The sequence below is a fragment of the Nelumbo lutea genome, chromosome 3 (assembly GCF_056320005.1).
Source record: "Nelumbo lutea isolate HS-2025 chromosome 3, American lotus-T2T, whole genome shotgun sequence".
NCBI classification, from domain to species: Eukaryota; Viridiplantae; Streptophyta; class Magnoliopsida; order Proteales; family Nelumbonaceae; genus Nelumbo; species Nelumbo lutea.
Window position 1 is genome coordinate 114725614 of NC_142686.1, and position 51343 is coordinate 114776956.

At 37.0% G+C, this 51343-nt stretch overlaps 2 protein-coding genes, 1 long non-coding RNA gene and 1 other non-coding gene across 4 annotated transcripts; 2 read left to right on the forward strand and 2 right to left on the reverse strand.

Annotated features, from left to right (window-relative positions):
* The first annotated feature begins 17072 nt into the window (after positions 1 to 17072).
* Positions 17073 to 17143, forward strand: TRNAG-GCC (transfer RNA glycine (anticodon GCC)). The gene has a single exon. It is a non-coding gene; the product is annotated as a tRNA-Gly (tRNA).
* A 10319-nt stretch (positions 17144 to 27462) lies between these two features.
* LOC148867795 (uncharacterized) lies at positions 27463 to 28954 on the reverse strand. Its single transcript, XR_016110937.1, has 3 exons — positions 28784 to 28954; positions 28546 to 28608; positions 27463 to 28443 (listed from the first exon to the last, which is right to left on the reverse strand). It is a non-coding gene; the product is annotated as an uncharacterized LOC148867795 (long non-coding RNA).
* Positions 28955 to 41616: 12662 nt separating this feature from the next.
* On the forward strand, positions 41617 to 45267 carry PGN (Tetratricopeptide repeat (TPR)-like superfamily protein). The gene is made up of 2 exons (XM_088974782.1): positions 41617 to 42059; positions 43604 to 45267. The coding sequence occupies exons 1-2, from the start codon at positions 41685 to 41687 to the stop codon at positions 44813 to 44815; spliced, it is 1587 nt and encodes a 528-aa protein (XP_088830908.1). The 5' UTR covers positions 41617 to 41684; the 3' UTR covers positions 44816 to 45267.
* Positions 43220 to 47251, reverse strand: LOC148867797 (pentatricopeptide repeat-containing protein At5g48910-like). The gene is made up of 2 exons (XM_088974783.1): positions 45235 to 47251; positions 43220 to 43730 (listed from the first exon to the last, which is right to left on the reverse strand). Exon 1 carries the CDS (start codon positions 46859 to 46861, stop codon positions 45368 to 45370), a length of 1494 nt encoding a protein of 497 aa, XP_088830909.1. The 5' UTR covers positions 46862 to 47251; the 3' UTR covers positions 43220 to 43730; positions 45235 to 45367.
* Between the last annotated feature and the right edge of the window lie 4092 nt (positions 47252 to 51343).

Here is a 51343-nt window from a genome sequence, read left to right on the forward strand (position 1 = left end):
AAGCACTGGTCATGGATTTCTGGTCCTCGAGTTGGGTTCAAACTCAAGATTTCGTTTTTTTTTAAGCTAGGTCCAAGTAGTCCTTAGTCCAAACCCAGTTTGACCTTATTTCAGCCCAAGCGTAGTCTTATTATATATATATAATTCTAAAGTCTCTTCATTGATCAACCTGAGCTCAGCCCTGATCCAGTCCTAACCTGAATGATTCAAATTTCATTCCAGGCTGAGCTGGGGTTGAAAAGATTGGATTTAACATCAGGTTCAATCCAAACTTGGACCTTAACGCCTTGTTCGTTTTTTGGTAAGTTATTCAGGTAAATGCACTTACCCGGGTAAGAAAGATTTATTCGGGTAAGTACATGTATCCATGTTCTTTTATTTCTCATATAAATAAGGTAATGACCATTTTAATCAAAAAAGGGGTGTTTTTATTCTATTCAATTGTTGGCAATTTTCTCTCTAGGTGAAAAAGTTATTTACCCACCTAGGAGATGTAAGTGATATCCAAGAAAACAAAATTTTCTTATTCCCCACATAAATTTGAAAAAAGAATATGGAATTCTAAATCAACGAAAATCAAAATCTCATTGACCAATTTCTCCTCTCTCAAAATCCAGAAAAAAATACCCCCTAATTGGTACATTCTCAGCTATAAAACGAAGGATCTATTCCCGTTTCCACCAGAGATGGGAGGAATGGACTACCCATGTTCTAATACATGGCCCCCTCAAAAGAAATATGATTTTATTAGGCATATACTGATGAAGGATTTGATGCAATGAATTAGCCTAAGGCTTTCCCCAAAAATAAAATGCTCAATATTTATAATTATGAACAACAACAATATCATCATCATCATATGCATTCATCCACAATTGAAAATTACTAACAAGTGCATGAGGTGACTGGGCCCATTATATTTCTCGTTAGCATACAAATGCTATTTGATCGTACGTAAAGCTCAGTTTGAAAATATAAACAGTACATATTAATATGGGTAAAACATTAAATTGATACATCAGCTTTGTCCAAATATGTAAAATAATGAGATTATTTCAGTAATTTTATATATAAAATAATTTATAAAATGGTAGAATAGGTATTTAGAAAAAATTGATTCATCAATTTATGTTTTGTGTGGAACAGTAAGGAAGGGCGGTTTTTGTTGAGTTTTTTAAAAGTTTAAAAAAGATATTTATTAAAATAAAACTATGGGAGAAGATTTTATGAATGTCAAAAACTTTAGGAGAGATTTTTGTATTTTACCCTATTTATATTTGTATTTCTTCGCGACTTAATCCTAACGATTTAGATTTTTTCTCTGTTGGAATCCTATTCTTTTTTTCGAAAATGTTGTTGGAATCCTAATGACATACAACAAAAGGCCGACTCCTGAGATTAAACGAATCGGGTCATCCACCGAGTTCTCCTAAGTCCTATCCTATTATGCCCTACTCTTTCATATCACCATGTGTCATCTGTTGTGAGCAAACTGCAAACCTTTCTTTTCCTTCCTGAAGAAAGGAACAACTAGGGGAAAGCTACATCTAGAGGTCTATTCGCAAGGCCGATGGGTCCTACACCATTTATTCTTCTTCTACACTGGTAGTGGTAGGCCCCACAGATGGGCCTCAGCCCATCAAAATCACAGGCAAGGACCCAACCCAACTACCATCTGTGTATGGTATTGCTGTTACAACGATTCTCTGGAGCTAAAATGATGAACCCAACTACCATCTGTGTATGGTATGGGTTTGATTCAGTCCCCCTTTCTTTTTGTTGGTCAATTAGTAGATTATGGAGATGGAGGCATCCAATGATCCATCAGATTGAGCAGCTGCTGTAACTGTAAGAACATAGATAAGGGTGAAATGCATTTGCATTTGCATTTGCTTGGCCGGTCTCAGTTTGACCGTCTGAGTGGGCCCAAATTGGGTATTGGATCTGTCTTGACTAGACTAGTCTCGGTCTTCTTGGACCGACGCGTTGGGCTTTTAATTCAGAGTGGAATAAAAACAACCATAGGTTGCAACAGGCTTGGTAATTGGTATCTTTTGTGTCGGTTGAGATTTGGCTCATCTTAGTGGGCCCAATTTCCAACCCATAAACACGTATGTACCTAAGTAGAAATGAATAAATAACTAGACTGGTTTTCGCAGCTCTCTCTCTCTCTCTCGTCAACCATTCCGTTTCCTGACTGTGAGTCATCAATTTAACTTTCTTTGGGCTCCGTTCTGTTTATTTGCAATGCAAATTCGAGCTAGATACAAATGCAGTACCTGGTTCAGTTTTGCATTTCCTTTTGTTTCTAACTACAATTTCCATTTTTGCCTTATTCAAATTTTGTGTACATTTTGTCTCATTTTCACTAGTTGGTAATGCAAATTTTGTGTCCGAAAAACAAGTAGTCTGGGTTATCCAGCTTCATGGCGAGAAGGCAGAAAGCCATCTGCGTGGTTGACCAGAAGCTAGCTGCGCTGGAAGGAGCAGGGTAACGTCAAAGTGTGGCAGTCAACAGTGAACCAAAAAATAAAAAGATCAAAAGACTAACACAGAAGGACAAACAAGAAGAAACCAAGGCATAAAGAGAAGCCGTGGGCTCTGCGGGAGGGTGGGTGGCTGATGAGATTGAAATGAAACAAACGACTATGTTACAAGATTAGAGGATGACAAATAGCTATAGTACAGCGGAGATGGGGACAACGTGGACATGAAACACCAATGCATTCGTGTGGGTGTCCATTCCAGCTTGGATCTTTGGATTCAGGCCATGCTCAAGGAGACAAGTGGTAGTATGCCAATATCCATCATTTCATTTATTTGATGTATGTATTGGATAAGGCCCAAGGGATACTTGGCCCACGTAATCCATCTTAACTTCTATTGTTTATTGTACAACTTTTCTTTTTTTTTTTTCCCCTCTTAATTTTGATAAAAAAGAAACTTCATTAACCAACACAAGAGAAACTACGACACATAGTAACGATGACACAGTTAATAAGGACTCAAAAGAAAACCCAACATTATCATCACTATTGAAATTATAAAATTAAGGTGAATCTTTTTTTTTTTTTTTGGATAAATTAGAGATAAGTACCCTGTACTTTAGGGGTAGTCATAGATAGGTGTCCTGAATTTTCAACACTTGAGTACTTTAAACTTTCAAAAATAGACATTTAGGTCAATCCATTAGTACTCAGTCAATTAAACTTGCAAACTTTTCACATGGACAACAAATAATATATTCAAAATTTTCAACCACAGCATTCTTTGGTGATGATTTTATTCCGTAGAATGATTTCAAAAATACACATGAAAGTTATTTTTGACATTATTGACCCAAGTGTCTATTTTTGAGAGTTTAAAGTGTTGCAATTAAAAGTTCAGGGGTACCTATCTTTGACCACTACCCCCAATGTACTGGATACCTATATGTAATTCACCCTTTCTTTTATATATACAAAAAAAAGAAAAAAAGAAAAAAAAAGGCTTTCATTCATTCAGAAAGAGAGTCAGCATTTGCAATTTTGACAAATTGACCACATTTACTTTCATTCCCAAGTGAGAGCAATCTGAGCAGTTTTATGCATAGCAATGTTTACTTGTGTTTTAACATGAGTGATGGAATATGAATGTAGGCGATTGAGGGATAGCTCGGCAATTACGGTGTCTATACACGATGGTGGTGTTGAAGTTTTCACGAACAAAAGGTCAATGACTTGCTTAACGTCATGTAAGGAAGTCCCAAAAGGGAGAGGGATAGCTCGAGAGAAGATGTGATGCCCATGATATTGTCTCTGATAATCATCTCCTTCAATATTTAACTTAAGACAACCTACAGTTGGTTTACCCCAAGATAACGATGGGGTTATTGGATTGATTGAACAATGTGTTGGGGAAGGTAACCCGTCAGTGCATGAGAGTGTTCAATTATACCTTCATGATCAAACAATTTTTGCTCAAAGATGGTATCATTACGTTGTCTCCAAATTAGCTACATCAGAATTGCACCATACAAATTAAAGAAGACAGGCCTATCATGGTCGTGTTCCATCTCCCACTAAATTAATCAGCAACCAGTCAACAACACTATGAAGATGGAACTCATCCAATTTGAGGCCCAAAGCCAGCCCAAACCAAATAGGTTGTATCACCGGGCAGTATAACAAAATATGCTCTAAGCTAGGATTCATCTTCTTTTTCACAGAGTTGACAGATAGGATCCCTACGCTTAAAATGCTGGTATAGGCAAGACTTAGCAGGGATAATACCATGGATGTCACTCAGGATTTCCTTTTCACTTTTTTTACCCACTCTCTACCCGCCGTGAATTGGTGGAGCCACATATCTCTATTATGAATTGAGAGATGTATGGCTGCAATTCACAGCGGGTAGAGAGTGGGTAGAAAAAGTGAGTAGGAAATTCCAGTTCCATGGATGCAATGCCATAAGAGGAGGAGGATTACCAACTATATACAATTAGGCTGTGTTTGGTTTGTAGAAAAAAGTAAGGAAACCTTTACAAATCTTGTATGTGTTTCCCTATCTTTTCCTTTGAAGTTCGAACCAAACATAGCCTTATGGTGGATCTTGTAAATTAAGGTGAATCTTCTTTTACACCCATCTTACAGATCTTTATTAGGTTGTATAAAGTTGGGAACAACGTTAATAGGGGGAATTGATGCCAATTAGGGGTGAGCATTCGGTTTATTCGATTAAAAAGCGAACCGAATAAACTGAAATAGAAAACGAAAATGGAATTACAGGAAAACTGAAATAATCGAAACCGAAATTTTTGGTTTGGTTTTTGGTAAAAAGCGAATTTAATTAATATATATAAAATATTATATATATTATGAAATTAAATTTCATTATAATACATTTTATATAATATATTAATATATAAATATATAGCATATTATATATTGTATATTATATATTACATATTATATAATAAATTTCAGTTAATTCAATTTTTTTGGTTAACCCAATTTCTATCTTTGAAAACCAAAACCGAAAATCAAAATTCCTAAATATCGAAGTACCCAAAAACTGAAACCAAAATAGGTGTTTCGGTTTTAATCAAATAATGCTCACCCCTAATGCCAATATATAGTGGATAGAGTGTCATAAATATAAATGAGGATTTTGGATGTTACAATTTATTATGACTTATATACGAATAAAACTTTATGGGGTGCTTTATAAGTATATTAAGCACCTCATAATAAAATAGAAAACTACATCAAACTCACTATAAAGCCGAAAAACGTCTCCCATGAGAAATAATACTTATTTGAGTTAGGATTAGCCGAAAAAAGGGTGAAACCAGGGGAGGGGGGCAGGGGAGCCATGGCCCCCCCTATGGTCCAGAATTCTTTACTTAGAAATAGAGTTTTTCATGTAAAATTCTCCCCTCCCAAACTCTCCACCCCAATGGTTGGCCCTCCCTATGGGCCCATCCATACTTATTCCCTCATTCCACTTCAGGTTTTGACCCCCCTAACAAAAAATTTCTGACTCCACCCCTGAGCCAACATAATAATTGCTCAGCATGGAGCCAATGATAAAATACATGTGATCTATACATACATATAGATCTCCCACCCATGATTCACTCCAACTTTTCTCTAAAATCTTCACTTGGTTTCTAATTAATTATCCCATAGACAAGAAAACATGAAACTCAAACCAAATCCACATTAGTATCATTGAAGCATAATTCATTTCGGATCTTCCAAACAATCAAGACAGAAAAGAAAATTTTGGATTAGAGTGACTCTTTTAAGGAGCAACTTCCCAATCATAATAATCAATTAAGACACAATTATCCACAGTAGGGTAGAAAGCTAACAATGATATAGAACCATAATAAATAGGCAGGTAGGAAAGGAAGAAGGTACAATAACTAGCAAACACGATAGGAATTTACATCATTTCAATCTTATCAATAAATAATGAGAAAAAAAGGCCCATGTCGATTGTACTATGTGGTTTATTACCCAAAATAACAAAAGATTGTGGATCAATTATTCGAACTATTGGGTAATTATTATTATTAACGTTATCCGCTTGTTGTTCAGCACCAGTGGTCTAGTGGTAGAATGGTACCCTGCTACGGAACAGACCCGGGTGGTTCGATTTCTGGCTGTGTGGGCTTCTAGGTTTAAAAGTTATCATTAGTCTATTAAACAAAAATACCCATTTGGCTCATTATTGGTTCCATAACGATAAATCTCATTATGAATTTATCATGTACAGTTAATCTGAATTCTAAACAAAAATACCCAGCTGTGTGGGCTTCTAGGTTTAAAAGTTATCATTAGCATCTAATTCGGTGGGCTACATATTCTTTCTTTTTTCAGCTCTGCCTCTACCTTGGTGCCTTGAATCCAATCTGGGCCAAACCAAGTTCATTAGGATTTAGGACATTAACAGGGTGTTTGGAACCGTTATTCAATATTTCTTCTCTCATGTTCTTTTGTATACATCGAGAAACATAAAAGGTGACTTCGATTTTGTACACACCTATCATTAGGGAGAATTATTTTTTAAATCTTATCTCAATAATTAGAAATTTTTTCATTGTTATGCTGATGGAGTGCCTAACCATACCTAATTGTTATAAATTATTGCAATCATTACATAATAAGAATGGTGTGGGGACAAAGCACTGTCAAGGATTTGATTATTAATGGTTGGAAGTGAATTTTGCAGACAACCAAATGCGTACACACTTGAGAGGCTGGTGTATTTGTGTGTATACATTCGCTTTTCATCTTAGTATGAACTTTAGGCCGTGTTTGGTTTGTATGGATTTTCATTTTCCTACCTTTTTTTTTCTTTCAAACCAAACACAGCATTAATTCAAAGCTGTGCTTTAATACCTCGACCAGTAGCCCACTTGCATGAAAAGAAAGAGAATACGGGATATGTTATATCTAGGACTCACCTAGCAAATGAGCCCGAATACAAATCCAAAATCAACATATCGCTCGATTCTCACCCAACTCAACTGCCCCACACACAGAGACAACCCAAGCCCATTTGAAGCGTCTATGCTTATTAGCCCAAAATCTAGCTCAATCTTTCACTACTGTCGGCCTGGCCAGCTGAAGTCCAATAGTTATTACAACAGACACGGGTGGGGTATTGATCAGGGTCTCACAGCCCAACACAATGGAGATCCTTATTGGTTTAATCTAATATTTTAAAATCTAAGTTAGAGGTTGACCCGCTTTTACCTTTGGGTTGCAGGTTATTGGTTCGACCATTTAGGTTGAATGGATCAGATCATGCCACATCAGTACATTGCAGCCGTACATTGAAAACATTTCTCATACTTGAATTTGGTGTGAAACGCATTCTATGAGGAAATCCGAATTTGAATGGCAAAAAAGGAGATATTCTCAACAAATGTGTGGCTGCAGTGGCATGCTGGGATGGTGCTGAGAGTATCTTGTTGGTAGAAGATCCCTGTTCATCAGTAAACCATTGCAAGTAGAGGTAGGATGTATTTTTAATAAAAACTGTCCCAACACGTTTCCAACATGATCTTTGTCCACGTATCTCACCATAGTGTTCTGAACTTCTGATCCCCTACTCACAAGAACCCCACCCACACCTACCCCACACATCACTACAGCCACACATTGATAATATCTCTTGTATTTGCATGTTACTATTTATGGGAGATGTTCCCGATGTACAGCCTTAATGTACTGTGGGTAGGAGATCCAGCCAACCACACCACACTTGTAGCTGTACATCTGGAACATCTCTACTTATAAATTGTCATTCATGGGGAGATGTTTCTAGTGCACAGCTGCAACATGCTGTGAGTGATTGATGCTCAGTTTAGAAAGAGTACAAATATTAATTTATAGAGTGCAAAACCTTGTATTTTATATTATTTTATATATATTTACACAGTACATATTTATATTTATACTCCTTCCAAACTAAGCCTGAGGGTTCAAAATGTGGATACACCTCGTTATACCGGAAGGTGCATATCGAGGGTTTGAACAACATGATAACTACTTTTAGATTTCTTTTTCCAAAATTTTAGAGGGAGCCATGTTTTAACAAGGACTATACCTGAAAATATTAAAATTAAAAAAAAAAACTTAATATTTTATGTATTAAAATGGGCCGATAAGATACAATACATCCACTACACCCTCCTGATACATTACAAAATTATGATAGTTGTAGTATAGTCAATTAATACTGTTAATTTTGCAGATATTGCCGATTATATAATAAAGGGTTCCATTATGATACCGAGAAGACATGATATTCCAAAAATTTGTTAATCAATGAAACGAAATTTATCAAGATTTACAAGTAAGTTTTGATTGGTCAAAATTCTTTCTCTAGCGTAGGGCATTATCATTGATTCCACAGCCAGCTGCATAGTTCACCCATTAAAGGAATTTTAGCTGCATAATTGACCCATTAAAGGAATTTTGATTGCAATAGATCATTATTCAAAATTTTCTTTAATCAATGTCGATATCATAAAGAGGTCGTCACGGGTGAATTGATGGGTTAAAGCTTTTCGGGTAACATGCCTTTAAGGTACCATAGATTTTTCATATAACAAATATCACTGTACGGTTACCATAAAGAAGCTAACTGCACCCTACCCACAAGACATTACACTAGACTACAGCCGCATAGATCAGAGTGACGACGGGTGCTATCTGAATGGTCATGCAACCAAATTTTTTAATGAGATCGGCCCTGAATCCACACCAGATCTCCTACCCATATGTATTGGGAATGTCTCCATGTGCATTATAACATATAAGAGTATGAGATATTTTTCATAAGTGGCTATGATGTGGGTAAGAGTTGTATAGTGGGTAGAAAATCCAGACTTCCTTCAATCACCTTGCTTTGGGCTTGATGATTAATAGCTTCTAGTCTATCTGATTTTTATTTAAAAAATTAAAATGAAAGTAATGTAGGGAGTCTCCCTTCATCAAATGAAAAAAGTAAATGTATTTCACATTCATTTCGTTATCCATTTGTGTACCAAAATCTAAACATGAAACTGGATCATCTATATAGTTGCAAGGATCTGACATTGATTTGCTCTCATTCTCACAGATTTTGTTAGCTTCGGTGGACCCTCATCTACATGTTGTGACTGGCATTTTGGCCATTTTTATAACAACAATTGTTCTTGAAAATTTTGATATTAGCCACACAATGTGATGAAGGAAAATTTGGCTCGATCTCGTAATTATGCAACACATGGCAAAGGCAACAGGTCTGCACAACGGCGTGCCTAAGGTGTGAGCACCAAAGGGAGGAACCAGCAGTTCGAACTCCCTATCAGCTGTCCAAACTCCCTACTATGAACTCGAATCTCCCTTAGGCCCCGAGCCAAGCCCAAAGGGCAGTAACCCGAACTGGCCTGCCCTATGGCAGTTCGGGACACACCTCCAAACTCAAGACCACCCCGCTCACCACTCTAGCACTTCGCCTCCAGGATGTCAAACTGAACAACCGTACCATGCCTGACACCGAGGAAGTTCGTATCCAGGGGCAGCGCACCTAACTGACTTGGGATCTGAAGCTTGATAGCCGCACTTCAAATGGCTACCTGCCACCACCATCTCCAGTTACAGAGACGGCTTCGACAAGGTGCAGTGGCGGTTTTGTCCCAGCAGAAGGGATGACACCCGAACTGGCAGAAGCATATAAGTAATCATACCCGACCTGATAGAAGCCTCGAAGTGAGTGTGCGAAGTGATTATAAAAGGCCCCCTACCCCCAACAACAAGGTATGTGAACTTTGCGCTATCTGGTTTTATCTTGCCTTCGAGAGAATTCTAACTTGAGCTTTGGAGCAATCTCACCGGGTTCCCCCCAGAGTTCCCTCATCTTTTTTGTTTCAGGCTACCCGTTGCTCCAGTCAGAGGCAAGGTCGTTGACAAGTAGGACCGGCCAGATTGCACACCATCACAATGGATTAATAAAGTAGAAATCACATCATAATAATCAAACAAGGGGCCTTTAGAGGTGTCTTTAGATCTCTTACTCACAAATCCTTCCCACATCCTTACCCACGGGATATTATATATACACATTGATCAAAATATTTCCCTGTCATTCATGAAGCACAATACACTATCCCCCGTGAATTGGAAACATCAACCCCTGCATAATACTATGTAGAGGATGAAATATTTTCTATGTGTGACTGCAAAACGTGTACAGGATTGTCGTGGGCAAGAGATCCGGACTCGTCTAAAAGTTGAAAAGAATTTCAGATCTTGTCAATGGGGAAATTTCAGATAATCCCATATTGTAAAGTATTATAATAAATATATCGAGAAAGGAGAGTGGGTGTTAACATTACTTTCTATATACATTATCTGTTAATTAATTATATTTCAGAATTCAGAGCTCTACAACAATTTATAATGCCCATACCAAATTTAGGAGGTGTTGGCCAATCACCAGTTTGTGTGGTTTTAGTTTTGAAAATAAAAAAGCTTCGTGGTAGGAAGAAATATTGTTTTCAATTACCACTTCCCTCAAATTTAGGAGGTGCATGGCATCCAGCTGCATATCAGGAATATCTTCTGTACATGTAAAATTCATATACAGATGTTCCCAATGTGCAGCTGGATACCTCTACCTTCAGACTGTATCCAGGTTGTGTGAACATGCATTACATTCTGTATGCACTCTGAAAACATGGGATTCAGCAATATATTGAAAACATCTCTGTGTGAATTTAACATACATGTAAGTATTTATTTCCAATATACGGCTCAAATGCTATAAGTATTTATTTCCAATATACGGCTCAAATGCTATATGAGTAGAATTTTTGTTTACAGGAAATCCGGGCTCTATACAATATGTACCTACAAAATCACACCAATACCATGCTGGTGGGACTGCAGAAAGACCTGAAGAACTTTGGCCTTGCGGGGATTAATTTGGCTTCTCATGTGGCCTCAGCCCAATCAACTTAATTATGGTTAGTGGAGGCTGTTTATTTAAAAAGAGCAGCCGGTTCAAACCAATGTTTTCAAAGCCAGACCGGATCAGATAGTCGGACTAGAAAAACTGGTGGGAACTGTGATTTGACTAGTTTTGTTTTATCATAAAATCGTTTTTTGGTTAAAAACTGTTGATTTGGTCAGAGATTTGTTGATCTATGTGGTTGAACTGTTGAATTATCAACCCCGATAATAGTTTTTTACCATTTTTTGTTTTTATATTTTTTATAAAAATATGTATGTAAATTTTGCATATATATTTACATATATGCATAAATATATAAACACACACACACACACACACACACATATATATATATATATATATATATATATATATATATATATATATATATATATATTTTAGAGTGGGTTTATTGACCAACCCAGCCTAGGCCCGGGCCCAAGCCTAACCCGAATGCATCAAATTATAGTGTGGATTAGGCTTTGATTGGAAAGATTGGGCTTGACCTTGGGCTCGGGCCTTACGCCCAAATTTTAGGGTTGGGCCTGGGTTGACCATAAACTCAGTCCAACTCACCCAACTTGCACCCTAGCAGTAGGAACCACTTAACCCAGGTGGATTGACACAAGAATTAATTGCTGATGGTGAGCTCGAGTTGCAGAGAACAATGGGGACCATATTCCCCATCCCCAACCCTGATTATCGTCGAGGGTAAAAGTTTTATTTATTTATTATTGGGGGCCTCGCCTCACAGGAAATTGCATTTCTACAAATGCAATTAGAGCAAATGCTTTATTTTTTTTGTACATATAAACAAAGTTTAATTTCTACTTCGTCAATTCTTAATTCTAAAATTGCACTTAAATCTAATATATATATATATATATATATATATATATATATATATATATATATATATATATATATATTGGCTTTTACAAAAAAAGTAATTAAGTTTTACAAGACTTGAATAACCACATATTGTCCCAACAATTGTTGCAAGTATATTAAAGACTTTACATACTTATGGCATTGAAACTAAGGTTGCGTTTGAAAACGATGCAAATAGAGTGTAAATCCTGGTTCAGGATAAATTTGCACTTTGGTTCACTTTTGTCTATGTTTGGCAACATTACATTTTTGCATTGACAAATGACAGACCAATGACATTGATAATAAGATGTAAGAGTACATCAATAAAAAGAAGTAAATTTGCATTCAAGTGGGCTTTTCATAAAAAAAAAAAAGTATATTCTTTATTGGAATTCGTGTTTGCATCCATTACAGTTAAAAGTCTGTTTGGTAAGAAGATAAATTTGTCAATGCAAAACTAACCCAACTTTGCAATTTATATAAATCGTTTTACACTACATATTTGCATTGTTTCCAAACGCAGTCTAATGTTATTTTTTATTAGTTGTAATAATGCCAATAATAATAATTGATGATGATTGGGAAATTACAATTTGTATAAAAGATATTTTACAAATTTTTTAATTATGATACAACTAATACATTTCCGAGTGTTTATTACCCAATTTCTTATATTTTAATTAATCAATTATTTATAATTGGTGAATGTTTTTCAAACTGAGCATCTTTCATCTGATTAGATGACAAAGATTTGATTTATGTTCGTTACTAATTAGGAATTGTCCGAGCTATTTGCAACATATTGGTTGGATATACATTTCCGGTACAAGGGTTATAGTTGGCTTAGATTTGGGGTTTGGGGATCCAACCAATTTTCGACTATTTTCTTAATTGTGTCCTCTACCAAGCTTGTTTCTGTTCCTTTTGCTTGGCTTAAACAAAAAATCTACAAAAATCCTTTGTTTCTACCTCACTTATCTTCAGCTCATTTCAAACAAATATTTTATGAATCTCATTCAAATCCTCAAGCACTAAGGCTATGTTTGGTTTGAAGGAAAAGGTAGGGGAAGGAAGGGAAAAGTAAGGAAACATATATAAGATTTGTAAAGGTTTCCCTACATTTCTTTTCCTTTCCCTACTTTTTCCTTCAAACCAAACATAGCCTAAAGGTTCTTAAAGAAGATGTTGGCTTTGTTAGAGATTGTGCACAGGTGGTCTACTATAATGTTGCCATTGGGGGTATAGTCCATTCTTATAGAACAAACTAATGTTGCCATTGGAGTAGGTGACTCCCTCAGGGATAGGGCTGCAAGTCGGGCTGGGTTAGGTCGGGTTGAAGCCAACCCTAAGTTCTAAACCCCAACCCTAACCCTAATCCAACCAGACCTTCAAGCCGACCAACCCAACCCTAACCCTAACCCTAACCTAACTAAATTCCTTCAACCCAACCCAGCCCGAAGTCAATTTCAGGTTGGGTTGGGATCGGGTTGGGCCCAACCCAATCTTCTTCCCATCCCTTAACATCTCAAAGAATTTCTCGATTTTAGATCTTAACTCAACTCTCACTACATATATTAATTCTATGTTTCATTAGTATTTGTTTGTTGATGTTTTTTGTTCTTTTGGTACAAAATTCAGAAAAACAAGTATCAGAAATGACTATAGTTTATTATGAGTTATGACTTACGATAGATCTTTCTTATGTGGCAAACAACATAGAGGAAATGAAGAATAAAACTTTCAAAAAAGACATAAAATAATGTTATTAAGGTTTAGTCTTTCTTATTAGAATTAAGTGAAGTGGTTATCTTAAAAGAAATACATGATACTATATGGTGGGGGCTATACAAATATCATGCATCTAAACAAATCAATGTATGTTATATATTACATATAACATATGTTTATATCTGACATGTACGATAGAGTCGGGTTCGGGTTGGCTAAAGGGTCAAACCTAACTCAACCTGAAGTAAAGTTGGGTTCATGAATTTCAACCCTAACCCTAACCCGAACATCAACCCAACCCAACCCGAACATTTTGGGTTGGGTTCGGGCCAACCCGGCCCAAGTTGCAGCCTTACTCAAGTCTAAGATTTTGGCTGCTTTGGAAGGAGTGCAAAGAGATAAGGAGACGAGTGTTAGTAAATTGATCATAGAAGGAGATTCTAAGGTGGTAGTGGGCTGGCTAAAGGAAGATATGAACGGGCTTTAGAACTACAGTAATGAAAAGGGAGGGACTCTTTATTTTGGTCTCATTTGTAATTGTACCTTTTCTTTGGGGTAGCCTTCAGTTTTCAGTCGGAGTGTTAAGAAAGCTTATCTCTATCAGGTACTCAGCTTGATTTTTAATGAAAAGTTAATTGTTATTGATGAAAAAAAAAAACAGTACAAATTAGTGAAGATAAATTTCTTTTTTTTTTTTTTTTCCTTTTTGTGTGCATGCTTGTTTGGGTTGCAGTATAATTAGTAAATCACATAATAATTCCCAACTAGGGAAGTTGGACTTTAAGGTCATGACTGACAATATTTTTCAGTATAATATGTTAAGTGGCATTAGTAGTTTCCCTTATGCTAGAGGCTCTCTTTACAAAGACATATGCAATAAGATACTTGACCTTGTATCATTTGAGATGTTAATTGTTTCAAACTTCAAAGAGGTACAAAGAATTATAAGAATTATAGATAACTTCTCTCTCTCTCATAATGGATAAAATGTCTGCTATAATTGTCAAGGTATCATCTAGGAGATTAAAATGATAAGGTGGGTGCCTTATTACAATACCATTCATATTATTCATATTGTTGCATCTTACTAATGTATCATTTATACTTTGTTTTGAAATTTAAAAGATCCAAAGGTTTTGAGAAGAGGAAAAGAAAAAAAAAATAATAGAAATATAAAGAAGTTTTCTTTTTACTCTCTCTCTCTCTCTCTTTCTTATTTTAAATAAACAGCAATCCACCCTTGTTCTTTTTCTCATTTACTTTCTATCTTAAATTTTATCATATAAAACTATAACCTTTTTTATCTGCTTATTTGATATGAAATTGCCTTATGAAATATTTGTTATATTAATATCAATTTTGAAAGTATTGAAATTAATAAAACTCAAATCATTTTGTCTTAGATATGTTAATTGTCCATGTTTTGAGAGGAAATTTATTGTTCCTAATAGAGAAAATTGCTATTTTTCCAATTAATTAATATGCTTGCTGAATTGTATATAAAACTAGAAAACTAGGAAAGTCTTAAGTTTTTAATTGTATAAAATTATTATTGCCTAGGTGACTTAGGTGCCTCACTACCACCTAGAATCATATAGGTGCCTTTCAAAACTATATGATGCCTGCTTGGAAAGTTTTAGGGGAAAAACTATGTTGGTGTTTCAGTGAGTGGCTTATGGGTAACTTGAATCATTTTCCATGTTTCAAGAGGAAATTTATTGTTTCTAATAGAGAAAATTGCTATGTTCCCAATTTATATGCATGCTGAATTGTCATTTACAGATAGATACCCTGTACTTCAGGGGTAGTAATAGATAGGTACCTCGAATGTTCGATAGCAACACTTGGGTGCCCTGAACTCTTTAAAATAGACACTTGGGTCCATTTCCGTTAACTTACATTATAATGTATTGTAAAATCACCGAAATGCCCATATATAGAATCATAAATTTTAAAATGATAAAAATAACCCTGATTAAAAGTTCAGTACTCTTCAGTTTGGGCATCACTATTGCTCATCGTGGGAAGAAAAAACCACTACCCCCGCCTGAGAAGAAGATCAATAACACAGAAACAATTTTAATGTTAAAAGCGAACCCCAAATCATGTGGATTTTTGACTGCAAACCCTAGGCAACACCATTTGATTCTTATTTTTATACAGAAATTGTTTTTTCAAAGTTAATACAGAAATTGTTTTCATACAAAAAGCAACATAGTTTGATATTTGCTTAATATTTAACGATTGCTGACCACAAACCCCTTCTCTGTTTTAATGATTCATTCACTTTCATTAACCATCACAAGAGAAAACTACAACTCATCAAAAGAAAACCCAACACCATTATTAACTATTAAAGCTATTAAATGAAGGCCCATCTTGGGAAAGGGGAATTCATACCAATACAAAGTGGATAGTGTCGTAAATGATGATTTTGGAAGTTACAAATTTTATTGTGACCTACATACAAATAAAACTTTATGAGGTGGGTTTTCCATCAAATTTTTTCCTAAACTAACTATTACTCACTATTATTACATACCAAAAGTCCCTTCCATCAGAATCATAGTTAATTGTTCTAAGAGCCATTTTTATGAGGTGAGTCAGATCTCATAACTTCATTTTTACAATAGACCAAAGGAATTAATCAACCATATGAGGTGCTTTACAAGTCTTTTATGCATCTCATAATAAAATAGAAAGCTACCTCAAACTCACTATAAAGCTGAAGAATATCTCCTACGAGAAACAATGCTTATTTGAGATAGGATTAGCTGAACACACTAATTTTTTAGTAGGCTGTGAAGCCAATGGTAAATCCTCACACCCTATGTATTTTTTATGTTTATTTTTTTTACTAGCGTGGGGAGTTATCATTTGTTTACCATCCAACTACATGGCCACGCATTAAGCTCATCTAAGTTCATTAGACATTCTCTTTTAATTTGTGAAGCTACCATTTGCATTCATTTTGATCCGCTACCTATTTGGAGGGAGGTTTGGGCGCAAAATCACTGAAAATCCCAACCATGTTTCACTCCAACTTTGCTCTAAAATCTTCACTTGGTTTCAAACTAATTATCCCATAGACGAGACAACATGAAACTCAAATCCAAATCCACATTAGTATCATTGAAGCATAATTCATTTCGGATCTTGCAAATAATCAAGACAAAGAAAAGAAAATTTTGGATTAGAGTGAGACTCTTTTAAGGAGCAACTTTCCAATAGTTTATCATAATAATCAATTAAGACACAATTATCCACACTAGGTTAGAAAGCTAACAATAATATAGATCCATAATAAACAGGCAGGTAGGAAAGGAAGAAGGTTTAATGATTAGCAAACACGAAAAGAATTTACATCATTTCAATCTTATAAATAAATAGTGAGAAAAAAAGGCCCATGTGGATTGTACTATGTGTGGATCACTTACGTAAAATCATTTATATTTATTACGTTACCAACTTGTCGTTCAGCACCAGTGGTCTAATGGTAGAATAGTACCCTGCCACGGTACAGACCCGGGTTCGATTCCCGGCTGGTGCAGTTGGTTTATTTTTTAAATATTTCTTATGCCGAGTCCGGATCACCCACTATCAGGTTCGCGTTCTATGGCACGCGTGATTCACGCCACCAAAGCAACCACGTCCGCAATTTGAATTTGGGCTTTAATTAACGAGCCCAGAATTTTGCTATTCACTATTCACCGATGGTAAATAGAGAATCTTCTCCTTCACTATTCACTATTCACTATTTATCTCAAACGCATCTATCATAGATCAATTAGAATTTTGCTATTCACTATTCACTATTCACCGATGGTAAATAGAGAATCTTCTCCTTCACTATTCACTATTCACTATTTATCTCAAACGCATCTATCATAGATCAATTAGAATTTTGCTGCCTCTTAAACATTTTATATATGCCGATAATGCATCCAAATTTACAGTCCTATGCAGTAAAGTATGACCATGAAGAATAAAGCATAAAGCAAAAGACAGCAAGAGAGAAAGGATGGACAAGAAATATGGCTTTCTCGCAGTCGGAGAAGATCAACTACTCCGGAGATCGACAAAACCCCGAGACTAAGGACTTAGTCACAACCCGCTTGTATCTAAAACCCTCTCATACCTCCGAAGCTCTTCGCAAAGATGACGTTCTTCGGTGCATCCGCCATTTCCGGCAACGCTTTACAAGCTCTCCGGGAAGGATGGATGATTTCCTCCAGGTGGAGAGATGGTTAGAGGACACTTTCGCTGCTCCCTGGTAGTAAGCCCGTGCACTCGCAGCTGGTGGCTTCCGCATTCACGACTGCCGGTGCTGCTGAGCATGGGTTCGGTAGAGGAGAATCTAAAAAAATGGGAGGGAGTGAGAAATGAGGTTCGAAACGAGGAAGAGAATCTGTAAACTCAGGTTCATTGTCGTTTTGTGTCCGGTTTGACCGGAAATCTCCAGGTAATGGCCAAAGTCCCCGTTAACATTTGAGTCTCCCAGTCCATCAACGTGTCCTTCTCTGGTTGGTGGGTTTACGCATCCCGTGAATAGACTGACTCCCCAGTATCAAGGTATAGGATTGGAACGTGTTTTATTGGCAGAAGATCAGGCAATTTCTTATTTCTGTGATCGGATGGGCCCTAATTGATGGATACGGACCCAGTGAGACCTCTTGTGTTATGCCCCATAAACAAAAATACCGAGCTGAATCCAACTTGGGTCAAACCAAGTTCATTAGGGCATTAAGCAGCATGGTGTAGCCGTGTAAGGACACAGCACTGTCAAGGATTTGTATTAATGGTTGGAAGTGAACTTTGCAGACAACCAAATGTGTACACACTCGAGAGACTGGTGTATTTGTGTGTGTACGTTCCCTTTTTCATCTTGGTATGAACTTTATGCTGTGTTTGGTTTGTATGTATTTCCCTACCTTTTTTCTTTCAAACCGAATACAGCATTAATTCAAATCTGTGCTTTAATACCTTGACTAGCAAGTGTAGCCCACTTGCATGAAAAGATCAAAAGAAAGAGAATATGGGATAGGTTAATGTACGAGTAGGACACACCTAGCAAATGAGCCCGAATCCAAATCCAAAATCAACATATCGCTCAGTTCTCACCCAACTCAACTGCCCCACACACAGACACAACCCAAGCCCGTTTGAAGCGTCTATGCTTATAAGCCCAAAACCTAGCTCAATCTTTCACTACTGTTGGCCTGGCCAGCTGAACTCCAATAGTTATTACAACAGACACGGGAGGGATATTGATCAGGGTCTCACAGCCAAACCCAATGGAGATCGTTATTAGTTGAATCCAATGTTTTAAAAATTGAGTTAGAGGTTGATGGAGCGCAATCTGGCTGGTCTTAGCTGTCCACTGTCTTGCTTCCGAACGGGGTAGCAGGGATCCTAAAACGGAAGAGATGGGAAAGCTCCGGGGGGAACCCGGTGTAGAGGCTCCGAAGCTCAAGTTAGAATCCTTCAAAAGCAAGGTAATACCAGATAGCGCAAAGTTTGCATACCTCCGTTGTCGGGGGGCAGGGGGCTCTTATAGTCACTTTGTGTACTCGTCCCGAGGCCCTTGTCAGATTGGGTATGATTACCCTTGCGCTTGTCAACTCGGCCGTCCTCCCTTCTGCTGAGACAGAACCGTCACTGCCTAACCGTCTAACTGGAGATGGCGGCATCAGTGGCGGTGGCAGGTGGCCGTTTAGAGTGCTGCTGCCAAACGTCAGATCCCAAGTCAGTCAGACGTGGCACCCTCGGACACGGACTTCCCTGGTGTCAGGCATGGTACGACTTGTTTGGCTTTGGTGCCCAGAAGATGATGCGAAGTGCTGAGCGAGGCGGTCTTGAGCTCGGAGGTATCCCGAGCTTACAAGGTAGTTCGGCGAAGTCTGTCCCGAGCTGTTACAAGGTGGGTCAGTTCGGTGAAGTGTATCCCGAGCTGTTACAAGGTAGTTCGGCGAAGTCTATCCCGAGCTGTTACAAGGTGGCAGTTCGGCGAAGTCTATCCCGAGCTGTTACAAGGTGGGTCAGTTCGGCGAAGTGTATCCCGAGCTGTTACAAGGTAGGTTAGTTTGGCGAAGTCTGTCCCGAGCTGTTACAAGGGGGGTTAGTTCGACGAAGTGTGTCCCCTTGTTCCCGCCTAGGCTTGGCCCCTTTTGCCGAGCTGTCGTTTCTGCCACGTGTCTCATAATAAAGAGGTCGGGCCAAATCTTCCTTCATCAGAAGTTGATTCACTTTTACCTCCCGGTTGTGGGTTACTGGTTCGACCATTTTGGTTGAATGAATCAGATTGTATTACATCAGTACGTCGCAGCCATGCATTGAGAATATCTATCACACTTGCCATGCATTGAGAATATCTATCACACTTGAATTTGGTGTGAGGCACATCATTCTATATATAAGGAGCAAATCCGAATTTGAATGACAAAAGGAGATGTTCCCAACAAATGTGGAGCTGCAGTGGCATGTGGGGACGGTGCTGAGAGCATCTTGTTCGTAGCAGATCCCTGTTCATCAATAATCCATTGCAAGTAAAGGTGGGATGTATTTCTAATAAAAACTGTCCCAATGCATTTACAACATGATCTTTGTCCAGTATCTCAGCATAGTGTTCTGATCTCTTACCCCCAAGAACCCCACCCACACCTATCACACTTTAAGAAAATTTCTTGTATTTGCATGTTACCATCCATGGGAAGATGTTCTCGTTATACAGCCCTAGTGTACTGTGGGTAGGAGATCCAGCCAACCTCGCAGCACCTGTACCTGCACATCTGGAACATCTCTATACTTGTAAATTGTCATTCATGGATAGATGTTCCCAGTGCATAGCTACAACATGCTGTGAGGGACTGAGGGTTCAAAATGTGGATACACCCAGATATGGTTTGTTTAAGAGGTGTTGGCCAATCACCAATTTGTGTGGTTTTATTTCTGAAAATAAAAAAGCTTCATGGTAGGAAGAAATATTGTTTTCAATTACCATTTCCCTCAATTGTATTCATTGGTACTCGGATATCGTAAAAGTAAAAACTCTGAGAGCATGGCATCCAACTGCATATCAGGAATATCTTTTGTACATGTAAAATTCATATATAGATGTTCCTGATGAGGGCGGATTTGGTCCTCCAATGATATTGTGACACATGGCACCTCAGAACAATTAGGTGACACCCAGAACCACTTAGGCATCAACTTGCCTTATCCAAGTTGATGGTGTCCCACCTGGCGGCCTAGCCCAAGCGCGAACTGGCGGTCTGGCACAGGCGTCGAGTTGGCGGCTTGGTGACCTGGCACAGGCGCCGACATGGCGACATGCGAGACATGCTTGCCAACAAATTCGGCATGCATATCATAACACTTCTACGATCCTTGGAAGTTGGTCCACGTGCCGAACGTTCCATAGGGTGGTCAACGGGCATGGCGGTTGCCTTAGGGAATCTTAGACCACTTAGACGACTTCTCAAAAATCTCGGATGTGATGTGTGAAGCCCACGCCAAACAATGCCTATATAAAGGCACCAATCCCAATGGCATAGGGGGGCAAGTCTCTAAAGAACTACGAACCTCAACAATCAATCTAGGTTGCCACCAAGCAGTTCGGCCCTCTGGTCAGCTCGGCACCTAATAGGCAGTTTGGCACTCTGGTCAGATCATCACCTAACTTGCCTAGCTCGACCCAATTAACTCGGCACCTAATCTACCCCCAACTCGGCCTGGTCAGTTCGGCATCCAAGTCCTCATCCAACAAAAGTTCACATTGGCATTTGAGTCATCGACTACTTGGAAGTAAACCAAATGACGAGGTACTTTGCACAAAAAATTGATACATCACCAAAAATTGATTCATCAGTTCCCAATGTACAATTGGATACCTCTACCTTCAGACTGTATCCAGATTGTGTGAACATGCATTATTGAAGAGAACATTCTGTACGCACTCTTGAAATCATGGGATTCAGCAATATATTGAAAACATCTCTCTATGAATTTAGCATACATGTAAGTATTTAATTCCAATATACGGCCCAAATGCTATGTGAGTAGAGTTTTTGTTTAGAGGAAATCCATGCTCTATACAATATGTACCTACAAAATCACACCAATACCATGCTGGTGGGACTGCAGAAAGAAATTGACTAGTCCTGAAGAACTTTGGCCTTGCGGGAATTAATTTGGCTTGTCATGTGGCTCAGCCCGTTCAACTTAATTATGGTTAGTGGAGGTTGTTTATTTAAAAAGAGCAGTCAGTTCAAACCAGTGTTTTCAAAGCCAGACCGGATCAGATGATCGGACCAGAAAAACTGGTGGGAACTGTCATTTGACTAGTTTTGTTTTATCCTAAAATTGTTTTTTGGTTAAGAACCGTTGGTTTGGTCAGAGAATCGTTGATCTATGTGATTGAACCATTGAATTATCAACCCTGATAACAGCTTTTTACTGTTTTTTGTTTTTATATTTTTTATAATTTTTTTTTATTTTTTGTCAGAATGGGCTACCTGTTCGAACTGAATAATCGGGACCACTCGACCTGAATACCTATCCCAGAACGGTTTCATGTTCAGTCCAATTTTAAAAACCTTGGTTCAACTTTGTCTCAACTCTTAACAGATTTTATAAAATTTCTTTTTAACTACTTTCCCTTAACTCTATGTTTCTCATACCCTATCACACCAAATACAGAAGTTGACTATACTCCTGGCTTAATCGACAGGAGGGATCTTCTTTCTTTTCGTTCTTCATGCAGCTGCTGCAGTGTTAATCCGTGGAGTCCAGGAAGTGGAATAAAGGCTGGTTGGGAGGCAACACAAATAAGACAGAGGCTCAAAGTATGTACATCACTGAGCTCATAAGTCAAACCAACATATATGAAAAGGGTTCATGTTAGCAAAAGATAGGAAATGATTTATGAAAAGATGGGTTAATGTATGTGCGTGACACCTCATAAAAGTGTTTGAAAGCCTGAAGAGACATGATGGAGCACTTGAATTCAACAACGCTTCTGTTCTGTCTGTCATTCTCCTCAAGTTCCAAACAAACCCCCCCCCCCCTCCTCCCAAACACGGTCTAATAGTTTAATAGCCTCCAAATACTGTGTTGTGTCATGTGTGTGGAAAAGAGACAAGTTTTTAGTGGCTTTTAAAAGAAAAAGAAGAGAAGGCTTAAAGATGGGCATTAATGTCAACTGCAACATGAAAGGTTTGTAGCTTTTGCAATGCCCACTTGTGAACATCATCATTTGGGTGTCATTTTGGACTAACCAAAACATGGAAGCAGCTGCACAGTAAATCCACTGGGATAAGTAGACTCTCTTCTACCTCACAAATTTGAAATTACAACCGCTTTCTACTCTACGATTATCCTCCCCCTCCTGTAACCGTTCCTATCTATGAATTTGGCATTGATTCACAGTCAGGATTCATCCCACCTGTATTGTATAACAGGGTTAACATTTGTTGAGATAGACTCAACAATAAAAACCCCTTTCTTCTTTTAGGGTCAGTTGTTGGTCACAATAAAAATTAGGGAAGTTGTTTAAAACTCGTCATGAATTCTTAGCATTTCTCTTAAACTCATCACAACTTTTCAAAATATCTAAAACTCACCATGTCACTAACTTGACATTAAACAGACTAATGGGTGTTAATATATTACCATTTTAAACTTCATAGAAAAATATAAAATATATACAAAATAAATTAACGGGTGTTAATATATTACCATTTTGAAATTTAGACATGAAAAAAAGGAAAAAGTTCAAAAAATAAGTTCATATATAAAATACATAAAAACATAGAAATTGTAAACAAAATTAAAAAATTATTTTCAAATTATAGAAACTATAGAAATTGAAAAACAAAATAAAAATTATAGAAAAATGCAGAAATTACAAATAAATAACAAAAAATACAGAAAAATTTATACATTGTAAAAAATAGAAACTGTAAAAAAAAACAGAAATTATAACAAAACACTAAAATGCAAAAAAAAAAAAACAAGAAAGTTGAAAACTGAAAAAGACCATTTTTCCTCTAACTCGCCATTCAAGGGTAATTTGGTCATGAAAATTGTTATTTACACTGACGTGGACACCTCTGTTAAGAAGCATTAACGGTGCACTAATGGAAAGTGGATTTTGGAAAATAAAAACTTAATGACATGGTAAGTTTTAGACATTTTGAAAAGTTGTGGTGAGTTTAAGGGAAAAGTTGAAAACTCATGGTGAGTTTTAAACAATTTCCCTAAAAATAAAGGTTCAAAGCATGGTTTAACTAGATTGGACTGGATGGTTGGACCAATTGACCCGGGAATCGGTTAGGTAACTGGTTCCATTTCACCCTAGATAAAAACCGCTTTTTAGCCAAAAACTGTTGATTTCGTCAGTAACTCGTTGACTCGGGTAATCAAATTGTTGACTTAGACAATGGTTTTTAGCTGTTTTTATTTGTATTTTTATTATTTTTATTTTTTTAAGTCAAAATAGGCCATTCATTCAAACCAGACAATCAGACTGTTCAATCTGAGAATTGGTCCCCATAACGGTTTTGTGTCCGTTTCAGTTTTAAAAACCTTGGTTCAAAGTATGGGTATTATGTATTATTTTCATATGCTCAAAAATGGATATATATTGAGATATGCTTTAGATATGCATAAATATGGTGGAAGGATATGAATATATTTGGACACATAAGAGAAACTTTCATAAATATTACAAATGCATCAATAACACTAAATCTAAGATTAAAATAATTATAAATAAAGAAATAATGAATGTATACTTAATGATTTATATGAAGAAAAAAAACACATTACAATCAACAATCACGAGTCTTGGATATATAAAAATCATACGCACGAAGTTTCTAACATAATTATTTTATAATTTTTATTTATATAAATTATCCAAAACTAAAAATACATAAATTTTGGTAAATTGTTGTGGGATCAATAGGGTTCATAAATTATTGATGGAAATCATTTAAAAGGGACAAAGTATTCTAATAGAGGCCTAAATTAAATATTAGAATGGTAGTCACAACTTATCTTCTTCTTCCTCCTCTTCGTTTCAACAACTATTTCTTTATACGAATGTATAAGCTATTTTTGGCTTTTTGTAAATTGGGGTCTCTTCAACATGCTTAAGAGATGAAAATAGGAGACACTGAAGTGACGGAAGGCTGTTGTAGATGACAAATATGACGATTGGTGAAAAATAAAGATTCCACAAACACAAATATGGTATTGCATTGTGATGAAGGGTGATTTGATTCGACCTAGCAAGAAGGGGACACGTGGGCGCAATCTGATCAAGGGATGATAGTTCAGTCTGGCAAGCCTAGTTCATAACATTTGGAGCTCGGGTATTCAACCACCTCGGCCCAAAACCCACCTCAGTGTAGAGGCACCTTGGCATCCAATCCAATTCGAGACTAAAGAAATGATGTACCAGATCAGAGCTAATGACCTGAATCGCCACGTAACCGACTCTAGAAGTCTCTCCAACAGATCCCAAGTTACTCGAAATCACAATGAGCTAACAGATCCAGACTTTTCCGAGATCACAATGAGAACTTGTCTCGGCTCCGCCAGAGTTGGAGATGAAACGATAAGCCTTATCTACATACCGCTCCTCCAAAAGTGGAACGAACCTTATCTCCACACCCCGGAGATCCCGAAGCTCTTTCGTGAGACTCACGATTACTCCAGTATATAAAGACAGAAATCTCAAGGCAAAGGTACGCGTGATTACTCTACTCTCTAGCACTCAAGCTCTCAAGCATTCAGCTCGCATTTACAGTATACTTACTGACTTAAGCATCGGAACGACCTCACCGGGTTAGTTAATCCGAGTTCTTTGATAGATTGTTTTGCAGACCGATCCAGCTCGCCGTCTAACTGGAGTCTGGATCGCCCCCTAGCTAGGAATAGTCAGATCACATGCCATCACATTGTATATACGTATCGATTTGTATCAACCAATACAGATGCAATAAATACATTACCATAAAATACTGCATGAGTAGAATGTCCACGAGGTTCATTCCACCCGTGCTTTGTTTGGATGCAAACAGGATTTCCTACTCACTATCTACCCATCGCGAAGTGCAATCACACATCTCTATTATAAATTGAAAAATGGGTGAGTGCAATTCACGACGAATAGAGAATGAATAGGAAAAGTGAATAGTAAATATGGATTCGTTTGGATGGTCTTTGGACTTCGAAATCGATACTATACAACACCTTTCAACACCATATCACGTTGATATTCTAAACCTTGATAAGAACAACTGCATTAAACCCTTTTGCAATATATAGATTGGCCCAAGTAATTAGCAAAGTTTTGTACTTGGACAGCATATATATTTTAGTCACGGGGATATTAAAATATGAGTTTATATAGCCTTAATCAAACTCATATATAGACATAAATTAACTAGTGATATCAAAATGATTTGTGACATAAATATTTGTTTAAGATATATATATATATATATATATATATATATATATATATATAATGGATTCAAGAGTTGTAAAGTACTTATATTTGTTGAAACTAAATTTAATTAGATTAAAGGATGGTCACAAAGTGTACAAAAACAAAATCCGTGGTGTTAGGCTACATTATTATTCATTCCATAATAATAATAATAATAATAATAATAATAATAATAATAATAATAATAATAATTGCATGGAGGAGGGTTTGGCTCAAATGCTTTGGTGTGTCCCAACAATTCTCTCTCTTCTCTCTTTCATACAATGCAAACAGATACAACAGCATTAACATTTTGACCTATTTAGTATTTAGTAGGGTTTCATGAACCAGGATGCTTTGTGGCTAGCTTATATATTTGATTATATAAAGAAAACCTTTTCTTTTCATTAATTCTACAAGAAATTAAAAGGGGCTTCATTCTGAGCATTGCACCATTACAGAAACGCCCTCGCTGCGCTCACTGGCCTCGATCTATCAATTTCCAAACACATGCTTAATCATCTGCCCATACCCCAGAATTGATGCTGACTATCTCTGCTCCAAAGCTTTAAGTTGATATCGTACCTTGAATGGAATCCAATCTAATATTAGCAATCTTGCCAAATTTGCTAATTAATTCATCTGAAAACTTTAATTAATGTTTAGCTAATAATAAATCTTGCCAAGTTATAGCTAGCTAGTTCATTCATGATTCATCTTATGACTTGACATCGTTAAATTAGTTGTAATCAAGTTACGATGTACCTGAAAAGGAGAAACGCACAACGGTGCATGATTGTGTCTTGTTAACAATTCTCTCACTACCACCCGTCCACCCTCCACCCACCAGAAACAAAGAGAAGAGCAAGAATTTGTCACCTTTTGAACAAATCTAGGCACATGGGTTGTTTTTTCACTTTTCATAATACAAACTCCCATCATCTTAACAAGTCGATACCAGAGCCCAGAGCCCAGAGATGAGAGAAACCTCTGCCTGCCAATTGCTTTGCTTGATTACCATCTTCGTCCTGTAAAATTTAATATTGGATTGATTCCAATTAATATTTTTGCTCGAGTTTCCTGATGATGACCTTACTGTTTACTTTGTTTAGTACTCAATCCCATAATTGTTCAGTCCCAACTAACTTGCATTGCAAGAGAAACGAACGACAAGGAAGAAAAAAAAAAAAAGGACTCAAGGACTGCAGAAGATTAAAGTTCAATATTAAGAGTAGCTGTGTCTCTCAGTCTCAGCAACATAGAGGCTTTTCTTTACAACTACAGCTACTTACAGAAAATCTGAATAGCACTAATAAATATATGACAAGTTCCCAAATCCCAAGTAGTAGAACAAGAAAAAAAAAGAAATACAATTAATAACAGAAGGAAAAACATGTATTTCTGAGAGAGAGAGAGAGAGATTCAATAATACAGTGGATATATTGTAATTGTACATAGGAGCAGTCACGAGGAGACTCTTCATAGATCTGTGAGAATATTTATTCTCTATTCACTCATCAGCCAACAAATAAAACAACGAAAACGAGGCCTGCAACAGCATATTTCTGTACATACAAAAACAAGGAAAATCCATGACAAGATAAGTAAATCAATGGCTTCCTAATTAACGCTTGGGTACTCTATGGAGTGCTTCTTCAGTGATCACTTTCGCCATTTTTCTTTTGTTTTCCTCACACGTATATCCCATGATCCACTCGTGGACAGATGCTCAGGTCGAATAAAGCCCTCATTTGATTCTTGAGAATTAATCTTCGAACAGCTTGTGTGATGAGAGGAAATGTATATAAAGAATTCAATGGTGGAATGGGGGCAGTGGGTTTGATTCAAATAGCTCAGCTCAGGAGGGATAGACAGAGAAAAAGAATGTGAGTTGGGTGGAAACAGGGAAACAACAGAGATCAAACTCCCTATCCATGGTATTGGATAGAGAATTAATCACAAACTGAAAAACAAAGAAAGCAAGGGTGACATGGGGTCTTACAAGGCCAAGAAAAGGTCTTACAAGGTCAAGAAGACTAGAAAAATGGGAATAAAGGTTGGTGGTTGGATAAAAAAAAAAAAAAAAAAACACAACAAAAAAGATTAGAGGGGTGAGGAAGGTGTAGTGTAAAAGCTCAGGTAGGATAGCACCTAATCAAGGTGAACACTCCATTTTTATCGACAAACTTCCATTGTCAAGACAAAACCCCATTAGGATCTCTTCATCATCTTGTGAAGCTTTTGTTCCTGAAGATTCAGGTTGGACTGGAGAATCTGATTCCTGAAGCTTTGAACATGGAGATGATGGTGCAGAACCCATATAAGGCACTGCTGGCTTCAGAGCGCCAAGTGACCTACAAGGAATATTAGAATGATGACAGCAAATTAATTGAAGAAGCAAGGTTTGAGCTGAAGTTTTAGTATTAGAAGAAGCAAAATCTGTTTCTCCTAGCTACCAATTGAACATGGGGAAAGTCTGCTTTGATCCTGAGCTTGTCATGCTGAGATATGAACACCAGCTGCAAGACTGAAGAAAATTAATATATGTAAAGAATGTCAAAGGAGATATCACAGAGAGAGAATCAATTATTTCTGCATTTAAGCTGAGCTCTATCTATCTGCATGTAGATAAGTAAACGGAAACAGAAGAAAATATTATTCTAACCCATTAAACAAAAACAACATAAAACAGACCTATTGCGGCAGGATCAACTTGGGCCTTCTTAAGCTGTGCTCTTACCGCGTACAAACTTCTCCCTTGCTTTCTTGTCTGAAATCCTCTCTCTGCCTCGAAAGAAAGAAAAGAGAAAACTCATACGCGGAGAGAGAGAGAGAGAGAGAGAGAGAGAAGTGGGAAGTGAGAAGATGGTGAGGAGATGGTTGGGCTTTAAGAAGGGAAGGTTGGGGACAGCCAGTGGGCTGCCCAAGTGGACCTGACAGCGACAGGTCCAAGCCCAGAAAGAATGTAAACCGGCCTTCTGACGTCAGAACGCTCACTCACTTGAGGCGCTTGCCCGCCGATACTGACCGTGCTGCGCCAGTCGGCAAACTGAGAATACGGCAAGAGAATAAGGGTTCATAAATAAGCCAAATTGTGTTTGGCCTTTTTTCCTCATCTCATCATTTCATTTCTTAAGGAATATTTCTCTCTCTCTCTCTTGAATTAAATAATTTATTGCTTTATATTTTAGTGGATGGGGTTTTTTTAATAAAATATTTTGCAAAGTATAGTAATTTCTTTGATGGCCACTTACAGTTACAGTAATTATTAATTAACTAGTCATGTTATTTTAGCCATTAAGGAGTTCTTAAACTAACCTAATCACAAAAAGAAAACTTCAGCCACCGCAAGACTTTAGGGTCCTCTGGTTGAATAGCATATTAATTGGTTAATTAGGTCTGTTAAAATATTAATCATTAATCAAAGTACGAAAAATAGTATGGTAATTAATTCATATATACTGGATACTAGTTCAGTGGTACATGGGAAAGAAGAAAATAATTAAATAAATGGATGCCAATACAAGACAAGGACAGGTGCTCATTAAAAAACATTAATGATAAGAGGGTTAAATAAATAATATCCCAAAATTTTAGATCCTTTGTTTCTCTCTCCTCTTGAACCAACTACATTAAATAACTATTTATCTTCTAAAAGATTACTAAAAAAATCAAATCACTATAATATGATGCCCAAATATGACAAAACATTATAATTAATTAGCATGGAGGATATTTTAGATTTGAAAATAAAAATTGTATAAATTAATTTAAAAATAATAATAATAATAATAATAATAATAATAATAATAATAATAGTTAAGAGGGAGGGGAACATAGAGAATGGAAGCGTGTAGGCACGCGGGAGGGTTACGATCACACAGTCTTCCAGGATACGGTCAAAGGGAGAGTCCTTGGCCTCTGTGTTTCTACATTTAATTAACATTTTGTATTTAATTAATATAAAACAATTCATAACGGGCAGCTGCGGGCACATTGACCTCTTCTTGTTCATGCTGCCCCCATTGTCCTAACTGACCTAACCCCATCTGCAATATTCCCTTATATCTTATAACTTGTCGCTGTTAGGCCCCACCCCCCTCCTTCCTCTCATTGACGTATGGTCATGCACTTTTGTTAAACCATTTCATTCTCTCTCTCTCTCCCCCTCAAACCCTAAGGCTGTGTTTGGCTAATACGGCAATAATTTGGGTATAACTGGACCCTAGTTAGGAACTGAATGGCATTATTAGAGAATGATCAGTGATCATCCCTTCATACCAGTCACCACCCCCATCACCCACACTAAATACAGAGACCATCTATCTGGAGACTGGAATCTGGGTTTCTCTCTTGTCTTTGCCTCTTAGATGAGTTAGTTAGTGTAGGTTAAGACTGTTGCGTGACGTTGACCATTATTTAATTCTAAACTGTAAAAGAGAGAGAGAATGAATGAATGAATCAGGGAGAGAGAGAGAGAGAGAGAGAGAGAGAGAGAGAGAGAGAGGGGGGGGGAGGGGGGCTTGGGCATTGGCTTGAATGCTAGCTTCCCTTATTGAGGGTTAAACTTGCTCACTGATTAGCAAAAAGGAAAGAGAAGAAAAGGAAACAAAAGAAGAAAGAAAAGAAGAGGTTTAAGCTAAGCGTATGAAAGCAAAAATCACACACGTATCCATTGGTGTACGAGGTGTGGACTTGAAGGAAAAAAATGATTAAATATGGCAATAATGGAAAGCTGATCATGAAGAAAAAGAAGATAAACAGAAGGACCGAGGATCGAAACAGAGAAGGAAAAAAAGAAAAGCTGCAAAGATTCTTGGAAAAAATAGAGGGAGAGGGAGAGATGATGATGAAGCGAAAGTGGTCCTCTCACCTCGTGTTTAGTTTGTCGTGGTGACAGTTTCCCAACTCTCGCAATCTTTCAATTCTCCTTCTATCTTCTCTCTCCCACACCGCCCTCCCAGGCCAAAAGATTCTGCCTTCTCTCGTCTTCTAATAGTTTCAGGGTAAGCGGTAAATTTCTGGCTTCACCATCTCGAAATCTTCTTCTCCAACTTTTTTAACCATTTTGGGGACTAATACTAATTCACACCTCGACCCATGACGTGACTGCTAGCTATTTCCTCGTCTTTGTCCTTCAACACCCGCAACCCTTCTAGCTCATGAATATATCTAAACTTCTAATAAGTGATAAACCCTCCACTCTCTCTCTCCCTCTCCCTCTCCTTCATAGACTCCATACCCATCGATGCAGACTTGACGTCCTAGCTATTTAGGAGCTTCTCTTCTATCTAAGCTCTCTCTACTCTCTACCCAGGTGCTCGATTTGTCGAATATTGATTGACTACTCCCTTGTGATGATATGATTCAATTTCACTAATTCATTCCTTACCTCCTTTAATTTGCTTGCATTCAAATTAATCACTTCTGCCCTAGGTTTCAGTGCTATTGCTACTTGATTTGTGCTAGCTAGCACCACAAATTTTGCAGAAAAAGGTGATGGTCGTGGTTCTTGGACACAATTCACTCCCATCTCAACTATGTATCCAAATTAAACTATAGACCGAGTAGACTATATAGACTTGAGAGTCAGAACTGATGAGAGCTAGCGAACTAATTGAATACCATGCATGCATGGTTGTGATTGAACTAGGCACATCTTTGTTTGGTCTGTCACTTTTCCCAAGATGATATTTCTTAAAATTAATGGGTTTTCAATTGAGCGAGACCAAACATGATGCCATGCCACTGATGCCAGCGGCCAGTCCAGTCGTGTGTTGTGTTCTTTAATCTTTAGTACTCTATGTAATTTTGTACTGTAATGAGGGAGCGGGGGAAAATTATTAATTTTAATAAACTTGCTATATATATATCCACCCTCCAATATCTTAATGTTAATTAGTTTTGGTGTATCGGATGCGCCTCCATCTGATCTTGAGGGTGGTGTAGGGTATTGGGTATCGTGGTATTTATTAAAATAAATTTGTTGAAATAACATGTCTGAAGTAAAAGATTTGTTACGTTGGAAAGCGATTTATATACCCATGAGTCCATGACCCAATAGGTTAAACCCTAAAATACTATTAAGAGTGCAATAAAGCCCAGCTGAGCCCAACTTTGCATATATATTGGCTTGGCTCGACCTAAAACACCATCAGGTTTAAGTTTGAGTTCTAATTCAATTTAAACTATATTTTCCTGTTCGAGCTCAGTTTGATCAAATATTCGATGAGTTTAACTTTGTACAAAAAGCTCGAAGATGAATAAATTTTTATATTATTGAGATATATATGATATATTTCTTTATAATATATAGGATATTCTTATATTATATAGAATATAAAAATATATTTTTTTTATGTATGTATGTGACAAAATTTTTTACTTATCAAGCTCAAATTCAAATAATTAATCGAACTAACCCAAGGTTCGAACTCGAATTGAGCCTAATCTAACTCAAACCCAAATTATACGATGAAATTTTGATTCAATTGCAGCTCTGATAGAACCAGCCATAGACCTTACTAGCAAGATAAAAGAAAAAAAAAAAAGACTTTGGCTGTGCATGATATATTATCGCATTCAGTTCCTTGCTTATCTTTTTGATTAATACAAATATCCTTTTGTTCTAAAACAGCAGAGGTATTTTTACCAAACAGCTAAAATTCTCCCACAACATGTACAGCCAACAAACAGCACAAGGGGCCTTGAGCCTTTAAAGGTCATAAAAGAGCCTAAATTTTGTTATTGTAATTTGTAAATATTCTTCTAAGGACAGCTGCAAGTTTGAAGAATCCAAAGGACCAATGCAGAAAATTCCTTCATTTAATTAAATTTTTCAGGAGTATCATTGCATGTGTCTTCCAATGCATAGATAAGGTGGATGATGTGTAGCCCCTCTGTCAATCCCCCCGTTTGTCTACTTGTCCGTCTCCCTCTCCCTCTCCCGATAAATCCACACTACTTACCCACCCAATCTTATCAGATTGAGGTAAATTTGTGCTAATGTGGAAAGAGTACAAATGCAAATATATAGTGCGCAAAATCTTGTAGTTTGTATTATTTTTTATATATTTATACTGTACATGTTTATATTTATACTCCTAAACTGAGCCTTAGCACTGAAATGTTTATAATATATATAGGCTTGGTTGAGATGTTGATGCATTAGTGGTTGGGTTTGATTTTCTTTCATTATCTAATCATTCTCATCCAGGTTGAGTTGAGGTTATCAGGTTTGGATCGAGACAAATTCATACTAAACCCTTACATCTCTACTTTATCATGCATAAAATCAACTGAAGTCATTTGCACATCCCATATTTTTCATATAGGTCATGTTTGTTATCAGTAAGGTTCAAATTTTTTATACGATACGTTTCGCATCAGGCATATCAGGCTACCGATACATTTGTTTATAGGTGTTTTAGGATCTCTCTTTTTTAATAAAAATATATTTAAATATCTTCCTGAAAACTAAATTTAAAATATATATATTTTTTAATTTACTATTGTTCTCTCTCAATTTTAAGTCTCCTATTTACTATTGTTCTCTCTCAAGATTCCAGTACTAAAATTAATAAATTGGGTACATGTGGGGAGGGAAGAGCATGTTCATCAATCATGACTACCACAAGCAGAGATGTCAAATCTGAATTTGAAGGACGATCAGAATAAATTTTCTTACATGAATTGAAATTGTCAGCATCCTCTGTTTCCAAACTGTTTTGGAAGAATCCCAAGTAAATTATCAATGGACCGGAATTGAGTTCGATTCAATCCGACCCCACTCCAATAAATTTGTATTTGAACATGGATCCATCAATTTCACAGTTCTATTATCAAATTGGATCCATTAAAAAAAAGGGATGGGGGTAAGGGTGTGAATGGACCAGGTCCTCCCCCATAAACATGGTTGACCCCATGAAATGAGTACTTCTATTTAAAAGGCCACCTATCCAACAATTGCACCATCTCATTCTTTACTCTAAATGATCTAGGGAAACTTAATTTGGTTGATAAAAAAAATGTGTCGTTTTGAGGGTTGTATTTGGATTGTATCTACATATGTTTGAATTCACATAAAATCTTATTCAAATAAAAAAATAATAAATGTAAAAATTATCAAAATAATATGTTTTATAAATAAAATGAATTAAAATGATTTGATGAATTTTGACCAATCAACTCCCACTTTTGTAATACTGTTTATTTGGTTTTTTTTTTCTGATATCAGGTCTTTCTGTCACTATATTCAAACCCTAATTTTATGTAAATACACATTAATATCAACTTTATTGATCTCAACGAAAACAGGTTTTATGGTGTTAACCAACTTAAACATAGGTGAACTGAATTCAATTTGGACCAATTAAAAATATCTTGCTTTAGTTTCTCTTCACAAAATTTGTACATCACATAATTACACAGACAAAATCCGTCCTCACATCATTCTCACAGCCCTTAGCAACCGTGCATTGGGAACATCCAATATATTTCCAGCACGGTTGGAAGGGAAGCAAGGACGGTGTGAAAATAGATTTTGTGAGGACAAAACCAAAATTCCACATGGGTGGTCAGTTCTGTTTTACCCTAATATTATTTTTGTGGCTAAAAACAATTGATTTGGTTAATAATTCACTGACCCAAACAGTTGTATTGCCGATCCAGACAACGGTTCTTGATTGTTTATATTTTTTAAGTTAGAATAAACTGTTTGCTCAAACTAGATGATCGGACCATTTAACCTGAGAACCAGTCCCTAAAATGGTTTTATGTCTAGTACAGTTTTAAAAACCTTAATAGTACCAATTTTTTTTTCACATCAAGTCTGTAATCTCTTTTATGGCTCAATTTAAAAAGAATATAAATGCAAATATATAATATAAATACATACAAAACAATACAAAATATAAAATTTTACACTCTTTTATATTTGCATTTATACTCCTTTCAAAACGGAGCCTATAGTTTTTTTTGGGTATTAGTTAATCTCCCTTATCAAAGAAAAATCAAATTAAACTAACTACGGTGCATCCAATGACAAATAGATCTGCTTTTCTTTTCTTCTTTTTTTTTTTTTAATATTCATCAAGTAATCGAATGTTGGACATCAGATGATTGGGTGTTATTGACAGCCCTATTTACCGATTGGTTCTTACCTTTACCTTTTATTTCAAGCCAAGCACAGACTTTGTTTTTGATGAAATAATACTTTCAAAATTGCATCAGACCCCACAAACGTAGAAATTTTATCAGTAAAATCAGACGTGGGACCTACGCGGAAAGAGATGATGACAGTATTCCAGATGTCAGAAGTAAATTAGATTAGTAGTAGCATTCCTTTTTATTTTTCAATTCCAAGCTTGTCCTTGCGTGTGTATGAGGGAAAGAGAGATTAACACATTGAAAGTGTTGCCAAATGTAACAACCGGCAACGCAATCAATATTGCATAGAAAATAGCCCACCGAATGGACAATACAAAATTAAAACTATATTATATATAAAAAAATATATATGTGGTTGTAGATGTTTTGAGATAAGCAAGGGTACTTTATGTTCAAACTTCAAACAAACACATATTGGTGATCAAAATTTTTAAAATCTGATCGGACATGGAACCATTGAACGGTAATGGACGGTCAGTTCTCACTTAAAAAATAAAAAATAAAATAAAATAATAGCTAAAAATTATTGTTTGGGTTGATGGTTTGATGGTACGGATTAATGGGTCGTTGATTTTAAATTAATGGCTTTTTATCAAAAAGCAGTTTTAGGGTGAAACGGAACCAGAGTTACTTGATCATTTCTTAGTTTTTTGGTCCGATTTTGAAAACCATGTTGGTGATTCTTAATTTTTCACTTAAAATTTGGATGTGTATTCCGGGGTACATGTTTTCTCTCTTTTTTCTTTTTAGACCTCGTTTGCATTTCGGTAAGTTACCCGGATAAATGCACTTACCCAGGTAATTGTTTCCCAATAAAGATTTACTTGGGTAAATGCATTTACCCATGTTCTTTTATTTCTTATTTAAATAAGGCAATGACTATTTTATCCATAAAAATCCATTATTACAAGGAGCATTTTTTGTCTCTTTCAAGTGTTGATAATTTTTCTCCCAAGGTGGGAAAGTTATTTACTCACCTAAGAGATGGGTATCATTTATCCCGGGTAAGTGATACCTAGGAAAATAAACTTTCCCCGCTCTCTATATAAATCTGAAAAACAGATCATAAGATTTTTTATCAATGGGAATCAAAATCCCATTGACCAACTTTCCCCCTCTCAAAATCCAAAAAAATAATTTTCCCTTAATTTCTGCTTTTTACTTCACTCTAACAATTCCATTAGGTGTACATTGGGAATATCTCCCTATAAATGATCACGTATAAACATGGAAGATGTTACCAATGTATAGCTGTACATTGGGAACATCTCCATTTCTGCTTTAGGGATCATAGACAAACATGGAAATGGATTTATCAATTTGGACTTTTCTTTTGCTTTGATGGTATTCGTGCTTGTGGGTGTGGATGTTTCAAATTTCAAATGTACGCCTACCTAAAACAAGTCATGAGTCATTAGTGCCATTCGAGGCTGCATTCGGTTCCACTGCTGTTTTTATTTAAAATGTTTTAGGTAAATTGGCATATAATTGTTATTTGAGTCCATTTATAGTTGAAAGGTTATCTATAGAAACATCAAATTGGTAACTATATCTAAATCATTCTAGTTGAAATAACTCTCAAATATGATATGACAATACATAACTCACCAATTTATATTGATCAATCTATGAAAAATACTTCAAGAAAAAACAGCTATAATTATATAGTACCAAACACATCCTCAGGTGTTTTAATTTAAAACCAACCATTGAAGTAGAAACTCTACCCCTTAAAATAAAAGAAAGACTTAAACATAGTTTTAAGGGAAAATTCCCAATTAATATCCTGTACTTTGTGCCTAGTGCCACTTTGGTCATTAAACATTAAAATTTGTGATAATTTAGTATTCACCTTTTCAAAATATGACAATCCAATACCTGTCATTAATTAGTAGTTAACCTACCATTAAGTGACATTTGAAAAGGATACAAATGCCCTTCAAGTGTCATTATTTCTTCCATTCAAGAATGTTGGGGTTATGTTTGTTTGAGTGGACACCATGGTGACTTCAACTTTCTTTAATAGAAGAAGCAAAGATTTAAAAATACTAATTTTTAGATAATTGATAAAAAAATTTAGATAAAACATTTATATCTTTTTCAAATATCACTTAACGACTGATTAGCAGTTATTTAACACAGGTATTGAATTTTCACATTTTAAAAATCTGAATATTAAATTATCGTATTTTAACCGTGATGATTGTGAATACAGTCCAATCAATACGACAATGGTAAGGCCCTCCACCCGTAAAGGATATAAATCACACTCCTTGTTAAGTGATTGGCATAATATAACGCTGGAAGAATTTTAACCTCAGAATTTGTATTTCGTACCCTCCTGATGATTCCCGGAAAGAGAGTATCATACTGTTACGTGAGTTGAGATGCAAATGGGGCCTGCTGTTTTGCCTTTTATAACTACTACCGCTGAATGTAAGTGGGGTCTGTTAACAGCAAGGGTATCAATGAGGTGGAGTTGGAGAGTGATAACAAGTGCTTAGCCGAAGTTCTCCTTGAGAAAGTTCCTTGTCCGTGGTCCCTTATTACTTAGGGATTCTACGAGTATAAAGGTGTCAATTAGACTGAATTTCGTCCAATCCGATTCGATCTAATATGAATTTATTATAAATGGACTAGGTTCAGATGAATATTTTAGACCATTTTGGATCTAATCCAATTCAATGTTTGGACTATCCAAGCTGAACACAAACATGGTCCATTAACACTTGTATTCTTCTTTTTTATCAATGGATCGGATATTGATTCAATCCAATCTAATTCAATATAAATCCAATACAGATGGTGAAGGGATGGGAGATCCATCATATGAATGGCCGAACCTTGTAGGAAGGTTGGGCGAAATTTCATAAGTTCTTTCACTCCCATCCGGGAATCATATTCCTTAATTTAGAAAACTGCATTTTCAGTAGTCGTTCTTGAATCAAAACCATACCAGATTTGAAACCAAAAGGGAAGTGAGAGATATACCTGACATAAAGTAAAAGTAACTCTCAATGTAGGTGTTCATGCCCAAAGCAAAGACCAAAACCCACTTCCACTGAAGATGACACAGTGTATGGTGAAGTAGGATCAGCAGGATGGTTCTTCAACAAGAACCTGAATTCTTCAGTAAGAATCGAACAAGGGTTGGTGAGCACGACTTCGGATTGTTTCTTTCGGCAAGAAACAATATCAAAAACCTTTCTTGATCAGTTCCACAGGTGGAAATCGAATTGGGTAAGGGCAGCAAGAAATGAGGAGAATTCTGCAAATTGCTAAGTATGAGAGAGTGTCTTTCAACTAGAGAATTCGTCCCTTATTTATAGCCTTTTTTGGATCAACCTCCTATCCAATTAGGAGAGAATTTATTGATCCAAATCTGATATTTGGATCTGGACTTTTAAATGGATAAGACTTATATTATCCTTCAGCTAATCCTAATCAGGTTATAAATCAGATTTTCGCCCCCTTTTAATTAACTAATTTAAGCCCAATTCGAAATGGGCTTTAGGTCCATTAAATTATATTCTTCACTTACCCTTTAATCTACTGGCTAACTTGGCTCTCTTTGTATGGCATGAGACCCTAACATCGATTTATACATCAACCACATGGGTTCAGCCCAGTCTCTGTTACAAGGCCTGGCCGAATTCATTGTAGAATACAATGAACCCCTAAATCCATCACCATGGGCTCTTAATGGGCCCAACATTTACACTAAATGGTCATTGGGTCTAACAACCTTATGAAAATCCAAGGACTATGGGCAGATGCAAGATTAACCCATCAGGTATTACCCTCAATGGTCTTACACTTAACCTCTCAGCACTTAATGATCATACATTGTCCGATAAGAGAGGACATCTCCCTCGGTTGCAAGGTACAATGCTGCACTCTCTGCTCACATGGATCCTGAGAATTAAAACCTTTTTGCAAACAATTTGAAACCATAATATACAAGTATATCTCTATATAAATATATTTTACAAAACCAAATTTCAAACACATTTGAAATTCACTGCCGGTAGTTTAGGTTTCCATCAGAAAGAGTGCATTCCCTGATCATTCACTTTATTCGACAAAGGAGCTGATCCTATCACTAAGATCACCCACTCAAATGAATTTTCGGACTGTCCCAATATACCCAAATTTTGACCCCCTCTAAGGATCTCACTGATTCGCATATCAAAGACAACCCAATCTGACACCTAGTGAAGTACCATAATCGAGTCTAGGGATCATGTGTAACATTCCAGTTTTGGCCATCTATCTCCAAGGTCTAAGGCAATACTAGAATTTGGTCTGGTTCAGTTTCAAGAAAACTCACATTGTATGTACCTCAGGTCTCACTCTGATAATTAAAACAGCCACCCTAACCAACTTGGTAGCACATCAGTGTCAACCTTAATAAGATAAATGTCCCTAGATCTATCCAACGGCTGTGGAGATTCTAAACTAGCACGAGTCTTATAAGTGTCCAGTTTACTGGTATTTACACATAAACACACCAAATTACATGAATCAATTATGCACTTTTATTTATTTACAATAAATGACATAATATAAATCAATCTGATACAATCCAATCTCATAAATACTTTAGATCATTAATTTTAGACTGGTCCAATTCAAGATCTTTATAATCCATCCAAATTGATTTTGATTTGATGGGGCCCAACTCAAAACCGGTGTATTGACAACTTTTTAGTTTTTCACAAAGTAAGTAGGTGTGCTGATTTTTTTTTTTTTTTTTTTTTTGCCAACATGGGCATATCCAAAAAGAAATACTATGTTTTTTAGTTTCTCAAGGAGCTCCAACGTGAGCTTACGAATTTGCTCAAGAAAATCATATGAAATTTCCTCTTCTCCGTATTTATTGATGGTTTTTATGTTTTTGTTTTAGTGTTTGCTTTTGGTCAGGATTGAGTGGGTAAGGAAATGCACCGGATAACTATTAAAATTTTAGACCATCGCTCCCTACCTAAGTAAAGTTTTGGGTTAAAATAATTGTTACCGGATCAGTAACCAAGACAAGGTCCCAACAACCCATTACAGCTGTACATTGAGATTCTGTCATTGGTAGCTGATCTAGACTCTTCCTAGGGTTTGATGTAGTACCATCAAGCTGTTCCAACATCTCTGCCCAGAACACTATAGTTCCCTTGTCATTCATGGAAATATATTTCAATAGAGCAGTATTTTGTAGATAAGGAGGTGGGAACAGTTCGTGAATAACAAATGAGGGGTAAGAATATGAGAACAGTTTATGGGTAACAAATGAGGAGTGATGATAATGCCTTGCACCAGAGTTAAGGTTTTTAAAATTGAATTGGATAGGGAACCGTTTTGAAGACTAGTCTTGAGTTGAATGGTTTGATTGTCCAGCTCAAAAGGATAGTTTGTTCTAACAAAATAAAATTAAAAAAATAATAAAAATTAAAAAAAAACAATCAAAAGACGCCGTTGTTTGGGACAATGATTTGATGATTCAACTGCCTAGGTTGGCAGTTCGTTGACAAAATCAATGGTTTTTGGCCAAAAAGTAATTTTGGGGTGAAACGGGACGAGTTAAGTGACCGGTTCCTGGTTTTTCGATCTAACCATCCGGTCCAGTTTTAAAAACCATGCATCGAACCAATGGGGCTTATGTATGTGTCACTGGCGGTGTGGGGCGAGTCCAAATCTCCTCCTCATAGAGCACTCCTTACACCAACCTCACAATGCGTTTAGGGCTCGCATCGAGAACATCTATCATACTTTGTATTGTTATTCATGGAAATATGTTCCCAATAGACAGTGGAATGGAGCTGTGAAATCGGTGTGTAGGCTCCTCCCACAACAACGGGAATACTTTGAATATATTGTTCATAGAGAGATGTTCTTAATACGAAAAAATATATGGTGGGATGTGATTGTGAAGTCATCGGTGTGAAGAGCACTCTGTGAAGAACAGATCCGTATGTGGGATAAGTTGAGGTGAGCCTTGTATGTATGAAACCACAAACGCCAAATACCAATCTCTTTAGTCTTTACTAGGACTCCACCAAAGACTGGTGCCCAAGGACAAGTTATTCCGGGACGGGGTCCGGTGCCCACAGAGAGCGCACCACAGCTCATCTATCCGTGCATTGGGAGTATCTCCCCAGTCCCCATGACAAGTAGGGAGATATCCCTCGTCCGCGGATGGGATGGGCGGTGGGGCGCGCTAGTGAGCAGCCGATCCAATCACAATTATGGGCTTCCACCGTGTCATCGTCTTTGGTTCAGTCTATGGGCCTGAGGTGGGGTGGCAGGTGCAAATGCAGCACAGTCCTTCGTTCCCCCGCCCCGTTGGACCGTGGTCTTTCTATATAGGGGACTGCTTGAACAAGCACGTAAACTATTCGACGAAATTCCCAACAGAGACGTCGTACTATGGACGGCCATGATATCTGGATACACTTCTCGTGGTCTTTACTCCAACGCATGGGCCGTGTTCTGCCAGATGACAAGCCAAGGAATGGACCCCAATGAGTTTACCATATCAAGCGTTCTCAAGGCGTGCAAAGGCATGGAATCTTGTTCCTGTGGGCTGATGGTTCATGGTTTGGCTCTCAAGCACGGCCTGGATGGATGTATATACGTGGAGAACACGCTCATGGACATGTACGCAACGTGTTGTCCTAGCATGGACGATGCATACATGGTTTTCCGGCATATCCGTGAGAAGAACGCCGTTTCGTGGACTACCATGATCACCGGATACACGCACAGAGGAGATGTCTATGGTGGACTTCGAGTATTCAGGCGAATGATTCAGGTTCAACACTTCAACTGTGAAAATCATCTCTGATCTCCTAAATAAACAAAAACTTATATATTACTACAATATTATTATGATTATTACTGTGGTGATAATGATGATGATGTTTTGATCTGAATTCTGGAGCCACGAGGGTATTTCAGTTTCATCTCAAACGTGGTTCCATACTTCGATTCAATGATGCATTGTTATTTTTGGTGGGCCTAAGCTAATTTTTAGTTAAAAACCAACCCCAATTTAGCCCATTTCGCTAATAGGCCTGAACTGGAGTACAAGCCCAGATGACCAGATCCCATTCCAATTCTCGTTCCCATCCCATCCTATCTACAGAAACAGCAACACAAACCACTTTCCCAAATTATCTGTTGCCAGGTTAACATTGTTTTGTTAATACAGTAACAGTGATGAAGACGAGGTTTTTTTTTTTTTTTTTTTCTTGTGCGTAAGTTTTCCCATCTTTCACAAAAACTATCTCATCTTCATCTTTGATACATTTAACACGAGCCAAGTTTTTTCTTTGCCATCTTTGTTAATTTACAAACATTATTTTTTCCCTCCCTGTGCCCCTGGTCCTTAGCTTATGATGAACAGATGAAGTTTATCACATGCCTCAATTTTAGCTTCTCATACTACTTTTTTACTTTGCTTTTAGCTTTTTTTTTTTTTTTTTTTTTTTTTTTTTGTAAATTTTGAAGTTTTCATCATTTCTACTCTTTTGCCAAGGTTTTTTACATTCTCTTATTTAAAGCAATCGTTTTTCTCAAATGACCTTACGAATCTATTAATTCCACCACTATGTTTAGTTGGAAGCTTGTCCTTTCCCCTATGATTCTCATAGTCATAAAACCTCCACACGGGGTCATTTTAGAGCAACTAAGGTGGCTGAATTGAATGACTCATTGCTTAATGGCTGAATGACATTAAATAAGTTGTTGAGCTCCTTAATGGCTGGTTTTTTTTTTTTTTGAATCCACCTTAACCTTAATGGCTGAATTACATGTTGATTATTATACCCCTACATATTTTATTCTATGACTATTTTATCCACTAAAAGGCAAATCAATAGTGGTGATATGTGGGATCGTGCTACACCCCATGCCCGGTAGGCCGGTAGGGGCTTCTAGTTCTTTTCCTAAATTACCAAAAGAAAAAGGCAAATCAATAAGTCATTCAGTTCAGCTTCTTTAGCTATTACTAAATGGATCCTAATCATCTAAAGACGCATATGATACAGTTGTTCTTTCCTTTGCAGTCTTCCATACAGTGGAATTAGTAATTGCTTCCGAGTACAGGTGACCTTTACCTTCTAAGGAGAATGAGGCCGTCCCCCTTCAATGCTTCAAAAAGAGCCTTTTACTTAAAGATGCAGTTATATTTTTCCTCTCCATCTTTCTAGATACACTCCCCAGCAGTCTCTTCAAGCCGTTTAATAATTAACAGAGATAAATGGGTATTCATATTTCAGTAATTTCACTTCTAAGTTTCATCCTCTCGCACACTATTGAATATCTAATTTACTCTTGCTTTTTCATTACAAACAGGAGGGAGTGGACCTGAATCCTTTCAGCTGTTCCATTGCAATCAGAGCTTGTGCTTCTATAGGCATCCCATCTTTCGGCAAGCAGATGCATGTTATGGTGATCAAATGTGGTTTTGACTTCAACCTCCCTGTTGCAAATTCTTTATTAGACATGTACTGTAGGTGCAATAGTTTATCTGAAGCAAATCGCTACTTCCATGAAATTCCACAGAAAGATTTGATCACATGGAACACATTGATTGCTGGATATGAAAAATCTGGTTCTGATTGGTCTCTTAACCTATTTTTGCACATGCTATCAGAGGGCCTTAGCCCGAATTGCTTCACATTTACCAGTGTCATAGCAGCTTGTGCTAATTTGGCACTTTTGAATTGCGGAGAACAAATTCATGGAGGGATATTCCAAAGAGGACTTCAAGGGAACTTACCATTAGATAATGCTCTTATAGATATGTATGCAAAATGTGGATGTGTAGATGATTCACGTAGAATCTTTGATGAGATGCCTCAAAGAGACCTGGTTTCTTGGACTTCAATGATGATGGGATATGGAACCCATGGATATGGAAAAGAGGCAATTGGACTGTTTAACAAGATGTTGGATTCTGGTATCAGACCTGATCAAATTGTGTTTATGGGGGTTCTTAGTGCTTGTAGCCATGCTGGGCTTGTATCTGAAGGCTTGAATTATTTTAATTCTATGGCTACCAATTACCATGTAACCCCAAATCAAGAAATTTATGGGTGTGTTGTGGACCTGCTTGGACGTGCTGGGAGGATCAAGGAGGCTTATCGACTGATAGAGGCAATGCCATTCAAACCTGATGTCTCTGTTTGGAGCGCATTGCTTGGAGCTTGCAAGGCACATGGAGATTCAAATCTTGGTCGATTGGCTGCTCAGAAGATTCTAAGTTTGAGGCCTAATGGAGCTGATACTTATGTTATACTATCAAATATTTATGCTGCTGATGGTAAGTGGGGGGAATTTGCAAAAGTGAGGAAGTTGATGAGAGGGATAGGGTGTAAGAAAGAGGCAGGAGTGAGTTGGATTGAGGTAGGGAATCAGGTATATAGCTTTGTAGTTGGTGACAAGGTGGGTTCCCACATTGAGATGGTGTACAGAGGGTTGGAAATGCTTGTTCAACACATGAAAGAAGTAGGGAATGATCTTGACTCAGATTGCTTGTTGCATCTATTGGAAGATGAGTCTTAAGAAATTGTAAAACTTAATTGAATAACTTGAGAAGGTCATGGGTAGGGACCAGGGAAGAAAGAAGAACACCTTAAGTTTTTTAAAGAATACAACAAAAAAGGGCAGCCCTGTGCACAAGGCTCCCACCAATGCGCAGTCTCGAGTGGCACAGATGTACACGGCCTTACCTTTGCAAATACATAGAGAGGCTGTTTTCATGATTTAAAGATTACAACACTTTAGTTCATTCCCTCTATGACATTAGGTATCTCTACAAAGGTGGATTTTTGCAAGCAAGTCATTAGGCTTGCTTGACATTGAAAGCTTGAAATGGGTAGGAGGTGGGAAAGCAGCAGAACATTTTTACTATATATAATGCCGATACTTGCCTTGGCTTCATGTCCATGTCATAAAAGTTAAATCAGAATATCAATACTTACAGGGGAGGATTCGGCTCTCCTTCATGTCCATGTCATGCACCCTTGGTCACACAGATTCTTTATAGCAGTATTGGTGTTGGATGCATTGCTAGGTCCTGGGTGAACTAATGCATCATGCAATTAGTTAATTAGATTACATAATGGCACTCCATCCAGCTTCTCTTCCAATATCCACGTCCATCATCATCCTTCTAACTCCAACGGCGTCATCCCACCGACCATCCATGGCATACATATCGGAGAGACCTGTGCATCCGGATAGACCATGGGGTTGTACTTTTATGATCTGCGCTGCTACAAGCTCTCCCAATTTGGTATTACCATGAACTCTACACGCCCCAAGCAAAGCTCCCCAAATTCCAGCGTCGGCCTTCATCGGCATGGTTCTGACTACCTCTACCGCCTCCTCAAGCCGCCCTGCTCGGCCATAGAGGTCCACCATGCACCCATAATGCTTGACATTTGGCTCGATGCCGTAAGTGTCACTCAAGCACGAGAAGTACGCGAATGCATCATCTATTAGCCCTGCATGGCTGCATGCATTTAGGACCCCGACGAGTGTTGCACTGTTGGGCTCCACCCTTAACCTCTGCATCTCCCTGAATAACTCGATGGCCGCTTGGCCACGTCCATTCATGGCCAACCCATTGATCATGCAACTCCACGACATCACGCTTTTCGTGGGCATGGTCGAGAAGACGTCCATGGCCGCCTCTATGGCTCCGCACTTGGAGTACATGTTAACCAGGGTGGTTCCTAGGGTCACATTGAGCTCCATGCCCCTAACTTCAGCATGGCCATGAATCATCCTTCCAAGTGCCAAATCTTGAACCTTAGCGCAAGCGCTTAAGATGCTGACCAAAGTCGCATTACTAGCATGAACCCCTAAACTCCTCATCTCCGCGAATAATCGCAAGGCGTCCGAAAGAAGCCCAAGGGTGATATAGGCGTCGATTATTACACCCCATGAGACATTACTTCTGTGACGCATTCCGTCGAACGATCGTGCGACGTCGCTGAGGTCCCCGCATTGACCATACATGTGCACGAGAGACGTGCTGGCGAAGGTCCCAACGTCGAAACCATGCTTTATAAAATGGGCATGGACTTGTCTGCCCTGTTGGAGAGACGGAGCACGGGAACATGAGGTGAGTAGGAAGCAAAATGTGTACTCATTTGGGTGGAGACCTTGGAGCAGCATATTGTGGTAGAAGGAGAGGGAACTGAGTGGGTTTGAAGTGAGCATGGAGGCTTTGATCATGATGTTGTAGGAAAAGACGTCGGGGTTTGGGATTTGGTTGAAGAGGAGATACGGCAAAGGGAGGTTTGGAGGATGTAAAGAGAAGGCAGCTGTGATGAGCAGACGAGTTGCGAAGAAGACATTGAGAAACATACCAGTGGTGGTGATGAGGCCATGGATTTGGTTGAATTCAATTGTATTTTTACATTTGTCTAGTTTAGATAAAATGAGGTGGGGTAGGTTTAGGGGATGAACAGCTAAATTTAGAGGGAGTAGTGGACTGTGAGTTCCCTTTAGGAGGGTAGATGTGGATTTGGCACGGTGGAATATGTAGTAGAGAAATGATGTTGGGTTGGGAATGGAGGTTAGTGAGTAGTACTGTGGCATTAATTAAATTAAAATATTGATAGTTTCTTGATACTAATGTTGATCAGTAGTTATGCCAAATGCACCAGGAGTCGCCGCTACTCTACATAAAGCACAAATCAATGAATCATTTATGTGAGTATTGAAAATGGAACAAATGGTGCAGCAGGTGGCGATTGGATGGGTTGGGATTTCACCACCCTTCAACCCATTAACAACTCATTTCATTAGGTGGAGGTGCCTTTTTGGGAGAGAGTCTGAAAGGATGCAACACCTAACCCCTTTGATCCTTTTTTTCTCTTTGGAACTTCCGAAGACACAGAGAGAGAGAGACCATTTGATTGATTGTAGGCAGAATGAATTGTAGGAAGACGATTGTCAAAATGATAGAGTTGTTATAGGCTATAGGCCATTTCTTGGATCGGGGGTCTGAAAATTGAAATCAAGGCTATATAGGCCATTTCTTAGAAATGGCTTTAAGTTTTTAGCCCATTGAAGACCCCCGATCTATTCACAACGACACATTGCTAATGCTTGCTGGGCACAGCTAGCCAGGTTCACCCAGTGTCACACATGGAAAATATCGGTGACATAAAATACAAGAGATAGTTGCCTGGTTGTTTGAGGCTACACCTCCCAATGGATGACTTATTGATCTTTGATGTGATCGTTAAGCAAGTGCAATTTATGAACCGCTAATTCTTACTCATAGATATAGAGCAATGGGTCTCCAATTATGGGGTGGACTGGACACAAATCAAGTCTTTTATAAGCTATTTGAGTTCGGTTCTTGAAAAGCTCCATTGAAATCAAGCTTAAACCAAATATAAAAGTTCATTGGTTCATCGAGCTAAATTCGAGTTCAATGAAGCAGCTTGACTCAGAAAACTCACGAGTCTAATCGAATTTAATTACATTATATTAATTTTTGTATATAATAATAAATAATTTTATAATTAAAATAAGAAAATAAATTTTTATTTGTTGGCTAAATTTCTTTTCTAGAATATATGAATGATGAGAAATGACTGTTTTTTTAGAGCTTCTTACCCAAATCGACTGCACGCTGTAGAATTAGTTGAAGGAGTTACTGACTTGACTCAGGTAGTTTTGTTATCACCAATACAACGCCTTAGCTTCCGGAAGCGGAGCTGATAGCTATTCGTGGTGTCCCCCTAAGGATGATTGGGTAAAAATCAATGTGGACGCTGCTTTGGATCTACGAGTTTTGGTGTTTTGGCTCGTGACAATCAGGGTAGATGTTTTTTGCTGCTAAATGTGGTCCGCTATCTATATCCACTTCAGTTCAAGGGGAAGTGCTAACTTCCTTTCTAGGGCTCCTGTTGGCCTAGTCTTTGAACTTTTTCAAAAGTTGTTTTAGAGAGTGACAACATCTAGTAGTGCACTAGCTTTCTTATAAAGGTGTGGGTGCTTTTTTGGAAACAGCTTTTTTGTTTAAAACTGCTTAAAAGTGGCTTTATACTTATCTGTTCATTTTTCACATGTTAAGAGGGAGGCAAACTCTTCGGCCCATCTTCTAGTTAAATGTTTTCGAACTGCTGTTGATTTGGACGGTCAAACAATTTAGACCAGAAATCATCTAAGCAATTAGTTCCGTTTTACCCTAAACCCGATCATCAGCAAAAAATCGTTGAATTGGTCAACAAGCCATTGACCTAGACAGTTGAATCATCAACACATTCGACCCATTTAACGGTTTTTGACCATTTTTATTTTAATTATTTTTTATAATTTGTTCTCAGTACTTTTTAAAACATTGTTCTAGCTCAGAAAGGACTGGTTCCATGGTTTTTAAAAATGAATCGGTGTCCGAACCGATCAGAGGCCAGTTACCAGTTCGAACTGTTCGATCGTTTGACCCGAATGGTTGGCCCATTTTGACAAAAAAAATTAAAAAATTAGAAAACAATCAAAACGGTTCGAACGGTTTGAACAGTTTGAATGGTTAACCAAGTGGTTCAGTGGTTTGCTGACCAAAATAACGGTTTTGTGGGTAAAAGCGGTTTTGGAGGAAAACTCGATTTTGAAAACAATGATCGATTCTGTGCAATTATTGGACTGAAGACTTCCTGGGTTGGCTTTCTAATTCCTTAGTTTGAGACTTTTTTTAGTAGTTTTTTTTTTTTCTTCTTCTTTAGTTGAGTAATGTAGTTTCAGACTGAGTCCACCCTAGCGGATCCACAAACTACAAAGGAACATTCAGTTGAGTAATGCAGTTTGGGCCTTTGCTGGCAGATGTAGGCGCAATATACGAGCACTTTGTAAATATTTTGACAATTGTTAAAAGTTGTTTTTAATTTTATTAAGGGTAGATTGAGGGTATTTCAAGAGACGTGTAAAAAAAAAAATTGAAAGTAATGACGTGCCTACCTAATCTGGCCCGTGGGTAACCCACACAAAGTGTGGGCTGTGCCACCCTCCGCTATGATAACTTGGGGGGTCAACCTGGCATGGCCCAAGCCCATATGAACCTGGGCCAGGCGGACTGTAGTCCATGCAATGGGCTTGGGTCATGCCGGGACATGCCACAAGCCAAGCCATGGGCATGGGCTGAACCGGGCCAGATTAGTTTTTTACTTTTTTTTTTTTGCTTTTTTTGACATTTTTTATTTTTTTATTTCTTTGCTAAGTAAAACTAAGTGTCTGTTTGGTTCATAGTCAGAATCAGAATTGGAATTGGAATCGAAATTCTCTAGAATTGGAATCGGAATGGCCCATTCCCATAATCTATTTGGTTCAGACAGGAATGGGAATGGGATTCCAATTCCACCCAACCAAACAATTGGAATCGGAATAACCCATTTCGATTCCGATTCTAGACCCTTATTCCTGCAAACCAAACAGGGCCTAAAAAATTTAACTTTCCTTTGGAAACTATTTGAAAAAATAAGAAACGAGAAATCTAACAAATAAATGAAAAAAAAATATACTTAACCAATTAAGAATGGAATAACAAATTAAAAGAAAGATAAGAATTTTATTTTATTTAAATTTGAACGATACAAATTACAAAGCATACAATGGTTGGATACTTGGGTGAATGAAATATGAAAATTGGAAAATGGAATAAATTAATAAAATATAAAAAAAATACAACATAGTTACAAATTGAAAATACAAATCTATATTATTAAAAAATAGCAAATAAATTAAATAAAAGTACAACAAAATTTACAATAATTTGAAAAAATGATATACAACTATTGAGTGAGTATACAAAAAATATTAATTTTATCATTTTCTAATTTTCTCCTATTGTTCATGACTTTCATCATCTGCTTTAGGTGAAATATCGGGTGTGGCGTCATGCCCTCATTTGTCTTGTAATCTGTCTTCAGCATTTACCCAACTTTAAAGCAAATGCACATGTCTAGACTTTCATCATTCATACAGCTTCTCTTGTTGTCCAACACCCTAGTACCTGCATTAAAACAAGACTCTAATGGAACTATAAATACTAGAGGAGTTAGTAGATCACGTGCCATGGCGGCGAGAACTGGATAACTTTTTGAATGTTCAGTATATCAGGCTAAAATATCAAAATTATTTGTTCCCCCACCTAAAGTAGAAAAATTTGCTTGTAAATAAAAATTAAGTTCAGTAAATGAACTTGTTGCTGAGATGGCGGATTTTTTCCTTATACTTATTAAATAAAAAAGTTTTTCTCTTCTACTACTAGGCTCAGGTTCAGAAGTGAAAGATGCAACTGTACAATTTGTAGAATTATTTCTTGTTACTTCATATTCATATAAATTATACATTTCAAATAATAAACTACTAATTTCTTCTTTATCATTTCCAATTTCAATATTCATATTTTCATAATATGTTTCAAGTAAAATATCTAAACCATCTTTCCTAATCCTATGATCTAATATTGTAGCTAAGCAATAAATAGGAGAAATGTTCTCCCAATATTTTTTAAATTTATTTTCCATTATTTCAAAAATACTTTTAAATTGTGGATTATTTCTATATTTTGCAAAACAATCACTAATCACCATTAATTGATAAGGTAAATTACAACTAGTTGGATAATAAATACCCAATAATTCATTAGTCGCATCATAAAAATGTTTTAAAAAATCTCTTATACAAATTGCAATTTCCCAATCTTCCTCAAATAACATATCAATAGGCATTTTTGTATTATAAAAATCATTAAGAATTTGTTTGTAAGAAATACAACTTTCTAACACAGCATAAGTAGAATTCCATCCATGTTTAACATCTAATATAAAATGTTTATATTTTAAACCATAATATTGACATAAATATTTAAATTATTGTTTTCTTGCTCTAGGACTTTTAATATATATAATACAATTTCAAATTTTAGAATTATGAGTAGAAATAATATTTAAAGCATCCTGAATACATAAATTTAAGATGTGACATGCACATCTAATATGAAATAATTTAGCATTTAAAGATGGTTTTAATTGAAATTTTAAAATATTTATTATTGAATCATTATTACTA

What these genes read in the sequence shown, in the direction of transcription:
- PGN (XM_088974782.1), top strand. Translation starts at nt 41,685, where the DNA reads ATGATATCTGGATACACTTCTCGTGGTCTTTACTCCAACGCATGGGCC. An exon ending in TATTCAGGCGAATGATTCAG is followed by an intron (nt 42,060 to 43,603) that starts GTTCAACACTTC and finishes CATTACAAACAG; the next exon opens with GAGGGAGTGGACCTGAATCC.
- LOC148867797 (XM_088974783.1), bottom strand. Translation starts at nt 46,861, where the DNA reads ATGCCACAGTACTACTCACTAACCTCCATTCCCAACCCAACATCATTT.